Consider the following 72089-nt stretch of genomic DNA (forward strand, 5'->3'; position numbering starts at 1 on the left):
TTTCAATATATCCTTATGCCAGTGGTACAGTATCTACGGCAGTATTCCTAACCATGGGACACTTGAAGATGTGTAGACTTTAATTCCCAGAATTCCCCAGAGAATCTGCTGTCTAGGCAATTCTAGCAGTTGACATCTGCACATGAAAATGGAGAAGGATGTTTGTTTAATCAGAAACCTGATGGAGCAGAATGAGATAATTACTGGCAAAAAGAAAGCAGTGATTAATTAACAGTTCTGTGTTCAGCTATAGGACAGAAAGTGTAAATCCTTTTGGCTGGTATTCTTGGCAAACATGTGAGATCTGCAAACATGTGATATATCAGTGCTCATAGCTTTCTAATCATTCTAAAAATATTCAAACGAGTTGGGGTCAATTTTGTTTGCACTTTAAACTGAATTTTAGAGTTGGAAGATACAAATGGCCATATGGAACTGTTCTTATTTTTCCTATCACTCTAACAGAGAGAGGGAGTAAGTGGCTTTGTAGATTGAACTAGCTCTAGGCTTTTTGTCATGTGAATGAGCCATTTTTTTTTTTTTACTTGTCATCATCTCATCTTTTAGGGACAGCACATGTATTACAAATTTTTTTTAAATTAAACCACAGTGTCCAGGGATTTATATATATGAGTCAACTGAAATCTGGCATCTAAATACATGGTATATAAATAAATAAGCAAGCATGGCATTTGGCTCCCAAATGTGTCTCTTGGCCTCATGTTTGTTAGGCTTATTAGCATCTTTTCTTTCAAATGACAAGTTCAGAATTCACATATGCTTATTCCCCCTTTCTCTCTCCCTCACTGAGCTCATCTCCTAATATATTGCAGATGAATGCATCCCAAGGACTTGGGAACTGTCTGTTGCAAGAAAGCCTCTGATCCAGAAGGACATTTCTTGATGGACTGAAGCTTGATTCTGGAGAGACACCAATGATATTGGACAGATGATGCATTCAGAATATATTTACTTTGTAGGGTCTTTCTTGTCTCAGCTTTGCTTTTCATAATGTGAAGGCCACAAAGATTGAGTTTTTGAGAACTTGTTTTATACCTATCTGTAGCTCACATTTTCTTTTTTTTACACTCAGGCTTTACATGTGATCATAGCTAACTAGAAATATGCAAGCTTGTGAGTCCTCCAGAACTTTTTCTCAGGATTCTCTCCAACATTCTTATTGCTGTCCAAATATGACATGCCAATAGAATAAAGTGTGCCATGTCCTTGGAAAAACAATGCCTGCAACTATACCATGTTGAAGTAGTATGACTGACTTTGAACTGTTCTGGTTCCTAATGGTGGGTGAAAAAAAATCTCTTGATGATTACCTGCAATGAAATCCCTATTATTGTGGAAAATTCTGAACTACCTTATGTCTGTGGTGTTCATTCATTAATGAGAACAAGATGTGGCTGTCACAAATTACTGCCTTGCCACCCAAAGGAGGAGATATGTTGTCTCATTAGATAAGACAATTAGCTTGTCCTGTCTTCCATCACCTCGGGTACCATCAGAGTGGTATGATAGTATGACTATTTTAAAAAATCTGAATAGAGACTCATAACCTGTTGGGTGTAGGGGGGGAAAGGTGCCAGGGTATAAACCAGGGTACCAGGGTATAAACTAGGATACTATGAGTCCTAAAAATAGATCAATATTTTGTGTTATGTTCATCTTCACTGGCACAGTGGTAGTTCTTCATCTTTCCTTTCCTTTGCACAGTGAGAAAAGTTCCTTAAAGGCACAATACAATACACACAAGGCATTCAAAAACATAACACATATTCAAAGTATTCAATCCTTCCCACTGCCTCATTAAGTCACAACTGCCTTGCCAAAAAAAAACCCCACTCCAGTTTCTTCTCCTTCTCCTTTTGGCTCTGTCGTATTCCTTTTGAATTTCTTTGTAGTTGGTGCTGCCAAAATCTTGTCTGCTCTGGTTCTATGTCAGTTAAGTCAGTCATTGTCCATTCCCAGCTGACATGCCACACTGGGCTCTCCTCTTCCTCTCAGTCTTGGTCCTCCCCCAGCAACACATATTGGACAATCCTCACTGATAAAACATCCTAATCTAAATCCAAATCCTTTCCATTATAACCCCAGCCCGCCTGCTTTCCTATGCTTTCTTCCTTTTACTTCTTGTAAGAAGTTCCTCTACCTTTCCCTTAACTTGAATGCTTTGTCTCTTAGCTCCCTTTTTCAGTAATCTATCACTCACACTGTAAAGCTTTGACTTCTTATACTCTTTTTATCTCTTGAAGCTGCCCCTCCTAGGTTAACCACTTTTATTTTATTTTTCTCTCCTTTTTCCATTCATCACTTTCAGACTAATTTTTGTTTTTCTTCTTTCTCCCCCATGTCTTCCCAGATGTCTTGCACCCACAGCTTCATAAAACCGTCTGAAATTCACTTCTTTCAAATTGAGGGGACAAGTTGCTTAAAGGTTTCACATGGTCTGCCAACAGCTCACTTATTTCTTTCCAAAATGTATTTACCTCTAGCTCCTCCTAATTCACTTTAGTACCCAAGGATTTGGTTTCTTCTATTCCTGATTCCTTCCACTTAAAGACCTGTAAGACCACACTTAGCACCCGTTAATTTCTTTGCTTCTCATGGAAAAATCTCCTGCCAATTTACATCACCTCTATATATTTTCAGGTCTTCTGACGTTCTGATGTTTGTAGTTGTTGATTTATATGTTTCCCTGGATCCTATAGAAATGGGTGGTATATAGTGCCGTGTAATAAATAAATCTGTAGACAATGAGGGAAATAGATTTACCTCATTATGCACTTTTATTTTGAAAAATAAGAATCTCAGCCCCTTCATAAATGTGAAAGGCGACTAAGTGAGACTTCAATGCACTATCTCTGACTATGTAGAATTGCACCAACATAAGATTAAAAAAATATGAATATTTAGAGTTCTGGGACAGGTTTAATAATACATGTATCATTGCTGAAATGTAGGAACCCTCAGGATCCTATATCTTATCCCAGCATGGAATCCTTCAGTTGTTTTAAATTTAAAAGAAAGATGTAAATAAACAGATAAATAATGTTGAGGCACTTAAAACACTACTTTAAGAATGACAGTCCACTTGAGGTATGGCAGGAACAAGATAAAAGCTGAGTCAAGATTCAAATCGCAAGTATGAACATCTGCAGTGCTAATTGGAACCCCATGTAAGGGAAGAGATTAACAAACTACTTTAAATCTCTGACTATCCAAATTCTAGCACTGTTATTCCATTCTTCTCCAATTTGACCTCTTGCAAATATTTTGGGTTACAAGCCCCAGAAATTTGGCCATGTTGGGAATTATAGTGGATTTTCCACCATCACTACCACCTAAAAAAAGAGAAGGGTGTGTGTGCAAGAAATAGAAAACTTGTCAGTTTGACATCCTTATTGGCATGTTCCTTGAACAAATTATTAAATAGTATGTTGGTGAACAGTGGGATAGGAATGCAACAATTAGCAAAAACCAGCATGGGTTTGTAACAAACAAGTCATGCCAGAGTAATTTTATTTCATTAAAAAAAATGAATGGATGACTTAATAGATCAAGGAATGCTGTGGAAATGACAAAGAATGTTCATTATATTCTCATTAATAATGCAGATATGGATTAGATGGATTCATAATTAGCTGAAATGACCAGAGCCAGAGAATGCTCATAAATGACTCCATAACAGCACAGTTAGCAGCAGTGAGTAGAGTCCCAAGGACTTTGTCCTAGATTCTGAACTAGTCAACATTTTTATTCATGATCTGGTTACTAGATTTGCAGATGGACAAAATAAGGAGTTCTGGCTAATACTTTAGACAAGAAAGAAAAGGTTAGAACTTTGTTGTGCCTTTTTAATGATGATGGTTTTGATGTTAGGTGTTCATTTCAAATCCTGGGAGATTATGGAACCCCAAAACTTGAAGGACTCTATTCTTGATACTGTGTTGTCTAATATAGCAAGAGGTGGTAGAATAGATGGCTCCTCCTAAAATCCACTCTCATCTCTACAGTTTTAAACATGTTCAACTCCAGATTGTTGCAGCTGCAGCACAAGACCAATTGTTCAACCTCCCATCTATATGCAGACTCAACACCATCTCGAATGAGACCAATGACTGTTGTATCATCTGCAAACTTCAGTACTTTAACAGAGGGATCCTCAGAGATGTAGATGGTATAGAGAGAAAAGAGTAATGGAGAGAATACACAGCCCTTGGGGGTCACGTGTGATAATTGTTTGGGTATTCGATGTGATTTCCCCAAACTTCACCTGTTGCTTTCTATCTGTAAATAAGCTTATAAAGTCCATATATCTACAAGTATGGATAGGCACAACTAGCTGAATCAGCTTAAAGAATTTCTAGAATGATGATATTGAATGCTGAGCTGAAGTCCACAAAAAGGACCCTTGCATAATCCCTGGGAATTCAAGATGTTGCAAAATGTAGTGCAGTGCCATATTAATAGAATCATCTGCCAATCTATTTTCACAGTAGGCAAATTGCAAGGGGTCAAGCTGCAGATCCATGATGGTTTTCAGGTGAGCCAGCACTAACCTTTCAAAGGTTTTCATAACTACAGTTTTCATAACTACAGATGTCAGAGCAACTGATCTGTAGTCATTCCATTCTTCGATGGAGGGTTTCTTGGGCACCAGGATGATGGTAGCATTTGAAGCAGAAAGGGACATAATGATTTATTAAAGATGTGGGTGAAGATATGGGCCAATTGATCAGTATAGACTTTCAAGCAAGAAAAAGTTACTCCATCTGGATCTGGTGCTTTTCCAACCTTTTGTTTATGAAATGGACTTCACACATCTTTTTCTAGGATCACCAACGGTTGGGGAGCTAGAGGGATAAGGCAATAAGCAAGTATACAGGGAGATAGATAGCATGGATGTTGATGCTGGGGATGGAGCCAGCCAGGATAAGTCTGATTTACCCTCCATGTGTTTAGTTAATACAATATAATATTAAGGTTTTTCTGAACATAACAATTTTCATAAGAATCCAGTCCTACATTATGGCCATTAAATAGAATGAGGTGAAGGTTTATGCTAAAAAATTTATTTTGTCAATGGGATGATGTTCTAAGCAAAAACAATGAGTTCTGCTCTTTCCTGCCACTATTTTTGGCTCTTCTACCAGCAAAATGATGTTAGGTGTTCATTTCAAATCCTGGGAGATTATGGAACCCCAAAACTTGAAGGACTCTATTCTTGATACTGTGTAGCTGTGTAGCCGCCTGACTATTCTCTCCACTGTCTTGCTTAAGTGTATCCCTCACATGCAGTGCTCTTGTTCTAGCTCGCAATCTCTCTGCTGTGCCAGCATTGTTGGTCGTGTTAGTTCGATGTCCTTTCCTGGAGTTTTTAAGTCTGCTCTTCCGTGCGTCCAAGACAGTGGGGAGAATAGTTAGGCGGCGACGTCAAATGACTGTGCTCCGCAAGACGAACATTCTAGGTGGGCGGGGCATTCAAACAGATGTCGGTTAGCACAGCAGAAACAAGATTGATGCAGCCAATTGTAGGTGCGCAGGGGATGGACAGACCTATGATATGCTCATTGTCTAAATCTTAAGCTTCCCAAAAACTATAAGGATGAGTGTTCCCAGATTCTGGCTTATACTTTGACAAAATCAGCAGCTGCTAATGAAAGCTTAGTTCTTAATAAAAGTTTTAGTCTCAGAGATCAATGTTTTTAGTAGTTTTTTCTATTATGAATATACCTGGGACTCGCATTTTTAATATATATATATAATTATTTTAAAAATGCAAGTCCCGGGTATATTCATAATAGAAAAAACTACTAAAAACGTTGATCTCCAGGACAACTGAGGCAATTACGGTCAATTAGGATGGACGGCCCTATCACACGGTCAATGGACAAGAAACTGAGTTAGCAAGGTTTATAAGAAAACTCCCCACTCCCCTGACACTCTGATGACGCTGTCAGTGGACCAGCGAAAGCTTAGGTTGTTTTTAGTATTGTAAATAGTTGTTTTTATTGTTTTAGTTTTTTAACAATAAACAGCTGGTTTATATCCTTCCCAGAGTTCAAGGATTTTCTATCATTGTATGTAATACAATCCCTCCCTGACACAGCTGAGGATCGTAAAACAACCAGTGGAGTCAAAAACAGTTTACCTGAGGCGGAACAACTCTGCGCGATAGGAATTAACACAATCAACGGGCCGATGACGCACTCAAGGAGCCGGGCACAGAGGAAGGAGGCTATATGAGCTGCCTTCCCGATCTCCTGCTATTCTAACTCTGATGACACCGGCAGTTTTTGGCCGGACGAAAGCTTAGTGACTCTTTTTAACCACAGACTTGTTTATATTAAACAGGCTGGTTTATTTTATCCTGGTGTTCGTTTTTTCTTTTATTTGTTATTTCTTTTATTTAAATATATATATATTTAAAATTTGGATTGCTAACAAAGAATTAAGGGAGAATGGAATAGCTATTTCGAACTTTTTAGCTCTCATCAGCCAAACATACCCTTCTGAGATTCAAACCTGGGCTGCCTGCATGTTAAGTAGCTGTGTTAACCTCTAGGCCACAGGCTCTTTCTCACTTTGTCAGCTGTGTCAGGGAGGGAAGAGACAGGGGAAGAGAATTACCTTGAGTGCTTTTTGATGCACCCTGTCGACCCAAATATGGGAGAAAGAAATCTTTTGTCTGTATCAGCTCAAACTAGAGCCATCCATAGGCAGCAGTCGCAACTGCGACATCATTAATATATATATATATATATATATATATATATATATATATATATATATATATATACACACTGATGCATACCATGCACTGATCTTTATCCCCTCCTTACCCTCACACAGACACACACCTCTTAATCAGAGCCAAGAATAAGTTTTAAATATGGAAGAAAACAATAGATACAGTAGACATAGTTAATCTTCTGTCAGTTGGTCTGGTCATTAGTGAACTTGTGTATCAACAAATACATTTGGTTGCAAGGTTCTAGTTACTGATGCAGCTCTGTACTACTAAACTATTCAATGGCATCATAGAAAATGGGAGAGATCAACAAATCTGAAGCAAAATAGTAAAAATGTAGACAAAATTACTGTACATGCAAGGAATAACCAAAAGAAGTAATGGAGAAAATTTTATAATTTGGGGAATTTGTAGTTAGTAACCATCTATAGAAATGTTTTTTTTATTAACTGTTTTATTTAACTGGTGTAAGAGAATTTAACTGATTATAATTACCAAGAAAGAAGAAGAAAACCAAAGCTGCCTCTCATCAGACATTGGGACTGCAGACCTAGCCCTACCATGTTCAAAAAGTGTCATGTTACCAGTAGTTTCTCCTATATTGATAATTGACGGTCATTAGAAAAGTGGACATTATAATGTGGAGAAAACCTACATCCATCTCTGTCTAATAAGGGGGTTAATCTCCTTTAAAAAAAGATTCTCTAGCTTATGTTGTAATGTGTATCTAAAGGATTTAATGATGTGTTGAATTTGCAGTTCTATTGCATTATACAGACTTTCTTTCAAAGCTTCCCCCAGACATGCTAGTTTGCTAGTTGAGATTAAAGATCAAAGTGACAGTGGGCTAAACCTCTGCCATATGCAGAATAATTCCTGGATCTTCATAGAAGGAGTTGGAAATCTGCAGGCCAGAAAAATATAAATTACACAGACATTTGCTTAAAGCACAAAGATAAATACAGAATTTCAAGGTGGTCCCTTTTTTGACAGAGTGGACTGTTATATAATCCACTGGTGAACTAAAGTAATCTTTTACATACTTCCAGATGCTCTGGGATGAGAAAAAAGTTTACCAACTTATTAGAAGATGATGTGTATGTATTTAAATCATCCTGCACTTCCTGCCTAAGCAATCTGGCAATAATATTTTGCAAGTATATGGATACTGAAATCATCCAGGGGAGAAAATAAAACAAATGTCAAGGAATGCTACTGGTGATATTGGCTTACCTCTCTGTATTACAGAGAAACAATATTCTCTGACTTTATTTGGAAACAGTGTTGGTTTCATCAGAGATCCTGTCCCATTTCCTAAGGTTCTGATTTATTTCAAATAGTTTTTCTACAGATTTCTCCTGACTATTTTATCAGCAAAAATAGCAATTTCCAAGGTTATATGAGATGCATTGTTTGGGATTGGAGATGAGGGGGTCCTCTGGTGGGTAAAGAAGACTTCAAAGAAGAAAATGGTACAATGAATCCCCAGGAGACAATGTAGTAAACCATGGGTCCGGGTAAGGACAAAGCAGCCTTCTCTCCTGGAAAGAATATTGTACTAGGATAATGTTTGTCTGCCACGGAAAACCCTGGAAACAATCCACGCTAAAGAGGTTATGAGAGGAATGTTGAACTCCTGGGATCTTTTGTATGGACCTTCTTTTTTCCTGAACACTTTCTTTTTCTTGGTGGCCCCAAGAACAACACTCTTCCAGGCTTCCAAAGGAGTTCCATCTCCCTATGCTGCTGGGAAAGGGGAGGCCATATTTAATACAATAGAATTCTACACAATGCAAGAGTCTAATTCCCTTTCATGAACAGAAGGAAAGGTCTGACCCCAGCAACAAGAGGGAACAAAATGATGATGGTCACTATAGCTTCATTGACCAGAGAAGTCCCATAGGTGAATCCATTCTATCAGGAACTGACAAAGACATTCAAGAGATAACAGCTGGGCCTGATGGGAAAGTATTCTAGAAGAGCCTCACAAAACTAAGGACTGATATTCAATCCCATGGCTTGCACTGAAACATAATGAAGTCTGAATCAAGACCAACTTTGATTGGTGTGACAAAATAAGATAAACACTGATGTATTTCACTGATAAACATATATGATCTGTATTGTGTTTTAACATGGCTATTGAACTCTGCCTATAGAACTGAAGCCATTTGGTAGATCTGTGAAAGATATAGTTATTTTCTTTTTAATGCAAAGACTCTGGAGTTTTTATAAAAAGCTTTATATACAAACTATTACTGCCCACTTTTTCATGCCTTATTTTAATGTATATCTATTACTTAACAATTAATTTAATATTGATAAAAAACTAAAACACAGCATAGTGGGAGCTCATGGGAGTGAGGAGACAAACTGAAGCACAAAGGTCCTAATACTGCTGTGTTGCAACACTGCCATTTTCACTACACACCTTCTATTCACTACACATCTTCCCAGAATGCATATGATTGTTTCATTACCCAGTCTATGTAATATAATCAGTAACTAGCATTGATGATGTTACTTAGTTTGGGTAATGAAATGTCTGCAAGAAAACAACCAAGCTTAGAGAGCACCAAGGACCCCTCATTTCAACACGGAGCTACAAATGTTCTCCTTTATTGGTGTGCATATGATCAGAGGAGTTGGAGTGAAACTGTACATCCTGGAAGAGCTACATCATTTTTATTATCCTGCAGAAAGGAAAGGAGAACTAAAGATTGCAAAGTGCACAGAATAATGTATATATAGGCAATAATCTTAGATGATAAACCAGGATTTTAAAGCCATGGCTTATGAGGTTATGCATACTTCAAGAATGAATTGGAAGCAATGCTTCAGACTTTGTGCCAGCACAGCATCTCTCTGCTCTTCAGTAAAGCAGCCCAACATTTTTCATGATCTGGCATAAGCCTGAAAATAAGATATCACTGTTTTAAGAATTAAATTAATCTGAATGACTGAATCTCTTGAAGTACCATTGAATAAGCAAGCAAAGATGCTTCTCGTATAATGCCAGGCTTAGTCAAAAACAATCAAATTGCATTGTAGCTTAGTGTTATATGTGTCATGTGGTCAAGTGAATAGAGAGGCAAATCATATAAAACCTTACCTACTGTATGTGGTGGACATAATGTAATTTAATACACTGATTTCTGTATTCCGAGAACTTAAGAGAAGGTTTTAAATACCGGAAAAACCAAAGAGATCATTGTTGATTTCAGAAAAGGCAGGCACAGCCACACTTCTCTGTGCATAAATGATTCACCTGTGGAGATGGTTACCAGCATCAAATTCCTGGGTGTGCAGCTAATGAGTAGGCTGACTTGATCACTCAACAGTGAGACACCGGTGAAGTGGGCACAGCAGCGCCTGCATTTTCTGTGCCACATGAGAAAAGCACATCTTCCTAGGAGGCTTCGTGGTTAGGCTTCGTCTTGTAGGTCTAAGTCGGTCTCAAAGTAAGGTATGTCGTAATTGGAACACTTGAGAGTTCGAAGGAGGAAGGTAATATATAAGTTCTACCTGTTATAAATTATAAATAAACGATGCATATACATCCCTACACCCAGATATGTATACAACAAGTATCATACAAATCCACACACAGATGTATGTGTTTCACTTTGAGAGCGGGCAACTAAATTTCATTTTTGATGTGTGCCATTGTGCCTACAGTATAAAAATGACAATAAAGGTTATCTTATCTTAACTGTATATCCAATTCTGATACATTCTATATATCCCTGTCTGAAATTCCACTGAACACCAAGATCTGGATAGCTCCTTAATCTGATGAACTTTACATAGTGCTCCATAACCCTGATAGAGGGTAGGAAACCCATAGAAAAAATATTTGGATATATATGTGTGTGGAGAGGGAGGGAGGGAGGGAGGGAGGGAGAGAGAGAGAGAGTCTTAAAGAGGATGAAACTGGTCACATACTGCTTCCTGATAGCTAATATAATGGCTTTGCAGTTGCAAAACAGAGTTCTTATTATTATTAAAGAATTATTATTACAATTATACCACAGCACCGCATAGCACAGTAAAATTAGTCTTCCTTGTGGACTCTAGAAGAGTTACTTCAGGAGCTCAGTCCCCACAACTCCCAGTCTTCCCAATAGCAAAAATTATACTTTTTCCAACTTTATATTTTCCCTTTGGATGGCTTTCATGTTATTTTCATCTCCCGCAATTTCTCTGGTTTCAATTACCTTTGAAATACTGATGCCAATTCAAACATGGCATAATCCTGACTGTTCTTTCAATATAAGTTCTGGCATTTCAGATATAATTTAGGAGATGTACTGCTGGAGTGGGGCTATCTGATCTGGACTGCAAAGATAAGCTCTTGTTAAAATAGTGAGTTAAATTCTAACAATAATCCATACTTAAGAAGTCCCTAAATGAATTTCAAATCATGTCTGCTGAGTTCAGAATCTGACCTCATTTCTTTCTTGCTCAGGTGGAGAATAGTTTTTTAAGCAAACATTTTGCAATAGTGAAGTTCTGTGGAGCTTATGGATACTGTTTTCATACTGGAGGGCACTTTTGCTTTATTGCCCCTCTTGAAATTCCCACCATGTTGTTAAAGAGAAATATTGGCTTGATTTAACAGGAGACCATAAGTGCCCAGTTGCTTGGAGTTTTGATTTCTGCTTCTTTCCTTTTGGGTGGATAATGGGCAAGGAAATGTGTTGATTCCAATGCAGTGAAAATATTATGCCTTCCATAATTTCATCCACTGCTGCATCTCACTACCATGGCCAGGGGCCTTAGATAAAAAGACTGGTTATGTAGATGGCATGATGTGAAGTTTTCAGTATAGCAGGAATTAGTTGCCATATGTTTTACCAGATTGCAAGCAGGACACTGAGTAATGTTTTAGTATGCTCCTATTGACCAGCTGAGCAGAGGAAATTGACCAGCTCATTAGTTTTATGGAGATATCAAGGAAGTAGATTTGTTCTGCAAGTATGTCTACATTGAGATTGATGATGGAGTGAAAGTTGTTGAAGTCATAATGGAATCTGATGAAAGAGTCATTTCCATCGGTCTAGGTGATAAAAATGTCATAATCTGAGAGGCTTTAGAGAGTGAGAATTAAGAAAGTGTTGTTCTGGGTCAACCATGACGATGCTGGCACATTTAGGAGCTGTACATATTATTTCCAAAAAGTGAAATAATGTTGCTTATTATCATCACCACCACATATAATCCCCTCTGCCCCCTGTGATCACAAACTTCCACAAACCTAAGACCACAAACTTAAATTCTTAATTATGAACTATGCTATAAAAATTCAATCTAATAAAAGGCATGCATGATCCATCTGACATATATGATATACCAATGCAAAGCCCAATTATGTTTTGCAGGCAATATAAGGATGAGGTGAAATGTCGTGCAATTAAGTGCCAATAGTTCACATCTTTTAAAACAAACAATAGGCCTGTGTGCTCCACTAATGGTGAGCAGGAATGAACAAAGCATTAACGGGGCACTGAGGGCATAAAATTCTCCAGTCCTATCTGAGTAGAGTGCCAAAGTCACAAATGAGAGCACTGGGAAGAATTGTGTGAGATATGTGATGCTTGTTTTCCATCACATATGTGAGAAAGGACAAGAAGTGGAAGAGATGCATTTACAGTACAGTGAAACCTTACTTTTATGAATTAATTGGAGGGAGTCCATTATTAAAGAATGTTCATTAAATTGTAGAGTACATAATTGCAGCAATTTTATACCATTAGCATGACAGTGTCACTAACATAATTATGCAAAGGTACATTGATGCAAATGACATCTTTTGTGAAAAATTAATGCAAATTACATTTATGTGATGTTACATTACCTGTAGTGACATACATTTCAGCAGGATTCAGTTCTCTGTAGGTGAAGTCCCATTACTGGCTTCTGAGTTGTAAATACCCAAAATCCAGACCAAAACACTTTTTAAATCTCTACCATAATTACTCTTTATTTATAAATATAACCTAGAAAGTGAAGGACATGTGATTCTTGCCACGACTGTTACTAATCACAGCTATCTTACATTTAACAGCAAGTTCTGTTTAGTGACCTTGAAGCAAAGAACTACTAGAGCCAAATACTGGTGCAATTGTAAGAACTAGGATTATAATGGCGAAAATTGCTGCACAAAGTTACCTACATAACCAGATGTCTTGGCCACAGAAAGTGAGTAATGGGATTAATGGATATCATTATGATTTAATAGGTCTCTTGTTATATTCTCTTTTTATCAAGAGATCTACCAAACAAGCCAAAAGATTTAGATTTTCATGATGAATGACTAAAACATATGTTGTGTGTTTGTGTATACATATACACACATTTATTAAAACATATATAATTTCCCAGTGAAGTCAAACAAAACCAGTTTTACTGTTCTTCTTCTTCTTGTGCCATATCCATTATCGGACGTTGGCGATCACGTTGGCGATCCTGTTTTTATCAGCAGCCGCACAAAAAAGTGCTGAGTTTTGTCCAAACCAGTCCCTTAGATTTTGAAGCCATGATGTTCTTCTTCTGCCTGGACCTCGTTTGCCTTCAATCTTTCCCTGGAGGATTAAATGGAGTATGCCGTATTTTTCTGGGTATCGCATCACATATCCGAAATATTCTAATTTTTGTTTTTTAATTGTTTTGATGATTTCTCTTGGCTTTCCCAGGCGGCTTTACTGTAGGCCTGTTAATTTATTTATTGTTATAAGCTATTCCAAGGATCTGTCAATTTTTCAAGCAGTGGGCACACTTGTGTAGTTTTGTACTATGTAGTGTCAAAAATAAAAGCTTTAAAATTTGAATTAACAAATTATCAAAACATTACAGGAATTTTGTATGAAATGTAATTTATTGTCCATTTTTAAAGACTTAAAACTTTTGCAATTTAGCAAATTAAGAAATTTTCTCTTTTTAACTTCCAGGTTAACTAGCATAAAGCACTGAAAAATTAAAGTGCTTAATATTTTGGATCAACGGCATTTAAGCATAAGAAATTGCACAGGCTAAACAATGAACATAACATAATGACTTTTGAAATTTATAATTAAGAGGAACTACTCAAATCTAATCATCATTTCTTAGAACATTATCACTTTTTTAGCAAAATATCTTTATACGAACAGATGTCTGAGAGAGAAATATTGAATAAAAATATTTGTCTCCCATTTCTTCATAAGAGAAGTGTGTGCGTGTTCACACATATCAATTTCCATATCACATTTTTATTTGGTTTTGTTCTTCATTTTCCTTCTACTGTATTTGCTTCGTTAATCTTCAATGTGTTTTTATTTTTGCAAGAATATATCCACATCTCTCAAGAGCTCATTTTCTTCCTTTTTTAATTTTGTTTTCAGTGGTGATCAGGCGTCACCTAGTGGCTATATGAATGCCATAGCATCCAGACACTATATTCTGTCCCCATGTTATTCCCATTTCTATCATCAAAGAAAGTTGATGTGAAAGTAGCTAATTGAAAATGTTATCTCTTTCCAAGCCAGTGTAGTGCTTAGTCAGGTCTGTCTGTCTGTTCGTCTAATTATCTACAGTATCTAACTATCAAATTTATTTGCTGCCCATCTCACGGTTCAGCTCACTGTGAGTGGTTTACATGAAAATAAAACAAATGTTCAATGATTGTAAATGTAAAAATGAATTAAAATTACAAAAATTAAAACAAGCTAAAAAAAAACCAAGGATTTGGAGGGGAGAGGTGGGGTGCTTTCTCTTTTAGTTTACCAACCATCTCCAGTTAGCAGTTTCTCCTTCAGGACCCCATGCCACTTGGCATACTCAGGTTTTAAGTTTTTTCCTGAAGGCTAAAAGAGAGGGGAGATCTTACCTCCCAGGCAAGATGTTCCAAAGAGTTAGAACAGTGACAGAGAAGGCTCTTCTCCTGGACCCCACCAGTCCAAATTCCATGGCTGATAGACTCCAAAGTATGCCATTTAATAAGCAATATGTAGGAAAACCTTATAATATTCACTTTGCTTGTGCTTTAATTCCAGCTCAAGAAACGTTGCTAATATCTGCAGTCTATCTAATAGAGATTCCAGCTAATTAAACAGCCTACTTATCCAATATCTGTGAAATGTCTTTATAGACCATGTGTTTGTGTGTGTGTGTGTATGTTTCTCTGTGTGTGTATGTAATACACAAAATATAAGTCAATCAAGTAGCAGAAGAAAAACAGCAATAACAGTTTTGTGCAGGAATTAATGTTCAGCGTATTTGATGATTAATTATTACTTGTGATGCTGAAGTCAGAGAAGTAAAATTATACCTAATTATATACTGGTTGGATTGACACTTTGGTCTTAGCCTTACGTAATGTAGTCTGGTTTTTGGCTAAGTAGAATCTATGAACCCTGCCACGAATCGTTAAGCAAACTGTCTTAACAAAATCTGTGATTCTAGCAACAAGAAAGATAATTGGTAAAACTTTTAAAATTCATATTCCTAACTGGCCCAGTTCTAAAAGTGTCCCATCACTAATCACAATTAGGTCTATTTTTTATTATTTCTGTTGGAAGAAAATTGTTTACTTTTAACTGCTAGATCAACGATTTTGATATTTTTTCAGGGAATACTGAAATTCACTGAAAGCTACCTACGCTCAAGGAAAACAATAATGGCAGGCAAGTATATCCAATATATAACTTCCTACAACTACCAATCTTTCTATCAGTATTTAACAACTGAGGTATACTGAGCAATGGAGTTTAGTCTCAGTTTTAAAACATGCTCCACTACTTTCCTCAATATTCAAGGATTCAGCAGTACAGGTAATCCTTGGATTACGGTCACTCATTCAGCCATTGTTCAAAGTTACAACAGCACTTGACAACGGGGATTTATGACTGGTCCTTAAAGCTCTGGCCGTTGAAGCACTCCTGCAGTCACAGTTGTGATACAGGTGCTTGGCAACTGGTTTGCAGTTGCACCAATTACAGAATCATCATTTATGGCCTTCCCTGTTGATTTCCCACAAAGAAAGTTAGCACAGAAGCTGACAGGAAAGTTTGTAAATTACTCCTGTAAGTCACTCCCTCTACTTTTTCTACCAAGGAGTCCTTCTATGGAGTATATGATGCCAGGGATCTCATACTCCATAGCACCCTCCTGACTGTCCACACTGCCTAATGCCCACCTGCCTGCAGCACCTCCTATTACCCTGGAATCCCTGCCAGTCTGCCCATGCTTCATGGTGCCTGCCTATGGCGCCCACCAACACCCCCCCCTCTCCATGCTCCATACATCTCCCCACTCCTTTCCTGGGACTCCTAACTCTTCCCAGTTAACAACCTGCATAGCCCTGGGGTTACAATGGCAACTAGAACTGCTGGGATTGCTGTGGCTAAACAATGTGGTTATACAATAGCAAGCTTTACAACTGCCTTGCACAGCCACAGAAATTCCAGTCCCAATTGTTGTTGTAACCTGAGACAACCTTTAGACAAATCAACATAAAACATAAGAGTATTTGAATATTGCTTTTTAGTGATGAATGCAATGGTGGCATGTTTTTTTTTCCTGAAAGTAACTTTTGTTCTGCAGATTGCCAGTGTAAAAGAGCACTGAGCTGTATTAAAAGATGTTGCAAAAACAAACCCCAACTCTTAAGTAAAGGCTGAATTCAAACTCTACCATTTGGGGAAGGTTGGGTCAGAGTTCCAGGAGTTGTGCGATACATATATCCTATGGAAAGTGTAGCTTTTAGATGTTTAGGCTTACTGCAAGCTCAAATATAACCAGCCAAGGAACATGCAAGCCATGTCAATCCTTAGTCCAAGTTAAAATTATAACTCTTTGAAAAACTCATGACCTGGCCAGACTTTCTTGAATTGTTTTGTCTGAAATTTAAATTTGCAAAATGAAATGAACTCTTTATAGGCTTTATTATGTAATCCTACCTACCAATTCTGAGGAGCAACAGTATAAACTGTTTCCTTATATGAGCATTATAATAAAACATAATCCCACAAGTATGTGGGCAGCAATATCGCTTAATATGTTCCAGTTTAGATGTATAACCTCAGCTGCCTTTGAAATATCAGACGCCACACTAGCAACAACAAAATCAACTTTGCCCATGACTTTGACAAATGCACAAAATTGGCAGTTCCTCTTACAGCTCTCACTATCTTCTCTGTGATTGGTTTTAGATGATAATTTCCCTAAATTAATTTAAAAGATGGCTTAACAAAACCTGCAACGCACTTTACCACTCAGTGGTGCCATTTTCATAAAAAGAAATTTGTTACAATATTTTGTTAGGCAAGTCCTTCATTTTTTATCTTACATATTAGTGTAATTTAGAACATTATCTAGAACCATGAAATAAGATTCTGTAACCCAAAGGGAAAGCTTCAACTTTATTCTTCTAAATGGTGCTTTCCTACATTGAACGAAGAAGGGCTTGTAAGGGAAAAAATTTAAAACCCACTTTGTAACACAGCATGTCAGTAGCCACTCATAAGGGAAAAGTAATCAAATAGTTATCCTGGGATGGCAAAAGTTCCTCATTATGTCTTGATCTGACATAGACACTCCTCATTGGCAGAGTACTGTAGGGAAGAAAATTGTTCCAAATAGCCCAATCATCTGTAACTGACTTAGTAGTTAGCAATGAGGAACAAAACCTCAGAGAGGTCACTGAAGCTTCCTGAGTCATAACAGGATGTCTTTTTCCCACTGCTTTATTAAGTCCAAGACATGTGTTTAATTGTCTTTTATGATTATCTTCTTTAGGAGTGAATTCTACTTACATTTATTGTACTTTCATCCTAATCTTAAATTACAGAGATATGTAGCATTGATCTTCAGAGTTAGTTTACACTGCTTGCTAGATTTCAATATTCCACAGGCATCCACATGGAGGGCCAAAAAGTCAAGATGGTGGAAGCTCCCATTTTTTTACATTTATCACACTCACTTTGCTCCACTAAGTTAGACTGTGGAATGTTGTTTAAACAACAACTTGGAGATTCATTTTACTTTTAGAAGGCAGGTGCTTAGTTATGCTTTAGACAGAGAAAACATATACATACATATACATGTGAGTGTTGGTAAGATGACTCCTGAAATATTATTATACATCTTCTTGGATAATAGAGACTTCTAGAGTCAAGCAACTACACACAAGCTCTGTTCAAATGTAATCCTAAAACTCTTCTTTAGCATACTGCATAATTCAAAGCAAAGTTCACACAATTTCTGCTCAGTCCTTGGCACAACTAGTGGTCAAAAACTTCTAGCTATTTTCAGTTTCTATAATCATACTTTAATTTCTTTTGTATTCTAACTTGTGATTGAATTTTTTTCCAGTTTATTAAAATAAGGCAGTTTTGCTCATCAATCAGAAGCTGTCTTCCTTCTGTTAAAATGAAGAGTATGTATCAAAGTTCAAGCCAAACATTAAAGTGTGTTTAGCTTTCTAAAATTTATCACTGTATGCTGAAGATGAAAAGCAAATGATATTAAAACCTTAACCCTAACCCTAACCACACTCGCTCATATTTGGATACAGCCACAATCTTTTAAAATAAAAGCAAGAGAAATACTTACTCTTTCCACCTGCTTCACTGTGGAAATGGCATGGATGTTTGAACAGCCACTCTAAGTTTGAATTGCAATAGTAAATGTTTGAAAAAACTGTATAAACTTTGAATGGATCAAGCATCCAATGCCACATCTTTTTGCTGTGGTTTAAATAAAATAGCCTTGGCATCCTTCAAAGTTACCATAAATGTTAACTTTATGATAAAATTTATAATTCCTCTTTTTTTGACTGTATGAGCAAGAAAACATAATATATTATGTTTGCATTATATTATGCAAGGCATTTATCAGAGTTGCTTCACAGAGCAGAGCATGTTTGTGGAACTACTTCTTCAAAGCAATAAAGCATCTGTGTCTTTTGCTTTAAAAGCTATCCTGTCATCATATACATGTATATCCCCAGACAATTACTGTCACTGAGATATGCAAATGCATACACATGGAGAGAGCAGGGAACAACTTTTGAAGCAGCCAAACAAGTCTTCCGACAGCTCTAATTCTTCAACCACAATCTGTACGGGAGAGAGCTGGTTTGATGTAATGATTATGGCATCAGGCAGCAATTCTTATGACACCAAGCCAATAGGGTGACTTAGAGCCACTCTCTCTCAGGCCTGGGAAGGGGCAATGACAATGCATTTCCCAAAAATTTTACCAAGGAAACTGCAGGGAGTCAACACTAACTTGAAGACACAAGAAAAAAAACACACCACCCTGTACAAGTCTCTTAAGGAAGCATTTGAAGATGAGAATCACAATTCATGTTTATAATCTTAAATACTGGGATGAATAGAAGCTATTTTAGATTATTGAGACTTTTGCTCGCATCACTTTAACCAGGCAATCATTTTAAAGCACTGATCCTCCCTCTAGTGGTTATACTGCTGTCCTTAGATCTTCCAACAAAGCTGGCAATAAAATACCTTCTGGAATTACCACAGAGCTTTTCCTGTAAAAAAACTTAACAGGATGAAAGCTGCTCCACAATCATTACATAATGATTCTCATTATTCTATAATCCCAGTTCAGTCTGTAGAGCAAATGGTATTGTAATATTACAGGTAGTCCTCATTTAGCAACCACAATTGGGATTGACAACTCATTCATTAAGCAAAACAGTTGCTAAATGAACCCGTGACTGTGCTTATGATCTTATTTCAGCTTTCCTTTATGACCTGCAAAGATCATAAATACAAGGATTGGTTGTAAAGGTACTTTTTTATCACAGTTGCAACTGCAAATGATTGCTAAATGAGGCAATTACTAAACAAAGATTACCTATAACACATTACATTTGTTTTTATTCAAGAGACTGATTTTTATGTTAAGTAAGCAGCCCATATGAATGCTTGTTGTTACTTTCAAATAGGCCGTATTAGCTATTGTTGGACTCCCAATAGTTTTATCTGTAACTGGGTTAACATCATTCCAAGCACCTATCAAAAGGGCACAAAACAATTTACTATCTTAAATTTTCTACGATTCTTCATCAGACCAGACAAAGAAAATGGCAAGCAAAACTTAGCCCATGAGCTTTACCCATGAAATGGACAGACAGCCTCAAGATAGAGATTGTAGTCTACCTGCCCCCGTTTTTGAGAGATATTATTGGCACTGGGTTATACCTGGTATTTAATAACAAAAGTGATATCCAATGCCCTTTTTCAAATAGTGAGCACACAATGCCATTTTCATTCTGCTTCCTCTTGGAAATAGATAGTGGATTTTTGTCCTTAGGATCCAACATGGGTATAATTGTTATATAATTTTAATAACAATGTTGTTTTGAATTGAAGCACGAATAGCAATAGTAGCAAGAACTTTTATTAATGCCATTTATTGGTTTGGTTTTTATGAGTATTCATTTTATCGTGTTTACTGTAAATTACCTAGAATCTTATGATCAGGCAGCAGACACATGTTGGTAAATGAAATAAACAAAAAATATACCACTATTATTACTCAAAAATGATAGAATATTTTTACATCAAATACAGCCCCAAAATAAATAGAACTCATTTTTCACTATAAAAAAATTAACTGCATTTTAAATTACCTAAACCACAGGTGTCAAACTCAATTGTGTCACATGATGTATTGTGATGTTTTTTGCCTTCGCGTAGCCAAGGTGAGCATGGCCTGCACATGACCCATCCGGCCCACTGGTAGCCAGTTGAACATCCCTGGACACATATTCATAATTAAAGCACATTGTAATCTCTTTGGTTATGATCCTAAGGATATGAGACAGCAGCAATTCATCTCTAATCATAAAAGTAACTTTATCATAATGACAGCAAATTATCCAGTAAATGTTGGGATAATGCCAATTAATATGAAATCCACTAAATGATACTTAGATCAGTGTCAGCCAAGGCACAGGAACATTTTTAGAAGGGGTGACAAATGCATGGCTGACTGTTACTTTACTTGTGAAGTTTAGAACTGCATTACAGCAAACCAAAATATGAATGAAGAAATACCTGAGAAAGTATCTTCCCTACCCACCCATTCCATCATATCCCACTTCACTATTTAAAGCATCCTGTCTTAGAAACAGTGAGAGACAAATCAAATTTCAAATATTTTATTTATTGTACAAACTATTTACATGAGAGGCTAACATAATCTTGCTGAATCCTACCTGAAACTGGCCACTGGGAACTAGCCCTGACCAAGCTAAAGTAATAGGTCTTGATATTAAAGCATGCAAGATAGTCTTATATGTAGGGTATCCTATGGTATCCAATCCAAGAGACAGAGATCTATAGGAGCCTACACCACAAACTAAATCTCTATCCCTGGAATTATTCCATATTGGGTGAAACAAACAAGGACCAAAGAAACATTAAAACTTATTCAACACTCACATGTGTGTGCATACACACTAGAATTGGTTTACAGCACAGCCTGCATCATAACACACAAAAAGAACTGGAGTATTATGACAGGTTTAGGAAAGAATAAGCAGCAAGGGTTTATGAAAATGCACTGAAATTATAAAGTACTGGGAGAAACGTGACCCCGTTAACTAAGGGAATGCTGAGATGCACAAAGAGTATATTATTAGCTAAGAACAAGGGGCATCTACCACTGTTTTGACTCTGCTTACGTAAAAAGAAAATCCTTGGCTTCTGCAAAGAGGCAAGAAGTGCCAAATACATTTATTAATAGAGTGGTTTCAAACAGAAGGTGTCTGCTGAATATCCAGCCACTCAGTCCTCAGTTTAAAAAAAAACTGAGCTCTAGAGAAGAAAGAAAGGGATTCCTGAGGAAGATGTAGCAGAGCCAGCCTTCAGCCATGCCTGGGAATGCCCTTGGAAGGTCATGGAGCAAAAGAAAACACTGGAACAGCATCAAGAAACACCCCACCCTCTAAACCAGCGGTTCTCAACCTATGGGTCGCGACCCCATTTGGGGTCGATCGACCATTTCACGGGGGTCGCCAAGCAAGGCTGTCCGCCATTTTTTTCCCCTTTTCCGGCGGGTGCCTTACCTCCCTTGAGCTGGGCCAGCTGGTGGTCGACCTGCTCCGTCTCTGCCGCTTGCCAGCTACGCCTCGGCCGGCGCAGGGGGCGGAACCACGCATGCATGGCGCTCCCGGGCAGGGAAAGTCCTTGACTTACGACCGGTTGGGTACTCCTTGACTTACGACCGGTTTAGTCCTCGACTTATGACCGGTTTAGTCCTCGACTTACGACCGGTTGGGGGTCGCGGCATTAAAAAGGTTGAGAACCACTGCTCTAAACCATCACCTGGCTGAGCTGTGCAGCATAGGCTTTGTTTGGTCCCCCGGATGAGCAGTGGGCAATGAATGTTTCAAGGCATTTACAAGCCTTAATTGCACTGTCCAAAGAATTTATTCCTAATACAATCAAGATTGTACCTATTTGATTTAAGCACTTGCTTAAAGGAGAAAAAATGGCTGCCAATGGGAAAAAATACAGTGTTGGTCTCTAAAAATGCCCCCCCCCCCCAAGGAAGGGATCCCTGAATTGTTTCAATACTCAGTATTCCAACAGTTTTGGCAAAATAATGGCTTGAACTTCTTTATAAATGTGGTACACATTCAAACTAAGAAAAAGTTAACAGTATTCAATGAGGCAGATTTGCAAATTGTCTTCTTTCTTATAATTTGCAAATGATTCAAATGATGATGGAGAAGTAAACCACAATATTAAGTAATATCATAAGATATACCCATTCTTCTCCAGAAAATTAGAGCCTCAGTGTGTAGCAGAATGACTTATTTTAGTAGGTAATGACACTATAATCTCTAGTCGTTGATATCTGTCTCCTCTGACCAGAATAAATGCACTTTAGGTGCCAACAAAATACTCGGCTTTATTATCCAATCAGAGTTTGGCTTTGTTGACAAAAATTGGTTAAGTTACCAGCTGGGATCCCTGAATTCCCACTCGTTATTGCCAAGGAAATGGGAGTGCTAAAAGTGTTGCAACTGCAAAATACTCCTCAATAACATAGGACAATTCACACTGCTGTCCCCTTCTAGTTCAAACAGTAGTGCACTGTTTTGCCTTCCAAGCCCATTTCCTCCATGTCAATAATAAACACCTTCAATATCATCTCCTAAAAATATCATGGAATGCTTCTGATGCAGAACACAGGAAAGAAAAATGCTGGAATAACTGCCTTCTTTAACTACTCTCTGCCTGACTCAAGACACAGAAATAACATTTTTGCTACCATTGCCTGAACAGAGGTTGCTAACAAGTGGCTCCCCAGAGTTCCTCAATTCAAACTCTCATGAGCCCTAATTTCCACAATCAATTAGTTGAGCATCCACGGGAGAGATTGCAGCATCTGGAAGGCCACAATATTCTCTACCTTCACTGGCAAAAATCAGTGGAAACCCTTCCATCCTTTTACCAGCTCCTCCTCCACCTACTGGGTGGAGGACCAAAATCACTGTCAAGGATTAGCACTTGTGCTCCAGTAATAGAATTCTTCTTCACCAACCAGAACAACAAGTGACAGCATGCAATGCAAGGTGGCTAAGAAAATTAAAAGCTTTCCTGTAACATCCAAGTAAAAGAGGATTGCTTCCATGAAAACTTAGACCAACGCATGGGAAGGTATGAAGACTTCCTGTAATCTGGGGATTCAGGGCTCCCAAACTCATCTAGTCATCTCCCCAAAGTAACGAGTTATATAACTATCCTAGTCTTCTCCTGTACCAAGCTGCAACACTGGTTTGCATGGTTCCTCCCTTCAGAAATACCAGACACATCATACCCATGAAATACAACTCCGATCTCACTCCATAGGTGAACCCCTATACATGACAGGTACCATGCTGAGAAGACAGTGATCAGCATAAGACTCTGAATTGTTCCAATTCACGTGGTGCCTTTCTCTGTTCTCTACTGCCTTTCAGATGGGCGAGAGAAGGATCTGTGAAGTAAGACTGAGCCTTGCCCTGAAGAATTAAGGAAGGTAGTGGGTTCCTCCAGTAGGTGTCAGAGCATACCAAAGCCCTCACAGCCCTCACTGATGGCCAGCTGCAGCATCTTGTGCATGTCTTCATAAGAATCATAAGTTGGGAGGCACAGCTGGTTAAAACTGAAAGAAAGAATACAGCTTATAGTATAGAATGTGAAACATCAAAACCTATGCTTTCAGTATTTCCTATGCACAAAAATAGATATTTAACTACTCACAGTACAATACACCATTGCAAATCTCTAGAAACAATTAAAAAAAACTTCTGATTATCAGAAAGAAGCTTGCTACAGATAACAAAGAATATCTTAGATAAGATACACACCAGGTATGGGCTGTAGGAAGTGTACTGTGTGTTGGAGCTGCAATAATTTGGAAAGATGGACAAAGTGCAGAAAATCCTCCAGGAGGCAGCTGAGAAGAACCAGTGGTAAATTGCAGCAGTCTAGCCAGCTCCTCTTGTGTAAAACTAGACACTACTGTCCAAAACCAGCGCATCACCTGGAAGGTTCAGGGAAACAAGAAGAATGCCAAATTATTAAGTGAGGACATGGGCATGTTATTAAATTTATAGCAAAATAAGCACCCCAGGTTCCATGGACAGCCAATTCTGAAGAAGATTTAACAAGTGAATTAAGATGTCATACACAGAGAGATACATACAAATAAATTTAAATTACAAAGAAAGTACACATGTTTAAAGAACATTTTTAGGTTTACACATAAAGAAGAAATCTATAGAAAATTCAGCCACACAGCTTATTGTTTAATAATTATGTTTTTAATTATACCTCCCCTCATTTATGAAGTATTTTTCTCTTTTTCATAGAATATCAACATTGCTATTATCATCACTGAGATGGAGGAAGGAATTCATGCTACCTTCTCTCGGAAGTGCCACGAACCACCCACTACCACAGCGTGTGCTTTGAAATCACAGACGTTGATATCCCCTGTGCCGCACATGAGCAACTGGAAGAAAAGTAAACATCATTTTCTAAAAACAAAAAATCACAAAAACCCTTCTGATGTTTTTCTTTCAAACCACACATCATTCGGTGAACTTCAAATGCTCAAAATTAAGACTAGGGATATTTAATAGCAAACTCAGATGTTGAATTGCCTACATAATTATAGTCAAACGACATCAACCAATGAATAACACAGAAGGTCAGCATTTTCACAAGTATCTGTAATTTGCAAAATATTCCTTTACAAAAATATTTTTTTAAAGTATATATAAGGACCAAGCTTAATAATCTCACTTTCTTCCTTACTGTAATATTTTTATGTGAAACTTACGGTGTCCCAAACTGCACTTTTTTCCGCTAAATTTCAACAGCACAAATTTTCAAAGTGTGGGGTGGAGGGCAAATGGCTATAAGCAGGGAAAGATTTTCTACTTGTGAATTAAAGCACAAAGAATGATTCAATTTTCCAGATAGGAAATTACTCAGATGTCACAGAAATATATATAAAACTCTGTACTTTCCAAACCACAGTAGATTTTCTGCCATAAAGCACTAAGCATATGGCAATTTGAATAAATGTTTAAGTTATCTTCAAGGGCAGGGTTTTCAATTTTTTGCAAGTTGTAAAACCTGCACCCTCACCATTAAGCATTAGAAAAAATAATTTAAAAGCCCCTGGCTCCATTTGAGTGAGTTTTATTTTATTTTTTTAAAGCTTGTGGCCTTTCAGGAACCCAGGGTTCTATGGAATATAATTTCAAACATCTGAATGAATTTGCAGTATCAAACAATACTACTAAAAAGCAATACAAGGCAAAAATAATGTTGGTTAAGTCATATATTTTATACAAACAAGACAATCATTTATAAATGGGATTCCAGCACCAACTATTCTACTGTCTCATATTTAACTGAGAATATGCTCCTGTTAATAACAAAGTCCAATTTCTCACCTCAAGTTCATTTTCATCAAAAATAGCCAAGAGGTTTTCAGGAACCAATTCATTGAGACCTAAAAGAGAGTAGCATAGATGAACAACCACAACAACTCGCAAAGGGCATTAAAACCCAGATCAAACTTCCTTTTTTCTTTTCTTTTAAACAAATAGTCACTTTGGAGGAAATAACAAAGAAAAAAAAACAAAGCAAAGCAAAACAAAGCAAAGAACACATTTTGTGCATTACCTTTCAAAAAATGTTCCATTTCTTCTCTAACTTGATTGGCTAATCGATACTGCGCAAGCAGATTCAGGTACAATATTTTATTCTCATTGGTCACTGGCATTTGAGCACCCCCAGTTAACAGTTCAACTATCTGGAAAAAATAAAGAGAGAATGTCTGGTGGGTGAAAACAAATACATCTGTTTCATATGATATCCTTTCCCCACTCTAAATGGGAGACAACTAAATTGTATCTTTTCTTGTTTGTTTGCTTGTTTGTTAAATTTATTTATTGTTGATCTCACCATGGGGCTACTATAGGCCAGCAGTCCCCAACCTTTTGGGTACCAGGGATCAGTTCCATGGAGAGAGGTTTTTCCATGGACCAGAGGGAGTGTGGTTTCGCATGCTGCCTGTATCCCACGGATGGGGCTTCGCTTGTTTGTGCGGCCCGGTTTTTCCGTACGGTACCTGGCTACGCCAGGTACCTGACCCCCAACCCCTGGGGACGAGATCCGTCAAATGTTTTTATTTTTGTCTCTTTACTTTTCTTCACATTTGTTTCACTTCATTACCTTGTCATCTTATTTGTTACTTTTTCTTTCGTTACCATGTCGTTATACTCTTATTTTCTAGTTGTCGAATAGTTGTTGACTAAACTCACCTTCTCAAGCTGTCCAGCTCTGTTGTATTTTTCCTCAGCAAAAACTAACTCCATTTCATTCACATCATTATTCAGAATAAAGCAAACTTTAGATTTATAGAACTCTGGGTCATCTGTCTCAAAATACTGAAAGAAAAACAAAGTGGAAAGAAGGACAAGATAGCAAATAAATTTAAGACACAGTGCAAAATCTTGATCTCTCCTTTATTTTCTAAAAGAAAATCAAAAGATTAAGAGTGGTTTTTACCTTGTAGTGCATTCTTAATCCTATGATCTGAGCCAAGAACGATCTTGTGAATCGAGCTTTCACCAGCTGCTTATAAGCTCCTCCCAGAGATGACTCATAAAGACACTTTCCAACCAAGCGCCCTGCAAATTCATATATCTTCAGTCTTAGATAAGAAGGTCGATTAGGATTGGGGTGTACCTACAAACAAGAAAGCTCACAATCAGAATGACAATCAATAGAGCAGGGATGGACAATTAAGTTTTCCAAAGAGCTACATAAGAATCTAGAAATGTTATACGGGGCTGCCCCCACTGCCCCCAGTCACCGTTGCCAAAGGTCAGACAGGGACAGTTGAAGGGGCAGATGTGGCCTGTGAGCCATAAAATGCCCATGTCCGAACTAGACTTAGAACTTGGAGAAGCATGCAACTGTTTGGTCATAAGCCACTGAACAACAACAAAAAAAAGACAAATACACTATTTCCACTATGATAAATAGAAAGGTACCCACCAGTGCTTGATTATTATCACTGAAGCGAGTAAATAGTTGGTTGGTTGTGTCAAACAAAACTTTACAAATCAGTTCAAACCACTCTCTACGAGGACCTCCCCAATCCAAGGCTGCAAGGAAAAAAAATAGTTATATCTTAGGGGAACCTAGGCATTCAAGAATACAGTGATCAAAGAAAAATATATTTCTAAACATGATGTCTTTTATTACACAGTGCTCAACTGTAATATGACGCTCCAAATTTCTATCACTGTGGGCGTCTACAATTAGTTTTTATTTATTAAGCTTATAACTGTTCTTTTCATTGAAATAAATAACATAGTTATAAATAAAATTTTAAAACCAAATTCATTTCAAAAAGAAACAAATAATACTTGTCAAATTAAAACCTATTTCAGCAACAAGTCAGTTGAGTCACCAAACATGTTTTAGTAATATTTTTTTTTCATGCAGGCAGAAGGGCAATAGAGCTGGTCTAGCCTCCCATGGCACAGAGTTTCCGAGACTGGGAAAGCCAATATGAAATCTTCTCTTGTGTTTCTCAGAGAGTGTGGCATGAAGAGAATAATACTCTATATCCTCCACATTCAATGAATGCAGCAATTGGATTTAAGAAATTGAATGATTGTTTTATTCAGCATCATACTTTGGATTAGCAATTTTTTTTATGTACCCAAATGTTGTCTATGGAAATTCTCAATCAATCAGGTCATGGTTGTCCCAAAGGTGACAACTGAAGAAACTTCTTGGATGGGAAGCAAAATGTTTCCAAGGAACAAACCAAAAAAGTCCAGTTGCCTTTTGGAAAAGCACCTTTGGGATACCCAATATTGTTTTATTTGTAAAATAAGAATTGTTTATATTGGAGAGTACACTCAAAAATGTTCAATAGATATAATGAAATCTATAGATATTTTGGCTTTTGCTCAGTCATTCAGGCCCTAGTCATCTCACGGCTAGATTACTGTAATGTGCTCTACATGGGACTACCCTTGAAGAGCATTTAGAAGCTACAGCTGGTGCAGAATGCAATGGGGTGGGCAGTTCTTGGGGCCCAAAGATTGGCCCACGTAACACCACTGCTCTGCAAGTTGCACTGACTACCAGTCTACTTCTGGGTGCAATCCAAGGTGTTGGATTGCAATCCAAGGTGTTTAAGGCTCTTCATGGCATGGGTCCAGTCTACTTGAGGAACCATCTCATCACACTGGGATTGGCCTGTCCCACCCATGCCAGCAGAGGAGGCAAGCTATGGCCCTGTCGGCCTGATTTTTCTGGCTAGCAGGGTCCAGGAGAAGGGCCTTCTCTGCTATTGCTCCTGCCCTGTAGGACATTTTGCCCACAGTGTGAGGCCGGTTCCAACCCTCCTGACCATTTGTACGAGCCTAAAGAACTGGCTCTGCCAGTTAGATTGGGGCCCCAATGGGGAAGCATCACAATGGAGGTACTTGATCAATTAACAACAGATCCCATCCCCTCCTCCCCACTCTGCCCCTGCCCTCCCCATCTGTAACTGTGGTAAGACGAGCAGCCAATAAATATTAAGTTATTTAAAAATAAATAAATAAAAATAATAATAATAAAATAAATGAATGCATTGCAGGAAGCCAAAACAGACAGACTTTAACTTTGCTTTCTTCAATATCATAACAAATTAACACACCTTCTTCATCCTGAAAAGTCACTTCAAAATTTTTGCTCCAATCAGAAATAGAAAAATTCCGTGTGGCTTTCAGAGACTATGAATAAAATAAAATCAAGACATATCATGAAATCTGATATTTAATCTATAAATATTGTCAATGTATGGATTTTCTCCAAAATTTCTATCTTTTATCTATAGGAGGATTGGATCTACCTGATCTGAAATTGCACTTTGTAGCCTGCTGTGTGGTTTGGTTGAAGGAATGCATGCTGCTGAAAATAACAAAGCTTTTGGAGATAGAAGGGCACATCCTGAGATTTGGGTGTCATGGACAGTTATGGTATGATAATGTCAAAGTTAATGTGGACTTTATGTTAGATGTACCATTTTAAGTATATAGAATAGATACAATCCAGATTGGGTCCGAAAACAACTTTGTGGTTCTCAGCCCAAAATGCATTTTATAGACAAGATATAATAGGCAAGCACAAATGGCTAATTTATTCTGAGATACAGAATTTTATCAAGGGGAATACAAAATAAAATCAAGAGAACAATTGGACGCAGAGGGATATAGTTGCCAATGGGTTTTTTTATTTATAGTTATCAGAAAAATTTAAAGTAGACAACAAAGTTTTGTGATAATGAACAATGTAAGACTGATTTTGAAACAGAATTGTGTATAGAATTTGTGTAAAACAGAAAAAAATAAACTTATAAACTTATAAGTTTTCATGATTAGATAGATTATAGAAAGCAGAGTCATGAACTTTAGAAAGAGGTAAATTTATAATTGAACTTATAACTGTTGTAAATAAAAATGAAATTCACTTCTTTCTGTCTTTTTTCTTTTCTAGTTTTCTTTTACTTTTCTTTCTTTCTTACACTTTTATCTCTTTGATTTCTTTCTTTTTCTTTTTTCTTCCTTACTTTCTATTACTTTATATTAGTTTTTACCTTTAGTTTTAAAACTTTTAAATAATTATATATTTTAAAAAGAATTTGTACCCTAAATAGTAATATATTTTAAATTATATATTGTTGTTATTCCTTCTCTAGAATAAGTATTTTCCAAAACTTCTACATTAGACATACTCACTGAATCCAGAAGATTAGGGCGGCTGACTTTCAAAGAAATTTTGGAATGAGGTTTCTTCATATGCACCTGACGTAATTCCCTCTGGAAGAAGTTCACTTTGTCTTGAAAAGTCTCTGAGCCTCCTAAAACGAAAAGGCCCAGAATCACGTCTGGAACTTTTCAAAGTCCTCATGAACATTTTTAGCGCAAGACAGAGATTTCTCGGCCATAAGAATCTTAAAGTAGCAATTATGCTTTATCTCTGAAATCTATTAACAGATAACCTATGGCAGATCATACATAATTGTATTTAATTATTTGATTTATATAGCTGCCCATCTGAAGTAAATGACTGCAAACACCTCACAACATTAAAACAATTAAACATATACAAATATTAAAATAAAACATAATTGAAACAGTTTATTTTTCAAAAGATTTATTATATAAGAGCAAATCATGACAAAAATAGCCCTAAGCACTATCTTATAGAATAGGGAAATAAAATTTCTATTTATTAACATTTTCTGTCCCATTTTTTCTCTTTCCCCATCTGAATTTTTATGCACACGGACATCCATTCACACACATAAGTTCTGCATATTAGAGCACTGTTTATATTCCCCATTCTGGAACCACGAGATTTTTATAAATGCAGAGAAGAGATAAATAATCTCTCCAAATAAAGAAATATCAGAATGGGATTAGAAAGCTTATATGGTATGCAGAAAGATATATAGTTGGTCTATAATTATACATGTCTTAGTTAAAGCATTCTACTCGTCTTTCACACTGATGAATTAATGTCACGCCAAGTTTCGCCTTACAAAGCAAGATGGGCAGCAAATGAAAGAATGAATGAATGAATGAATGAATGGTACAAAATCTATCAGTGGCACAAATGCTTATGATTCATTACACACCAACCACTATAGCCTTCTGCTCTGACTCCTTTTACCTATATTTTTATGCAGAGAACGTATAAAAGTAGCCGCCAAGATGTTCCTCTCTTTGCAGCTCAACTCCACAGGAGGCTGAATCCCATCATCCACCACCAATGTCAGCAATTTGTGTACAGGATCAGGCCCATGATAAGAAAACTAACACCAAGAAATGGGGGAGGGGGATGGAAGAAGGAACCATCATTCACCAGAAAGCACAGCACATGAAGCAAATGCAGTTAGCAGTGTTTGTGCATATTCCCTTGCCCCACCCCTTGTTCTGGACTGGCTAGCAAAAAAGGTGATTTATAAATTCCACTTCCCACAGAATGAACCTGTTTGCTCAGGGAAGAAAGAGAAAGTTACAAGGAGAATGAAGTTGAATGACAGGGTGCAGGATGTAGTACAAGACAATACCACAGCAAGTTCCCCAGAATAATCTAAAATGCCATCTAAAAATCTCATTTAGGCTTGCAAATGAAATAAACTATTTGAATCCCCTCATGCCACAAACTTTCTCAAAACAAAACATGCCCCACCACCTAGCAAGGTGTTCCACAAACTCACTTTGGTGCCAGGACATACTCGGAAAGTAAAAAGACGCCAAGGAATAATCTTCAAGTAGAATTCCTTCACTGAGAATTGCTTTGAGGCAAAGAAAACAGAAATCGTATTTTCATGAATACATTATTCTGAAAAGATGTCAACAATGAACAAGTCCATTCTTTTTTTTAATGTAAAAAAAGTAATCTAAAATAGGCTTTAGCCACAACTCAGATTTGTAATCTCTATAACTAATATAGAGATGAGCCATGACAACATGAATATTTCTGTCACCTTGTAGAAAAACTCCGTAGCACAATACACCTGTCCTCATAACAACCACACTGAGACAATTCTAGAAGATTACTGCTAATTAGAAACATAACAAACAAACAGTGACAATGAGAATCGTGTAAACGTAGTTATTGTCTGAATGGAAGACTGATAAAGAAGCATTCTTACTTTGGGTGAAACGTAGCAATAAACTTTTTTGGGTTTCTTCATTTTTTCAGGGGTCAGGCTATCAGAAGGAGAGTCTTCATCCTCATCCTCAGTAGCGGTGGAAAGTCGTCGCTGAAAAGAGCCCAAAGGCAGGGGTGGAAGATGCCACTGGGTGTTGGCATAGCTACTAGCGTTATACAGGTAGGCTTCAAAGTAGATACTGACCCCTGAGGTAGAAACATTACGCTCTACGATGTTCTTTTCATCCTCTGCAAGATGGACAGGTGTAAAGTGTAACACAGGCAAAGCTCAGAATGGAAACACAAGTTATGAAGCTGGGTTTTCAAAAAGGTTGAAGATCTAAAATATCATTTTGCAGTGCATATGTTTTATTGTTAATGAATAAGGATATTTCATAGAGAGCCAGTTTAGTCTACAGTAGTGGTTAAGGGATCAGGCTAGAAACCAGGAGACCATGAGTTCTAGTCCTAACTTTGGCACAAAGCCACCTGAGTAACCATGGGCCAATCTTTCTCTTGGAACCATAGGAAGAAAGAAGCAAAGCACTTCTGAAAAATCTTGCAAAAAATGGCACTTTTTTGAGTGGGTTGGTTTTAATGTGGGTTGAGTTATAGGCTGTGCCCACTACTTCTGACTCTTCCAGTCATTTTCTGTTTCAAATCTTGCCACTCCATGACGAAGGGAGGAGGAGTAAACATCCAGGAACAATTAAGGAACATTGCAAATATTTGCAAGCCCAAATATATTACCTTAAATTTCAGATGCATTCAGATGCATGTCTAAACAGTGCTATACTGATATCAATGGAAAATATGTGTACATTTTCAGTATTTTGGAAGATGGATTCAGAGAAGCAGAAGAGGTAAATGAGATGGAAATTCCTCAAACCCACTGCTTTTCTACTATAGATTTTTTTTTATCAGCTATAAACTATAAACTATGTGTTGGAGTGATTCATTATAATTTGCCAAATTTTCTTCAGACTTCATATGCTAAGACTGCATATCAACTATGAATTCCAAAACACTTTACTTATTCAAGGAATGCAGGCAACAAAGTCTATAACGTTTTATTTTAAATATCTTTATCACTAACAATTTCAAAAAACTAGCAAGGAAATAATGACAATGCAATTTTCAGTTTCAGTTGCTTGGAAGGCCTTATTTTTATGACAGGACACAAGATAATCAGAAGCCAAAAGGCAGAATGCAAGGATTAGATTTGAGAAACCCAGGTTTTTAACCACAGTATGAAGTGCACAATGTTGTTTTGAAGATTATATACCAGGCTCTGGAAGAGCTACACAATGTATAAAAAACTATTCACTTACCACTGAGAACAATTATGTCAAACTCTCCATTACTAATAGGCTGGTTTTGGTAAGAGATGCAGGCACGAAAGCAACCCCTACGCAGTAGGGTGAGTCTCAGGAAAACTTGGCAAGTCTGTTGATTGGACATCACAGACTTTTCAAACAAAACATCAGAAGGCTCTTCTTCCTGAGGTCCAAGCTAGACAAAATAAATATGGGTTAGGAGACATTGGTATGCTCTGAAGTTTTATGTGAGAAGACATACAGAGCCCACTTACTTCATGGATCAAGAGGCTGTAATTGTGCTCATCTATCAATGATACTGAGTTGCTAGTAGGGTTATCATATTCATCTCTGGGAACTATTTGCAAAGTGTGTGGCTGCCCACATGTCAGCACCAGAGTGGAGAAATGGCAGGCAATTTTGGTTTTTGAGGGAACTACCATCCCTGAAATAAGAAACACGTTGCACAAATCCCTTATAAAATTACGGTATTTGCAAAGATGTATTGACGTGTAGAAATAGGATTGATACTAAATGAAGCAACCAGTGTTGGCTAACAAACAAAAACAAACATTTCTACACCCCAAAATGAATAGAGTGAAGAAATCACTATTTCTGGGTTATGGTAATAGGCACAGAGTCAACCCAATGTTTCATGGAGTAACACATATGATAGAACTAATTTCACATTTACATAGCTTGAAAACAGATTATTTGAATGTGGCAGAATTTTTCACTTCCTTGGATAAAATTATTCATGGTGATATGCACCATAAATATTTAAGGACAGAATATGTACCAGGAGACCAAATGTGTAAATTATTAATTCCAGACAACTATAGCGAGTACTATGACTCAGGTTATAGTTAAGTTTGGTTCTGAACCTCTTCCCAGTGGATTGTGTTTATTCCATCTTTTTAATTTACAAGGAATCGGATGCAATTAAGCAGATATGTTGACAGGCAAAATATAGTGGTGAAAACCACAACATGAATCTCTGTAGAGTCGTTGGTGCTCCCTGAGCTTGTTTTATTGCAGACATCTCATTACCCAACTAGGTAACATCATCAGTGATGGGAGTGGGGTTTGCTCTCTGTTTATATAGTAATGGCTTGTCCTATCGGTGTTGGTGGTTCCTCGAAAACGATGTTGGTGGTTCTTTGTTAGCTTGGTTGTCTGAATTGGTAATTCCTTGATTGGGATATTGTTTACTGCTTGATTGTTGGTCCAGTTTAATTTTGTTTATTTTTATTTATTTATTACATTTATGTGTGCCCATATCATTCAGAGGCGACACTGGACAGCTTAAAAACATAAAAACTAGTAGACATTAAAATGATAAAACAATAAATAACAAGAAGTAGAGTTAAAAGATGGGAAGGAGAGGAGCACAAAGTACATAGTCTTGGTGTTGATTGCTGGCAAGATGTTTTGTTTATTTGTTTTAACAAAGAAACAAAAATATAAACAGAAAGCAAATCCCATTCTCTTCTATCACTAATGATAACTAGTTGGGTAACAAAATATCTTCAAGAAAGAACCAAGTATGGAGAGCATCAAGGACCCCACAGCTCAATCCTGAGCTACAAATATTCTCTTCTATTGGTAATAGGAATCTCAATGAACACAAGTTAAGAACTCATTTTAGGGTTGTTCTATGAGTATGATGGTAGCAGCAAAGAACTATTGCTCAGTCTTCTAATATAATTAGTTTATTATTTCCCATAGGCGTGGAATATATTCTACATTCGTCAAAGGGAAAATATTAAGAAATCTTGAATTATGTGCATCAGTTGGATTGTCTTGCATAAGGTCATTAATCAGGATAAACATCTTATTATCAAAATAGCATGTTTATCCTGACTAATGACCTCATGCAGGACAAAATGGAGTGCAAAGCTATTAAAAAAAATTTCTAGAAAGTGGATTAGTAAAACAGATAAACAAAATTTGTCATTTTTATGGTTCCACCATACTAAAAAATAGGGTTTTTTCCTAAGTAGGTATTCTATATTTCAGTGTGTCCATTAATTAAATTCTATCATAAATTAATGCTTTAATCCCAAAGCTAGTAAAGATGTAATCTGCTGAGCATCATCCAATATAGCCATGACACTAAATAAGTATGGACGACCAACATTAGGGTATATTATCCCCAACTATTTGTTTTTGCTTTAAGCAAAAACTTACCTGGTTGAAATACTTTGTAGTATGGACTATACGCAACATTCAAGCCTCCAAGTTTTACACTTATCTCATACCGCCCAGCTCTGCGCACAGTGAATGCCACCTTTACCACATTGGAACTGGGTTCTTGAAGCACTTCCTGGGTGACAGGAATATCTATTGCTAACTCCACATGGCAGATGTGAACTCGCAGTCCAACAGGATGATGAGCAGGGAAAGGCTGGCCATTCTTATAAAACAACTGTATGGGAATTAAGAAGCCAAGTGAATAGCAGACTGCAAAGACATTAAGTTCTTACATTAGCCATTAAAAGATGCAGTAAATTAAAATCATCTTGCTGACATTACATGAGTAGTGGTGAAAATCTTTGCCTCAATATACATACACATACATACAGTACAAGATCCAAATTTGAAGTTGCCAATTAAGATAAATTAATAAAGAATAAAGAAAGAAATATTCTTACAAGGGTTTAATAATGTCTACATTCAGCACACACAACTCTGTATCCAAATATGTGGTTAAAGACATTTGCAGCACAGAGAATGTTCAATACATATAATGATATCAAAAAAAAGAGGTGCAGAAGGAAAAGGAGAAAAAAAAATCACCCTTATTAGGAGTTTTTTTTAGTTTTGTTTTGATGTTGTTCAGTTGCTAAGTCATATCTGACTTTTCACAACCATGCCAGGTCTCCCTATCCTTCATTGTCTCCTGGAGTTTGCTCAAATTCATGTTTTTAGCTCTGATTGCCTGGATTTTTTGTTCTGCGCTTTCTCAAATCGTCATTAAAATGAAAAAATCCTCTTACATGCACTCGGAAGGCCATACTACGTCCCACCTCACAGGGATCCTTCCAATCCCAGAAGACTTTACAAGAGCGGGGGTCCAAGTAATTGCCTCGCACATAGTCATAAATGGTACGTTCTCCTCGGCGTTCCCGGTCCTCATGCTGGAGGAAGCTGACTACACGTGCGGCAAGCTCAAAGAGGAACTTAATGGTGAAAAAGAAAGCTACCACAGATACCACTGTGATCCCACCTGCCAAACAGAAAATAGATAGTAATTATAGGATCCAACAAAACTCTTAAAATCCATCACCATGGCTATTTCGTATTACAAGTAATCCTCAATTTACAACACTTCATTTAGTGACTGTTCGAAGTTACAACAGCACTGAAAAAAATGACTGATGACCATTTTTCATACTTAAGATGGTTGCACCATACCCATGCTCAAATTATAAAAATTCAGTCACTTGGCAAGTGACCCATATTTATGACGGTTGCAGTGTCCCTGGGTTATATGTTCACTTTTTGTGGCCCTCTGACAAGCAAAGACAATGGGGAAGCAGTATTACAACCATGCTACTAACTTAACTGCAGTGATTCACTTAACAACTTTGGCAAGAAAGGTTGTAAAATGGGGCAAAATTCACTTAACAGTGTCGCTAAGCAACAAAAATTTTGCGCTCAATTGCGGTATTATAGTAACTTTGGATGAGAATTTACAATATTTAACCTTGAAGTAAACATTTTATAGGGAATCGTTTCAATTAACAGGACTAAAATAAAAATCAAGCCTTCTAAGATATTAAAGTTCCAGATTATCCATTTTTTATTCTATTATTAGATTTTTATTACATCTTTATTTAATTATGTATAAAGAAGATAACTCAAATGGTAAACATATATAATACTCCTGCCTCCTGTTTTACCCACCACAAGCAGCTGGCTTTCATGCCTATGGCAGGCCTAGCATTCCCAATGAGACCTTAACCACTACACCAAACTGGCTCAAGAAATAGAATTGAATAGGCTCAATAGTGTTAGCAAAACAGATACCGTTCACAAAACTACAAGTAGTTCTTGACCTATTGCCACAATTAGCAACATGGAATTTTGGTCATTAAGTAAGTCTTCAAGTGACCAATTTAACAATCATTTTTTACTGCAATTGTTAGGTGAATTATGTGGCCATTAAGGGAATCATGCAGTCATTAAGCAAATCCAACTTCCCCAATTGACTTTGCTTGTTAGAAGCCAGTTGAGAAGTTCACAACTTCTTATGATCATCGTCACAACAATCATTTGACTACAAACTGGAAATACTGTAAACATGAGCCAATTATCAAGCACCCAAATTGCGATCACGTGACCATGGGGGGGTTGTGCAATGGTCATGACTTAGAGGATGGGTCGTAAGTCACTTTTTCCAAGGCTGATATAACTTTAAACAGTCATTTAAAAAATGGCCATAAATTGAGGGCTACTTGTAAGTTAAAAGAATGAAATCTTGAAGGCTCATTTTAGATTCTATGAATAGATTGTCTTCCCTTACCAATAATGTAAAACATTAGGTCCTTTCAATGAGACACACAGCCGAGGATTACAGCTGCATCTAGAAAGAAAAAAACAGATCTAAGTCAAAGCAAAAAATCTAGGTGTATTTACAAAATGTTTAGTCTCCCAAAAACACAATAAGCATTCTTTGATTCTTTAACTTGCATTTAAAAAGAAAAAGAAACATGGTGAGATCAGCTGTAGTTTTTGGAAATACAAGGTTAATAGTTTTAAGGGTTAAAAAACTGACTACCAGCAATAATCCCCGAGAACTCTTTTAGTTAATTATTTATTGTTTTTATATACTACACTTTTCCAAGAAATGGCATCCATGATCCTCCTGTCCTAGAATATTAATATTTAACATGCTGAAATGTCTGCCAGGTAGCTGAAGATTGTCAACAAATCTGATTTAAGAAAGAAGGGAACCCCACAATATACATATGTAGAAGAGACCTCTTCCCTTAATAGATTAAGAAAGGCACCAAACTAAGATTTTAATTCTTATGAAGGTCATTATGGGGAAGGCAATATTTTAGACATCCAAGTTCTGGATATTCGGTAGAATACAAAATGTTTCACAAGCAACATCTTGATGGTTAAAATGTAAAACATAGACTAGCAGAATACTGTAGATTTCAGCACCCAAAAATGCTGAATGAAAATGCTTTCATCTTCCTTCTCATATAAAGGAAGGCTCTGGTATTTATTTATTTGTTTGTTTGTTTGTTTATAAACCATGTACCCCATCCTCACCCAGAGAATATTTAAATCTTCAAGATACTAAAGCAAAGCATAGATGCCAGCAAATCCCATGGCAATAGGAATCTAACTACTTGCTATCAAGAGAACAGGGTTCAGATGTGTAAATTCAGGGGACAGTGAGACTTGCCAATACATTTTATAAGCACAATATCTTACAATAATGCCACCTAGTAACAGTAACACCTTCTGTTATGTTGGAAATCTGTACTGGACCTATTCCTATTCTCTTTACCAAGACTTACTTCACAGACTGCACAAGCATGTTCCACATCCCTCCAGCTAATTGAAAGAATTACCTTTATTCAAACTCCCATGTCCAGAAAGTCAAAGTGGGAGTGCACATTCCTCTGCACCTTTATTCAGGATAGACACCAGGCAGTATCCATAGGATCCTGGAAATTACAATAGGAGCTCAGAGCCAGGGAATCAAAAGTAGCAATGAAGTGAATCATCTCAAGAAGTGGCACTCTGCATTATCAGACCATGAAGCTCTCAGATCATTTTCCTGAAATGAAAACAAGGAGTTGCAATCATTATGTATATTACATATGATTTTTTAAAAACTATAGAAGAAATTGGATTTAAAAAAACGGTCATTCTTTGATTCTTAAACTGAGAGAGCCAAAGACAGAGCATAATATCAATGAGAAAAAAGGCATTATGATCATACAGAAGGAGTATAAAATAAAGCAGATTCTCCCTTGACTCTTATTTATAAGTAATTAATAATAAATTTATAAATAATAAATAAATTAGCCTCACAGTATTTTGGGTGGGGCAACTAAAAAAGTTAAAAAGTCCAACAAAAGGGCTACAGCAAACCACTTCAGACCTATTACCAAGAAACCTACAAGTGAATCAAGCTTCACCTGAAGGAGGCATGCTGACAGATGTATCTGAACTGAACAGGGAGAGAAAGGCAGTTGTGTTATGCACACTCCATGCAAATAAAATGAATGGTATGGTTCTTCTCCAAGCCATCAGCAAAGGACTCATCACTTTACTAACAATTTAGCATATAAAATAATGCAAGGCAGAAGAAACCTATGGTTCCTTCTAAACAGCATTCAGAATACAGGTAATCCTTGACTAATGACCGAGTTCAAAATGATCATAAGTTGTGATGGTTGTAAGGCAGGTCACCCACATGATCGTACCCAATTTTACAACCTTTTTGGTGGCAGTCATTAAGCAAACAAGAGTCACCTTGAGGCAAGATGGGTGACAATCAAATCAAATCAATCAATCAATCAATCAAACAAACAATAACACTACAATCATAAAGGGAATGCCATAGCAAACAAATCCATTTTTCACTGTGAGGCAGTTTTTGTTGGAAATTGGAAGTAACCACTGGTTTCCTGCAAAAACATTGTAAATTGCAGTCACATGACCACTGGTTATTGCAAATGGCCATAAAGTTGCCAAGCCCCCAAAATGTGGTCACATATGGGGTAGGGTGGGGTATCTGGATATCAGAACTTTGAATCTGGGTCATAAATCCCTTTTTATGGTCCATTATAACTTTGACTGGTTGCCTAGGAACTGATCATGAGTTGAGGACTAGCTGAAATCAACTGTCTTCAATATGCTTCAAAAATTCCTTTTCCAAACCTAGTGAAATAATTTTTGGTGATTCTAGTTTATATATATATTTCAATTAGTAATCGAATATTATCTAATCCTTGTCGTTTTCTATAATACTTTGGACTTTTACGTAAGAGTCATATGCTAAAGTTTGCACAATAAGCAAAATTTTCCAAAAGTGGAATTTATTTTTTTAAAGTGTTCTAATCCTCCAAACAATATATGTTCAATACCACTAAATAGGATAAGCATAAGGTCAGGAGGTTTGTCCTGTTCTCAAAGATTTCACAGTATTATTATATATATAATAATATATATAATCTTTAGAAGAGCTCTTTGATTTAAAAATGTTAATTTCTGTGCTCTTTCTCAATTTAATACAGTTAGAAAAATACTGATTTGTCAAAACAGAGTTATTACCGTACATATTTTTCCCTAAGCATTCTCAATATAAAAATGATACTTAGTTCTTGCTGTTTCAATAGAAAGGCCAATAATTTATCTAGTTAAAGAAGAAAAAGAAACAAAGTCCAGAGATTAGATTCCGATATCTCTCCAAGAAAGAACGATCAAATATAGGCAAGTTATTCCAGTTTGCCTGGAAGTTTTTTATGTCTGTACACACAATCAAGGAAGCTAATAAAATGCTTGAGTCATTAGAAACAGAATACATTAAAGAATAATTCAGGATGGGCAGAAGATCAAAAATTAGATGATTGCAACTGTTATTTCATAAGTTTAATTGACAACTGACAATATGGATCCAATCATAATATAAACAAACTGAACACTCCATTCAATAGAGAGAGAAAAATATTTACTATATGTAGGAAAAAACTTGATGCATTGATATTCATAATACAACAGATAAGAATCTACAGGCTTTAGATACTCAAACTAAATTGGAATCAGCACTGTGATGCAAAAGCTTAAACAACAGTTCTGGACTGCATCAACGAAAACACAATGTTCACAAAAGATAATAATTAAATTGCAAGAAACAAAATAGAATGTTATCAAGAGACCAAAGGTCAGGCCTGTCATGCCATGCTTCAATTTCCTGCTACCTCAGTCATAAACATTCCTATTTCTTTCTCTTTGAAAGTTATCAGAAACTAATAAAAAGATTTATTTTTACATGAATCATTCTGAGATGACATTGCCCAGATCAACGAATTGCCCAAATTCATTTCAAATCTGACAAACCAAAATGTAAGTTTGATTCACATAGCACAGAATTCACAGAAAGAGATTATTTAGGCCATCAAATCTAATACCTTGGTCAGTGCAGGAATCCAAAATGAAATATCGACAATAGATGGTTTCTCAGCCTTCTTTTAAACATAACCAATGAAGGGGAAGCAGGTTAATTTTCTGAGTAATAGTTTCCACTGTGAAACTGCTTTTACTGTTAGGAAGTTTGTTCCAACTTTCAATTAGAATTTTTCTTGTTAAAAAGTATATTTTGGGTCATACACTCTGGAATGACAGCAAATAGATCCTTTAAAGGTTACAATAATTGGAAGCTTCTATTGATATAATATTTACAATCAAATTCTACAAATGAAAAGTGTGAAATAATTCAGATGTTTTCTTCTACACACCCACTTTCTAGCTGACAACACAATACTCTTTTCAATATTAAGAGTTTTTCACGATTTTTGATAAACCTCTCAGTGAATATTTATTTTACATTACCACCTGCTTATTAGTAGCAAGCAGTCTGACTCAAGGCAAAGTTTCTTTACCATGCAGAGAATGCTGAAATCACAAGCATACTCCGATATATGCTATTCCACCATACTTCACCAGATATGCTGGGAAACCATTCCCAGTTGCATCTTTCTATTGAGTTTGTACAGTGATTATAACATTGATGCAGATTCCCTGTTAAAAATATTTCTGAACAGAAAATGCAGGTTGCAAGCAGTCTGTAAATAAAGTGAGATTATGTCACAATAATGCAAGTGGTTCTGAACACCAAAATAGAAAAATACTATTAGATACATAAAGTACTTAAAATACAAAATTAAACATTTGTTCATATACTAACCAAGCCCCTTGTGGTATAGGCAATTAATAGTTTTTAAATGAACAATTGGATAAACATAGAGTTCTGGTGAATTTTCAAAATAGGTCCAAAACTATCTGCTGCAAATATCACTTCACCTGCCATACTACTTATAAAATATGAAATACTAGGAATGTTTTCATTAATCAGTATTTATCACAATAATTTTACTTCAGCCTATGTTTTAGACCCACCTTAGTAATTTACCATTTTTTTAAAAAAAGTGGGGTAGTTTTTAAATGGATAAAAAATGTAACCCTACTTAAAATCAATTATTTATTTAAAACCAATTATTATTTAGTACAAGTAACCAAGTGGATTATTTAGTACAAGTAACCAAATATTGCAAGAGTAACTTTACAAGAACAAATTATTATATGTATCTAAAAATTACTACTTTATGAAATAATATCTGACAAGGACCAAGCTGATACCTATATTATACAATAATATAATAAATGAAAGTAAATTATAAGAAATCAATTGGAAATGATCCAATAGACTATCTAACTTCCTGCAATTTGTATGCTAATTTCCCCTGAATTTCACAAAAACAAGACCAATGTAGGACAAATTCTATATGGCAAGTCATAATATATTTCATACAATGAAATATCACCTTCATAAACATCCAATAGTAAATTAGCTTGTTGACATTCCATATAATACTTTGAAGAGGGAGAAACCCTGTAACAGAACTTTTAGTACAGTTTTTTTCCACTCACATACTAAGAAGTAAAACCGTTTTCATTACTAGCCTGACATGCAGAGCAATTTTGACACTATCCAAATTAGAATTGCACACCGCTTTCCAGAACAATGAAAAATATCTCACTGCATAAAGCTTGCAGACCACAAGACAGAACTAATTATAACAGCAGTACACAATGAAACAGTATTAAAAACTAAAGCAACACCTAACAAGGCTATTTGCAAAACACAAAACATAATTTTCCAAATCAAATAATGAAAAATATTAACTGGCTTTTCGGGACAAATTAAAAAAAAAAATGGAAAGTGATGGGAGGATTGTAAACCAAGGGGAAATTATGAACTGATAAATTTAAGGACACCTCTGCTTTCCAGTTCCTCCTTTCCTAACACACGAGCGGGAGAGGATATTCATAATTATAAAACACTGTAGCAACACACCGCTTTTCCCTCTTCTCCCGGACGGAGGGAGGGAAAAGTACACTCGTGCGAGGGGAAGAAAAGAAAGCGAGAGAACCAAATACCCCAGAGTCAAATTTCCTTCTTCTTCCCGGCTGGTTAGAGAGAGAGTTTGGAAACAAACGAGCCAACTGGGAGGATTCCCATCTGAGATCCCTGCAGCCTCTTTTAACTCTGCGTGCGGTCGGTCCTACCACCTGTTGCTTCCAGCAATCCTATTGCCTGCACTAACGAAAGCAAAAAGCCAGAGGCTGCCCGTTTCTTCCAGAAGGGCAGGATTTTCTTAACGGACCGCCCTCTTCCTGCTCCAGCTACTTCCCTCTTCCTCCCGTCCCCGTACCAGGTCCTCCTGTCTCTCGCTTTCCCCTGAAGGGACTCGGCGCCTCAGAAGAGCAGACGAAGCGGAACAGGGTGGAAGCCGAGGTAAAAAAATGCAAACAGTCGGTCTCGATTCTGACGCTCCCTTAGCAAAACGGAACCAGGCTGCTCTAGCCTCTATTTGACGGCAATGACCGGAAGTGATGCATTAAAAGCGGGACACATGTGCCGCGCGGCGGAAGTAGCGGTAGAAAAGTTTAGTGGTGTTGCCCACAGCGGCTGCATCGTGGGAACTGGGAGATGGTGAGTACCGATCTTGGATTTTAGAGCTATAACAGGCAGAGCTGTAGTCTTAATGGGTGGCTGGACATATGCGTGATCTTTAGGTAGTGCCTCCTTTGGAAAAGGTACACCAGAGCAGTTCTCTTAATTTCTTTGATTAGATTCCTACAGCTCGCTATTACATTATGTGGCTTGGTGTGAACTCAGCTCCCCATCTCAGTATTATATTTTAGGGAGACTCATTAGCGCTGAGAAGGAAGGTGAATAAAAGAAATAAATTGGTGTATATAAAGAAAATGGGTTTCGTAAAATTATCATGAGCAACGTTCACCAACGCCGATCTCACCAGCCATAGTGGAGAGTACAAGAAAGTTGCACTCTGGGTCATTGTAATCAGTTAGTTTCCAAAGCATGAAGATAAAGGTGGGATATAGTGGGCACATCGTGCCAAGATTGATTGATATAATGTCTTTACTGTTAATAGAGAGTAGTATGGGTACAACTAAGAATGGTAACCTAGTCTTCACTTTTTATCATACTTAAAATAATCATGCAAAAGCTTCAGTTGACCAAAACCATGATGAGTGGCAGAGATCAATATTTATTGGCCGTTCTGATAACAAACATGGAAAATTATAGTTCGTAATGAAATACCAATTTATGGAAAAGTGCACAAATTAATGAATGGAAGGAAGAAAATAGATTTAACATTTAGAATATAGAATAGAAATAGAAATAAGAAGAATAGAAGAGAGTAGAGTAGAATAGAATTCTTTATTGGCCAAGTGTGGTTGGTCACAGAAGGAATTCGTCTCCGGTGTATAAGCTCTCATAAAAGTAATACTGATAATCATGATCATATACAACAAAATACATTCATCATAAATCATGAAATACAGCACATCATCATAAATCATAAGATGCAACACTTAGTGATAGTCATAGAGTACTAGCTAAGCAAACAACATAAATCATACAAGCAGCAAAGTTATAGTCATAAGAAGATAAGGATAGGTAATAGGAAACATGAGGCGTACCATAGTAATACAGCTTTACTAAGTATTTTGACAGTGTTGTAGGAATTAGTTGTTAAACAGTGATGGCATGGGAGGGGGGGAAATTGTCCTTATGTCTAGTTGTTCTGGTGTGCAGTGCCCTGGCCTATAGCATCATTTTGAGGGAAGAAATTGAAACAGTTTATGTCCAGGACTTGAGGGGTCTACAGATATTTTTACAGCGCTCTTTCTGGCTCGTGCAGTATACAGGTCCTCATTGGAAGGCAGGCTGGTAGCAGTTGTTTTTTCTGCAGTTCTAACTATCCGTTGAAGTCTGTGTCTGTCTTGTTTGCTTGCAGTTCTAAACCAGACAGTTATAGAGGTGCAGATGACATAATAATTCCTTTGTAGAACTGTATCAGCAGCTCCTTGGGCAATCTGAGCTTTCTGAGTTGGTGCAGGAAAAACATTCTTTGTTGTGCTTTTTTGATGACATTTTTGATGTTAGCTGTCCATTTTAAGTCTTGAAATATTATAGAACCTAGAAATGTGAAGGTCTCTACTGTTGATACTGTGTTGTATAGTATTGTAAGAGGTGATATTACAGGAGGGTTTCTCCTAAAATCTATCATTTCTACAGTTTTGCATGTGTTCAGTTCAAGATTGTTCTGGCCACACCACAAGGCTAGTTGCTCAACCTCCCATCTGTATGCAGATTTGTCGTTGTATGATCTGCAAACTTCAGTACTTTAACAGAGGGATATTTTGAAAGGCAGTCATTGGTATATAGAGAGAACATTTATCTTACTTAGCAACAGAGATTTTGGGCTCAATTGTAGTCATAAGTCAAGGATTCATATTGTATTTGAAATTTTTTACCTTTTTTACATGTCCACAAAAATAAAATGTTCTTTCATGTTCACAATTTAAGCATACATTTAAAATCCATTTATACATTTTAGACAATTTCTCTTGTGTCATATGCCATTGATGATAATTTTACAAAAATTCTGTTTAAGATCATAACAGAATGTAAATTTCAACTCTTTTAACTACATAATTTCTCACTTATTCCTCTGTATATTATAATTAAAATTCTTAGCCTACTTTATCATAAGCTTGATTTATTCCTCCCATTTCAAAATTCAACAAAAGTTTATAGTTTAGCAATTACATGTTCATCATCTGTACACAATTGTACTTCAAATTTGTGTTATGTTGCTCTATACCAGGGGTAGGCAACCGTGGCTCTTTTATGACTCGTGGACTTCAACTCCCACAATTCCTGAGCCAGCATGGCTCAGCTTGGAAACTTCTCCCTTCCCCTCAGCATGGCTGGCTCAGGAATTCTGGGAGTTGAAGTCCACGAGTCATAAAAGAGCCAAGGTTGCCTACCCCTGCTCTATACCATAAGTGTTTTTATTCATTTTGAATATTTCTGATAACTGTAAATAAGAAAAACATTGACAACTATGACCATTCCCCTTGATAAAATTCTAGTATCTCACAATAACATTTATCTTTGCCTATTATTTCTTGCCTTAAATGCTTCTTATGCTAAGAGGAATAAAAGTATTTTCAGGCATAGCTTAGGTTTCTCAATATGACACAGCTAATAAAATGATTCTTAAAATGCACATTCATTTCAGCTTTATCACCAAAAGTATCCATGCCATCCAAACCTCAGGTTGTGGTCTTCTAACTCTAAAAATCTCTTGTTTCTCAACTATACCCATTCTTTTATCCAAACCAAACCACAAATACAATTTCAATCTTCCTCTTTCCTTTGCATCTTGTAACACTTTATATTTAACTCTTGGCTTTTCCCCTTGCCATACAGATATATCTTTCCGCCATTGTTTGAATTGCACATCAGTTGTCAAAACAAGTACTGTTTGAAACAAAATACATTCTAGCAAGCATTCATTTTTATCACAGAAATTCTGCCTAAAAATGACAGTTTTAATTTCTCCCATCTTATTATGTCCTTAATTTCCATGTCTTAAAATAAAATAAAATTATTTTGAAATAAGATAAATCATATTTGTCATAATAGCAGTCATTTGTACTTTGTCAATCTTAAAACCATTTAGAATACTATTTCAAAAGAATTCATTTATTATGGAATGAGAATCCACATTTAATCTTCTTGATTAAAAGCTTGATTTTTGGAATCAACTGAGAAATTAAGCTTTGTATTGTAACAGTAGTGAAGGCTATTCATCATTTCTTCACAATATTAATTTATCATTAACTTTTCCTTTCTAGGGGAAACAGAAGAAAGCAAGGAAATATGCTACCATGAAACGCATGATCAGCCTTCGTGATCAGCGCATGTGAGTTTTTTGTTATCACTTAATGGTAACAATTGTTGAAACATTTAATACAAAATACTCAAAGTTTTATACTAATTATATGTATGATTCTATTTCTTCCCAAATTTTGCCTCTGAGTAATTCAGTTAATTTTTAAAAATAGTATGTATTTATAAATCTTTTGATATTTTAGTAAAGAGAAAGACAGAGCAAAACCTAAAGAAAAGAAGAAAGAAGATCTTAGTGCAATCAAGGAGACAGAAGTGTGAGTACCAAATGATTCCTACCTTTATTGACTGATCAAAGAAGTTTTATGAGATATATTAAGATCTAAGTTCAAACAATTTTCTGTGCAATTTTGGCAGTAATACAGTATTTCAAACTCATTAGTATATTTTAAAGCAGGGATCCCCAACCCCTGGTCCATGGAGCGGCAGCAGTCCGCGTCATGCCAGCAACTGGGCCGAGCAAACAAGGAAAGCTCCATCCGCAGAATGCAGGCAGCATGCAAAACCACGCCCCTCCGGTCCACAGAAAAAACTCTCTCCATGGAATCGGTCCCTGTTGCCCAAAAAGTTGGGGACCACTATTTTAAAGAATTCATGATACACTGCTTAGATCTAGCACAACATTCTTTCACATAAAGGACTACGCTGCAAGATTAATTAGTCTAATTCCCATTCCAATGCACGAACCATTCATACAACTCTCTAGAGATCATAGATCAATGTATGTAATAGTTTAGTTCATACAATGAATTGGGGTACCCTGTAGCTAAGAACTATATTATAATTTAGTCATAGTTAAGAACTAAATGAGACCCAGTTCGGTGTAATGATTAATGCAGCAAGCTAGAATCTGGAAGACCAAGAGTTTTAATCTCACCTCAGGCAGCTGAGTGACCTTGGGCCAGTCATTTTCTCTCAGCCCTAGGAAGGAAGCAAGGGCAAACTTCTAAAAAACGTCCCAAGAAAATTGCAGGGATATGTCCAGATAGTCTCTGAGAATTTGACAGAAATGAATGAAAAAGAAAAGAAACCACCACCAATGAAATACGCTGTCCAAAGCAAACAGTGCAGTGTATCAAGCCTTGCAAAGTATTAGAAATTGCAAATAGATACTGTTAAGTAAAAGTGCTTAAAAATAGATAGGTTGGGATGGTTTGAGCAGCCATCCATATTGTGCATTGTAAGAAAAAAAAAATTCTTTCATCATTCTTTCAAGTGAGAACTAAATGGTGAGCTAGATGACTCTGAAGGAGCTGGGATGGCATTGCAGCAGAGATTGGCCAGACAGCAAATTCTGGTCAGAAAAGTCCCTCTAAACAAGGAGAGACCATGAGATTAGGAGACAGTTGCTTCTTGTGAGGAGACCACAGAAATTGTGGCTTTTGTGATTGACTTATGAGTCAAGTGGCTGGGAGTCATGGATTTCATATAATTACAATCTGGGCTGTGATGAACATAAAGGTTGCAAAAGCCTTATCTTTTTTAATCACTATAGGTAGTCATAGACTTATGACTACAATTGGGACCGGAATTTCTGTCGCCAATTGATGTGGTTGTTAGGCGAAACATCATGTGACCACAGGGCTTAGTGAATGAAATGACACGTTCCAAGGTGTATTCTTATGCACTTAGGAAGAAAACTAGAGACCACATTCTGTAGCATTTTAATACTACATTGAAGTCTGATATTGTACAGTAATTGTGCTTAAAAAAACATCCAGTTAGAATACTGCAAGGATAGATAATGTGAATATGCAAAAAAACCATTTGATCAATATTACTCTTTAGTTGTTTTATATGAAAAAGTAATAAAATCAGTGTTTCTCTTTTTCAGCCCCAAATATCCTTCATGCTTATTCTTCCAATATAACACACAACTAGGACCTCCGTATTATATCTTAGTGGATACCAATTTTATTAATTTTTCCATTAAAGCCAAATTGGATCTAGTACAATCAATGATGGATTGCCTCTATGCCAAATGTAAGTATCCAGATCTATATCATTTGTTAAGATTTACATTGATTTTTACTAGTTGTTTTATATTTATATTAATATTTGCAAATATTTCCATGTTTCCTAAAATAATTAGACTTGAGTATTATAAAATATCCTGATTTTTTTTAAAAAGAAAAAAGAAAGGGCAGTCAACTAGCAAGATGTTATAACTAAAATAATTAGTTATTTTTAATTGGTAAACGGAACTGGTAAATAACTGGTAAACAGAACTGTTTTGTTATTCATTCAATCCTGATTCTTCATGACAACATGGATATTATTTTCCCAGGACTGTACAGCAGAGGTCCCCAATCTTTTGGGCACCAGGGACCGGTTCCATGGAGAGAGGTTTTTTCACAGATTGGAGGGTGTGTGTTTTTGTGTGCTGCCTGCATCCCGCAGATGGGGCTTTGTTTGTGCGGACCAGTTGCTGGCATGCTGCGGCCCAGTACTGGTCCACGGACCGGGGGTTGGGGACCTCTGCTGTACAGTGTGTGTGTAATTGCTTCTTTCAATTCTTGTAAGCTCAAGCTTCTGTCATCACTGATTCTATCAAGCCACCTTATATTTTCTACCCTTTTGCCAGTTACCTTTGATTTCTTCAAGTGCAGGAACTTCTTTGGTCCCTCTTGCTCTTGAATTATTTACTCCAAATATTTAAATTTTAGATTATTTATTGGTGTTATCAGTGAACAGACTGGTTTTAGATTATATGTTTAATATTCATCTTGTAGTGCATATTCTCAATAATTTTCTTCATTTAGCATTTCTGATTGCAGCTTTCATAATCATATACCGCAACTGGGAAAACTGTTATCAAATATTATTTTGTCTATATCTCTCATAGCAGCAGTTGTTTTATTTAATGGCTGCATCTCTGGAATGTTTGGCGCCTAGGGAGATAAAATTCTGTTCTATTTCTTCAATTCTTAATGTTTATCTACTTGCAGTGGGTTGGCATGATCTCTTGACATATTTTTTTTAATAATAAGCAAACCAATTTCTTACGTTCATATTCAGCAAGAGATTCCTTAAGAGATCCTTGTTTCCAGTCATTAGCATATCTGAGACTGTTCTATTTGCCCAGAAATGTTTATTTGTGTTTTCTATATTAAATCACATATACATTTTACAAGATTTTTGTAATCATAATAGGGAGCTCCAACATAAGAAATGTCTATTAGAAATTTTGAGTTTTCAAATAAAATTTAAGACGTCTGGACTTTTCTAGCATTAAGAATGACTATTTTAAAAGTTTCAAAAGTTAAATATACAGAAAGTGGTTGTAAGGCTTTTTTATGCCCTTTTGTCTCTAGACTGTACTATTTGAATGTTTATATATCATTTAAGTATCAGTTTTTCCTATCTAATTATACTGAATTGTATAATTGTGTACAATAGAAGATAGTATCATCAAATTAACAATTCAAGCACTACTAACAGTTACTAATAAAATTAATAAAAAGTTTTCATTTTTAATCTAATTCTATAATAGTTATAAATCCCTCATTTATCTATGTATTTTTTCTTTATTGCTGTTTTTTATGTTTAGGTCTGTGTATATATCTTTTCTCTTTTCCTTTTCATTAAAATGCTTACTGAAAGTATTATAAAAACAATAAACTATACATAGGAGTTTAACTGCATCACATGTAAAATTTTGTTTCAGTGCTAGATAGTTATAACATGTACATTTCTGCAGGCATTCCTTGTATCACAGATTGTGTCATGGCTGAAATTGAGAAACTGGGACAGAAGTATCGTGTAGCTTTAAGGTAATAGTGTAATAATTTGGCTCTGTTCTTTGTTATAATTTATCTAAAGTAAAAATATGAAGAATAAAGATTCATAATTTGTTTAGAATATAAATCCTATACTCCATTATGTTTTAATATTTTTTCCATCACTTTCTTTTTCCATGGGTTCCAACATCAGAAAGTTCTTAAAGAGAATAAGCCAAGTCAGTAGATCTTTCTAAATTCCTGTAGTAAAGAGGCTCAATTCTGCTTTCACCTACATTTGAAATATTCATGCCTTTGGAAAAAGTTCTCCCAATTTTTTCTGGTGCAAAGAGAAACAGGAGAGCATTCAAAATATACAGAATAACCGAGTTGGAAGGAACCTTGGAGGTCATCTAGTCCAACCCCCTGCTCAGGCAGGAAACCCTATACCATTTCGGACAAATGGTTGTCCAATCTTTTCTTAAAAGCCTCCAGTGTTGGAGCATTCACCGCTTCTGGAGGCAGGTTGTTCCACTGGTTAATTGTTCTAACTGTCAGGAAGTTTCTCCTTAGTTCTAGGTTGCTTCTCTCCTTGATCAGTTTCCATCCGTTGCTTCTTGTCCTGCCTTCAGGTGCCTTGGAGAATAGCTTGACTCCCTCTTTTTTGTGGCAGCCCCTGAGATATTGGAACACTGCTGTCATGTCACCCCTAGTCTTTCTCTTCATTAAACTAGACATACCCAATTCCAGCAACCGTTCCTTATATGTTTTAGCCTCCAGTCCCCTAATCATCTTTGTTGCTCTTTTCTGCACTCTTTCTAGAGTCTCAACATCTTTTTTACATCGTGGTGACCAAAACTGGATGTCGTATTCCAAGTATATACCAAGGCATTGTAAAGTGGTATTAACGCTTCACATGATTTTGATTCTATCCCTCTGTTAATGCAGCCTAACACTGCATTGGCTTTTTTGGCAGCTGTAGCACACTGCTGGCTCATATTTAAGTGATTGTCCACTAGGACTCCAAGAACAGTTACTACTATTGAGCTAGGTACCATGTATACTATACCTGTGCATTTGGTTTTTCTTGCCTAAATATAGAACCTTACTTTTTTCACCATTGATTTTCATTTTGTTAGATAGTGCCCAATGTTCAAGTCTGTCAAGATCCTTCTGTATCTTAAACCTATCTTCTGGAATGTTGGCTATTCCTGCCAGCTTGGTGCCATCTGCAAATTTGATGAGTTCCCCGTCTTTATATTGGAAGAAAATACGACTGTGCCTTTCTTGAAAATAAATGGCAGAGAGGTGTTGTGCTTATATGAATTCTAAAGCACTTTTTCCTAATTATTTTCAAAGCATGCACTCTCTTCATAGAAAGGTATCTTGAATGTCTCCTGAGAAAACGGGCAGCAATAAGTTTCCATCTTCAAATTATATAATACTAAACCAGAAATTGGCATTTTCCCCCTTAATTATTTCCTTAAGTCTTCCAGGACCCCAGGAGATATGGCAAAAAGTTGGAAGCCTTTTTCTTAGTTTGGCACTATTGGGTTACAGAAAATAAATGAATTAAGCTCTTGTATACCTTGTTCATGAACCTCAGGATTTATCAGAAGAAAAAAATCAAAAAAATCAAATTATATTCCTCAGAATTCCTAGCAACAAAGAGCCCATTTAATTAAAGACAAAAATGTTATTTTTTAAAAAAGTTTGTTTTTCATAAAAACTATTCTATTTTTTTCTGTTATAACTCTACAGAATAGCAAAAGATCCACGATTTGAGCGCTTGCCTTGCACTCACAAAGGAACCTATGCAGATGACTGCTTGGTACAGAGGGTCACCCAGGTATTTCCTGTTCTAAGAACTTCTCTTGCTATTCTGTTGACAGAAGAGCTCTTTAATTTGTTTTCATTACAGTCTTTTTCTTTGCCATCAGATATATTTTGCAGACCTAAGAGGTAAAAGGTCTTTTGCATTTTCATTGTTATAGGGATATAGGAATATAGAGCTGTTAAGGGAAATATCACAACTTGAGAGACAGGAAATGACAAGAGAAATGGAGGAGAAAAGAACTGGAAGTTGTTTAAGGAATATAAATGGGCGGAATCCCCCCCCCCCAAAAAAAATACCCTTCCCAAATTGTTTTCCTCATGCCAAGCAGTTTTCACAAAAATAGAAAGAAAATTCCTGGGCAATCTAATTGCCCTGGCTTGCAAAGCAACTTGGCAAAGAAAGAAAGCGAGAGTCAGATTTTAAAAACAGAAATCTTGACCTTCTAGAGGGGCATTATATGTTTAAATACTTTTTTGAATAAGACGAAAAGAAGGCAAGACTTTTAGATATAATTAGACTTTTACAATGAAACATATGATTTAGAATTAAGATAGCATTTTTTTCTTTTTTTTGATATGGGAAATATGAAGCTAGGAGGAGGATTGATTTGAATAAAACTTTCAGCTATATAAATGTAATTAATATTGAGGAAATTATAATTGATAAAGATATTTCAAATACTGATGGGAAAGCAAACTTTAACAAGAGTATGAAAAACAGTATATTAATGAATTGACATTATTGACTTATGAATTGATATTATTGTTATTTGTATATTAGTAAAATATGATGAAGATGCTTATATCTAACTATGTATACGTTAAAAGTACCAAAAATTGTAATGGTGTAATGAAGGGAAAATGGAAAAAAATATGAAGAAAAAAGGAGGATCAGGGAAAAAGTACTGGATTGTGTAATATTGAACAGATTTATATTGAAAAAATTAATGTTAAATATTTGAACTCAGACAACATGTTGTTTACTAAGCACTAAAGACTGTAATTTTTAAAAAATTAATAAAACTTTTATTAAAAAAATAATTTGTTTTCATTACAGTGTACCCAAGAGAAGTTAATATTCAATTGGGTATTGACTTTAGTTAATATTTCACATATCAGAGAAGGCCATGTGACATACAAATAGCTTAAATAATTCATCGTAGCTCTTGAAGTTTGCTTAAAAAATGAAAATTACTTAATTTGGTGTTCTTTTAACCAGATTGTCTCTTTCTCCTATAGCACAAATGTTACATAGTGGCTACTGTAGACAGAGACCTGAAGAGAAGAATACGAAAGATCCCAGGAGTCCCAATAATGTATATATCTAATCACAGGTATGTCAGAAAGCATTATCTAACCAAATAAAATGTAGTTTATGATGTTGCTTTATAATAATCTGAACTTTCAAGAGCATGTGTATATTTATGTAACACACACACACACACAAAGACATTTGTAGACAGTGAATCAATGTAAAGCAAATTGCAAACTCAAAGGTATGGTTATGCGCAGGATTACTTGTGTACATGAACTTTATGGTTCAACTGCATACATAGCCCCTTATGTCAGAAACATTCTGCTTAGATGACATAAAACTAGAAGTTAAATAGTAATCAAAGTCACAATATAATTACATTTGTACATTAACTTAGAAAACTATGAAACTAGCCCATATACACACACACATACTGATCAATTTCATTTCACGCCCTTATTTTATATTTCTATATTACTAATTTAAATATATGTTCATATATTTATTAAATTTGTGTGCTGCCTGATTCACAGTAACTCAGGATATCTGATGGCATGGAATAAGCAATAGTATATAATACTCTTTTATAATTTGTAATTTTTCCTGCAAATTTAGTAATATGTTGCTTCTTCCACTTGCTTAGCCTGAATGTGCAGTACCTTGAACTGCTGTTCTTAATTGTATAATGATAATAAGTGCTTCTAAGATTCTAAATTTGTACTGGCTTAGTACATCAAAGAAAATATAGTGGACTTCATAATTTTTCCATTTTTCTCTTTAATTTTAGGTATAACATTGAGCGGATGCCTGATGATTATGGAGCTCCTCGATTTTAAATATGATAGAAAAAGTGCTGTGTTGAATTCCAGAACACTGAGCCAGTTATAATGTACTTCCAATCTGGGTTTATTTCTTATGGTGCTTGGAATTTGAACTAATTCATTAGACAAGTCTCTTCCAGATAAAATGGACATTCTATTCCATATTCTGGGATCTAGAATAAACATTACTTGTAAATAAGCTTCTGAGAATTTCTTCTTTACTATTAAGAAATTTTCTCATGATACAGCCATTTTACAAATGTTTAATATTCACATATGAACTGTGAAGTGAGTGTTTCAACAGGATTGATGCAAAAAATGAGACACTTGCTTAAAATTATCAAAACACTCAATATTTTGAAATTTGTACAAAGAAACCTCTATTCCATACATATATGATTATTTAATATAAGTGGAAAATTAGAAACGTTGATCCTGGCATTAATTCTAACTGACATGAAGAAGCCAATTTAATATGTATGTAAATAAAAATTTTCAAACCTAAGATGATTGTGTTCAACACAGGAAGTTTCTAAACAAAAAAGCTTTTAAAAGTGACACTTTGAAATATTATAGAAATATAAAATAATTACTAGGGCATTTATCCTATAACAAAGTATTTATATTTTAGAAAATCTTAAATGATAGTATAAAATTGTACAGATAATTAATGGAGCCACTTTTTTTCATTCATAATACTAAATACCAGGATAATTCAGTAAAACTGAACGGTTTAGATTTCGTTTAAGAATATGTTCCTGTGATGAAAATAGAAGACAAAAGGGGGGGGGGGATAAATGGAATTAAATTGTAGTTGCTAAAGAAAGCAGTTTTGTTACAAGATCAGGCCTGCATGCAAAAGCAATGAAAGAATTTTTTTCTCTGAAAACCATCTTCAGCATTTCAAAACTATGGATTAAAGATGACTTCTCAACATCATATTCTTTTTTCACATTACAAGGTATCTATAATTATTTTTTCCTTCCTCAGCTCTCTTAGCAAGAGATGGAACATTACATGATGGAAGCTAAAAATTAAAGATAGCTGCCAGAAAACTGTCTCCAAACTAAATTAATGGTCTTAAATGATGTCATCAATCTATTGAATTTTGAGCTATGCGAGATTCCAGAAGATTTCCCAGGATTTCTGCTTAATAATTATGTAGGTGATCTGCAGTGTCTTCCAGCAACCACCTATGTTTTGAGATACTGTACAATTGGAGGAAAAAGTCGCAAAATACCAAAATAGTTTTTGATAAGTTACTGAAAATTTCTGCCTCAGCATGAAATAAACAGCCAGGTAGTAGTAAACCTGATTTAAATTGGGAGAAAAGAGACGACAATATTTTCCAATCTGGTGACCTCCACTCCATATCAAACTCAAGATTATGCCAAGAAATTGGGTTTAATTGTCCTGCTCAAGTGGAAAGCATCTTTGCCTGTAAATTTAGCAGCAAGCAAAGAACAATTTAGGATCTTTGTTAAATAAGCATGTACTGCATCCAGTATCGGTTTATATGGTAAGAACCATAACCAAGAAATGCTAGAATATTCACTGAGGGATTAGGCTACTATTTCGCAACTAGAGAACAAGAGGCCGGACTACGTGCACCCTTAATCCAAGCAGGCTCTTACATTCTTTATTTTAGTCAGCATTTTACAGAACAAGTTTTCAACATGCTTATAACCTCGTTGGGGAAATTTAAAGGCATGCCTCAGACCTGAAAAAAAGTTCATATGAAGCGTTTATTATTTGAGCGAAATTAAGTTACTCGGTCTCTTTTGATACAGAATCCCGCCTCAATGCATTTGGCCGGAAATCAATCACAAGCACCAATGCCTTAACTCTCACCATTCCCTTAGCTGAGTGCTGAGCCGGAAACACTCTTGCTTAAAGGAAGTCACATCTCTATGACTCGAGGGCGTTAGGCATTTTGGTACGCAGGCGCAGAGGAGCGCGCACCCTCCGTCGCTATTGAGGCCTGCGATTTTTCCCAGCGGACGCCCTCGGAGACCCGTTTCTCGGCTCAATGTTCCCGACGTGGGGTCTGTATGGGGCAACCCCAGGGCCCTATCCTCCGCCCCCTACAATGCTGTTGCCGCCGCCACCTTTACCGGGCGTAATGCCTACCGCCATGCCGCCGCCTCAGGTCCCGGTAGTCCCGCCGCCTGTTTTAGGTAGTTACGCGACCAGTTCGGCGAATGCTGCCGCGACCGGCACCGGGGGATTTCTGAGTCTACGGGAACAGCACCTGGTCCAGCTGCAGCAGCTCCAGCAAATGCACCAGAAGCAGTTGCAATCGGTGTTGTTAAGTGGGGGGCCTCCACCCGGCGCGCCTCCCCCGAATATGCCACCGCCTCTGCCCAGTTCCTCTCTCGCCAGTATTTCCTGGCAGCCGCCGGTGCCCGTCGGACCGCCGCCCGCGCGCAGCTATCAGAAACAATTCAAACACCGCGATCCCCTTCCTCCGCCTTTGCCTCGGGAATCCCCGTTCCGAAATCCCCCGATGCCGCCGCTTTCGTCTACGGATGCGGTTGCCGAGTCATCGCAGCCCCGCAATGAGTGGGAGCCCCTGGTTCCTTCGGCCAGTCCTCGCATGGATATGGACATGGATCTGTCTTCACCACCACAATCACCTTCCCAGTCTTTCGTGCCCCAGTTAGAAGCTGACCCCTATGTACCCCCGCCTCAGCCTCTGCCAGCACAGAGTCAGATCCCACCGCCACAGCCTTACCAGTCCCATTTGCCCTTGTCTCAGGCAGTTCCCAAGGCATTTTCAGACCCATCCTCAGCTGTTTCTCAGTCTTACCCGACCCAGTCCCAATCTTATCAACCCAACTCCCAGTCATCCTCCCAGCTGGGCCAGCCCATTGCAACATCAGCCCCCCAGCCTGAATCCCACTTCACTTCATCCCAGATTACTCAGACCACTTCTGAACCACCAGAATTAAGACTGAGCAGTGGCCCAGAGAAAGAGTGTGAGCAACAGCAAAGCAGCTCACGTGCAGATCTGTCCACAATGACCCCCCAGGTAAGGATGAAGTAACAATTGCAATTTGTCTCTGGACTACAAAAGCTTTTTTTTATATTCAATTAAGTGTTCTAACTATGAAATGTGTATATATAGTAGTAGGACAAAATGTTAGTGACTTTTATTATAAATGGGAAGAAGGTATTAAATGCTTAAATGATACTCCATAAACTTTCATATGCTATTTGTGGAGTCCTTGGTGCATCCTACCTTGCTTGTTTTACTTGCAAACATTTAATTATCCATATAGATAAAATCAGGGCTTTAGGGGCACTAATTATTATAGTGCTGTGATGTCACTGATCATGCCCTACACAATCAGGGCACAGATAAAACATCTGCAAGTAACAACCAAACTCGGAAACCACCAAGAACTCAACACTGAGGTACATATATTCTCTTCTTTGGGATATACTATTTGCTCAGTGGTTACTGAGACCTTTTCAATAGCATGGCCTCAATTTTGGAATAACCTATAATAATGATAGCTGACATAATCTGTGCTATCTTTGGAGAGGGGAGGGTTGTTGCACAATGAATACCTCAGACTTTATTTTTATCCTGCCTATTATTTTTGTAAATAATTCAAGGCAGCAAGCATACCTAATACTCCTTCTTCCTCCCATTCCCCCCCCCCCCCGCAACAACTCTGTGAAGTGGGTTAGGCTGAGAGAGTATCTGGCCCAATGTTGCCCCGCGGCTTTTATGCCTAACACAGAATTAGAACCAGTGAAGGAGAATATTTGTAGCTCAGAGTTGAAATGAATGGTCCTTAGTGCTCTCTGAGTTCGCTTGTTTTCTTGCAGATGTTTCATTATCCTAATTAGGTAACATCAGTGCTAGTGATGATGTTACCTAGTTAGGTTAATGAAAATCTGTAAGAAAACAAGCTCAAAGAGCAGAATTAGAACTCACAATCTTCCGGTTTCAAGCCTGATGGCTTAACTACTAGCCCAAACTTATTTTTTATTTAAAAAAAGTGTGGCATGCTATGTGCTGAATGCTATTTTGATAAATAAAATATCCATAATATTTTTTTAAAGCAACACTATACAAATAATTACAAAATAGTAAATTAAAGAATTCAGGGCATGAAGAAAAGGAAATACAGTTTAACATAGTTTATACAAATAAGATTCAATACATCTCTATTCTATACTTGCAAACCATCCTATCTTCTAATATGTTCATGAACTGCTTCATACTTTGCCTTTTCATTTTTAAACATCTGACTTCTGAGGGTTCATCAATTCCCTCCAAGCACAAGTTCCAGGACTTTCTTGATCACTCTTCCTTTATATATTTATTTTGCAATTTTCTCCTCTTTCATTCTCTCGCTTTCATCCAAAATGTTTCAATGTATTTCTTTTGTACTTGCCACTCTGATATTCAATCCATGTTTTATTGAACACTCATTAATTCTTGACCCTATTTTTTCTTTGTTTAGTACACATACCTCTTAAGTAGCTATTTGGCTGCAGTCAACTTACATTGATGTTTCTTCACATATATCCAATTCTTGCTTCTATGTCACAAAGTGGCAGAACCATACAACTGTACATAGCTATTTAGCTTTGTTTGACAAACGTTTATCCTCCACAACAGATTATTTACTTTTCATTTCCTTTACACCATTTCCATGTCTCAAATGCCTCCCTCCATTTTCAACATTGAGTAAGCATTCTACCAAAGTATATAATTTACTCCATTTTCTATGTCACACACAATTGCCTTGGTCTTTAATACATTACTTTGCAGCTCTGTTTTATTTGTATATCATCTAGTCCAGGGGTAGGCAACCTTGGCTCTTTTATGACTCGTGGACTTCAACTCCCAGAATTCCTGAGCCAGCACAGCTGGTTCAGGAATTCTGGAAATGGAAGTCCACGAGTCATAAAAGAGCCAAGTTTGCCTACTCCTGATCTAGTCTAACATATATTGAAAGGTACTTGGGTTCTCCTAGCAAAATAACATCATCTGTAAACAGAAATACTGTCTCTACATTAGGTTGCAAATGTTTCGTCTCCATGGGGGGGGGGGACATCTTCAGTGCGGTTTGAATTGTGTTTGGTTTGTTTGGGATGTTGCCTTCAGTTGAAGTAGCTCTCTCGCTCTCAGTGGTTGGTAGGCGGGGTCAGTGTCAATGTGTCTGTTCACTGATTGGTTGCTGGAGAACCAAGCCTCGAGGAAATTCTCTTTCTCTCCTTAACTTTGCTTGGGTTATAATTGTGGTCCCGGTTAGATCGAACTTGTGTCCTTCTGAGTCCTCGTGGACGGACATGAGGGACAATGGGTCGTGTCTTTTGATAGCCAGGGAGTGCTCGTGCAGTCTGGTTGATAGCTTTTTGAAGATATCCCCCCTTTTTTTTGAAGATGTCCCCCCAAACGGAAACAAAACGTTTGCAACCTAATTACCAAGCCCGGAGATCAATCCAACAGCTATTAATATTCAAAACACACCTCAAATATAATATGTGTGTGTATATGTTTGTATGTATGTAAGCTTCTTTCAACATGTAAAAAACAAAAAAAAGTGAAGGAAACGATTGGTCCATTAGTGGGGGAAAGTGGTAAGAAGGTGACTAGCAATAGGGAGAAAGCAGAACTATTTAACTCATTTTTTGCATCTGTCTTTATACAAAGGGAAAAAACAGACCAACCTATCAAAAATAGTGCCATAAAAAACAGTATAGAAACACAAGTTAAGATAGGCAAGAAAATGATCAGTGAGCACCTGTCCAGCCTAGATGAGTTCAAATCACCAGGACCAGATGGATTACACCCCAAGGTTCTCAAGGAACTGGCAAATGTGATCTCAGAACCACTGAACTATATTTTTCAAAGATCTTGGAGCACTGGGGAACTACCAGAGGACTTGAAAAGAGCTGATGTAGTTCCCATCTTCAAAAAAGGGGAAAAAAATGGATCCAGGAAATTACAGACCTATCAGCCTGACCTCAATACCTGGGAGATTCTGGAAAAGATAATCAAACAACGAATCAGCGAACACCTAGAGGCAAACAAAGTCATTACTAAAAGCCAACATGGGTTTGTCAAAAACAGATCATGCCAGACAAACCTTATTACATTCTTTGACCAAGTGACAAAATTAGTGGATCAGAGGAATGCTGTGGATATAATTTACTTGGACTTCAGTAAGGCATTTGATAAAGTAGATCACAACCTACTACTCGATAAGATAGAAAAATGTGGGTTAGACAGCATCACCACCAGATGGATTCGTAGCTGGCTCACCGGCCGTACTCAGCATGTGGTCCTCAATGGAACTGCATATACATGGAGGAAAGTGTGTAGTGGGGTGCCCCAGGACTCTGTTCTAGGCCCAGTGCTCTTCAACATCTTCATCAATGATTTGGACGAGGGGATAGATGGGGAACTCATCAAATTTGCGGATGACACCAAGCTGGCAGGAATAACCAACACTCCAGAAGACACGCTTAAGATACAGGAGGACCTGGACAGACTTGAACACTGGGCGCTATCTAACAAAATGAAATTCAATGGTAAAAAAAGTAAGGTTCTACATTTAGGCAAGAAAAACCAAATGTGCAGGTATAGTATAGGGGGTACCTTGCTCAATAGTAGTAACTGTGAGAGGGATCTTGGAGTCCTAGTGGACAATCACTTAAATATGAGCCAGCAGTGTGCTGCAGCTGCCAAAAAAGCCAACACAGTGCTGGGCTGCATTAACAGAGGGATAGAATCAAGATCACATGAAGTATTAATACCACTTTACAATGCCTTGGTAAGGCCACACTTGGAATACTGCATCCAGTTTTGGTCACCACGGTGTAAAAAAGATGCTGAGACTCTAGAAAGAGTACAGAGAAGAGCAACAAAGATGATTAGGGGACTGGAGGCTAAAGGAACGGTTGCTGGAATTGGGTATGTCTAGTTTAACGAAGAGAAGGACGAGGGGGGACATGATAGCAGTGTTCCAATATCTCAGGGGCTGCCACGAAGAGGGAGTCAAGCTATTCTCCAAGGCACCTGAAGGCAGGATGAGAAGCAACGGATGGAAACTGATCAAGGAGAGAAGCAACTTGGAACTGAGGAGAAACTTCCTGACCATTAGAACAAATAACCAATGGAACAACCTGCCTCCAGAAGCGGTGAATGCTCCAACACTGGAAGTTTTTAAGAAGAGACTGGACAGCCATTTGTCTGAAATGGTGTAGGGTTCTGCCTGAGCAGGGGGTTGGACTCGATGACCTCCAAAGTCCCTTCCAACTTTATTATTATTATTATTATCTAACTAAGGTGTTTGGTGGGATTTTGGCTGGGTTTATAGAATTTAGCCTTGAAAGCTATTACTATAATCAGTTATTTTGTATTAGAAATCAATTCACTCTAAAGGAGGGGTCTCCAACTCCCAGGCTGTAACTGTGTACCAGGCTGCGGCCCATTCTGAACCGGACCACACAAGAGGCAGGCAAGCGTGTGCATGCATGCACAGCTTCTCTTGCATGAGTGGTGGACAAGCATCTGTGCCCGCATTCACGCGGAACCATCCCCCCCCCACTGATGCCACCGATGCCAGTCCACAAAGCCAGAAAGGTTGAGGGCCGCTGCTCTAAAGAGTCTCATACACATTCGGTATACAGGGACTCTTCAACAAGTATTGAGGAATTAGCTTACTAATTTTATTTTCTTCATTATTTCTTGATAAATTCTAATTAATACATTATTGAAAGTCACCTTGTAACTATCTTGAAAGAGAACAGTAGAATGAAAAATTATTTTTATACTAGCTAAGCGTTATTCAGTTATAGTTGCTAGTAATTATTTACATGCTTATGCCTGGAATTAATATAGATTCATGAATTAATCGTTTATTCTTGAATTAATCCTGTTACAGTCAGATTTCGAGCCAGGGTACAGTTCCCAAATAGCATTGATCGCACTTGTGGATGACTTCTGGTGAGACTGTGATAGGAATAGTATATCCATCCTAGTGTTGTTTGATTTCTCAGTCACCATCAGTGCCATCAATCATATTAACCTTCTGGGCTAGCTGAAAGGATTGGGAGTGAGAAGCACTATTATTCAGTGGTACTTCTTCATCCACGACCAGTTCCATTTGTTATTGGTAGCAGGGAGCCTCTCCTTCCCTACTATTATAAAACCATTTAATTAGGTCATTGATCAGTGAGCTAGGTGAAATATCAATATGATGATGATACTCGGCTGTACAATACTGCCCCAGGCCATTCAAGTGATCCCATCAAGGGGTTTTCTATATGTGGAAGTACCAGCTTTGGCTCAACCCTGATAAAAATGGGAGGCTGTGGGTTTTAGGGTCCCCTGTGTCTAGTGGTTTGCCATCTTTAACTCTGGCTGGGATGACACTCCTGACCATTGGCTCAATCTTGATGAGAGGTAGCATTTGTAGCCAGGAGGGCCTTTGTACAAATACACCAGTTTGCACTTTACTAGTTTAGGAGGCCTTGCTCACACTCACTCATGCACTCATGCATTAGTCATCTCCCAATTAAGCTATTGCAATGCAGTCCCTATAAGTCTGTCTTGAAAAATATGTGCCCATGTAACATCGTTGCTGTGTACGCTTTGGGTCCAATGCAAGGTATCGGTATCACTTTTAAAGTCCTACATGACATGGGACCAGGTTACTTGTGGGATTGCCTATCCCGAATAGCTTTTACCCCTCTATTATCTCTGACAGAATAGGCAGACTTTGGATCCCCTCAGTGAAACAATTATCACTTGGTGGAGCCTCAGAACTGTACATTTTATATTATGGTATTTGTCTTGTGGAACAGCTCCTCTCAGAAATACAGGTAACTCCAAATCTGTTGCCTTTTAGGAAACCAGTGAAGATCTGGCTTTCCCAGTGAAAATCAGACACTGGGGCCAGAATGTTAATGGACCTGGCATGAGGGTTTGATGGATAAATGTTGAGTTTTATTTGGGCTCATTGTTTGTTATTTGGGCTCATTGTTTGTTATTTTAAATGCTTTTTTATTTTAGTGTACTGTGTTTTACTCAGTGCCTAAAATTCCTTCTAATAGAAGGACATCCCTACAAATTTGTTTATAAATAAATAAATACATTGAAATAAGCTATTACTTTTATTTATACTGTAAAAATTGTGAAGTAGGCAACTAAGAGATTTTTCAGAGACTGATTCTTAGTAGTCATTCTAAGTCATTCAGCTGCTTTATGAAAGCAAAGCCATTCTCTTAATAGCTGAGGAAATTGTATACATGTATGTTTATTTAAATGTTTATTTAAATTTGTATACCGCCCTATCTCCCTTACGGGACTCAGGGCGGTGAACAGGAGATAATAAAAATCACAATAAATATCTATTCTAAAATCAGATTAAATAAATAAAGGCCTGCTCTAAAATACCCCATATAAAAACCTATACTAAAACCTAATTAAGACTACGCCAGGCCGGCCGCACGAAATAGATGGGTTTTCAGGGCTCGGCGAAAAAGGCACAGGTCCGCAGTTCTACGTAGGTCGGGGGTAGGTCATTCCAGAGGGCAGGAGCTGCCACAGAGAAGGCTGGGGGTCGCCAGCCAGCATTGACTGGCCGACGGCACCCTAAGGAGGCCCTCTCTGTGGGAGCGGACTGGTCGAAGGGAGGTATTTGGTAGGAGGCGGTCTTGCAAATACCTAGGTCCATTGCCATGGAGCCCTTTAAAGGTTGTTACTAACACCTTGAAGCGCACCCGGAAGGCCACAGGCAGCCAGTGCAGCTCACGCAGGAGAGGTGTTACATGGGAGTATCTAGAGGCCCCCAAAATCCCCCGCACGGCCGCATTCTGAACTAGCTGGAGCCTCCAGGTGCACCTCAAGGGGAGCCCCATGTAGAGAGCGTTGCAATAGTCCAGGCAGGAAACAACGAGGGCTTGAGTGACCGTGCGTAGAGCGTCACGATCCAGAAAGGGGCGCAACTGGCGAGCCTGATGAAAAGCCCCCCTGGCCACAGCTGTCATATGATCGTCTAAAGACAGCCGAGTGTCCAGGAGGATGCCCAAGTTGCGGGCCCTCTCCGCGGGGGCTAATGAGTCACCCCCGATAGCCAGGGATGGAGCCAACTGGCTATGTCGTGACGCCGGAAACCACAGCCACGCGGTCTTGGATGGGTTGAGTCGAAGCCTGTTCCTCCCCATCCAGACTCGCACGGCCTCCAGGCACCGGGACATTACTTCCGCGGCATCGTTGGGGTGGTTCGGGGTGGAGATGTACAGCTGGGTGTCATCTGCGTACTGATAAAACTCCACCCCGAAACCACGGATGATCTCACCCAGTGGCTTCATATAAATGTTGAACAGGAGAGGCGAGAGGACCGGCCCCTGTGGTACCCCACAAGTGAGGCACCTCGAGGTCGACCTCTGCCCCCCTGCCAACACAAATTGCGACCAGTCCGAGAGGTAGGAGGAGAACCACCGTAAAACGGTGCCCCCAACCCCCCTAACCGGTGCAACAAGATACCATGGTCGATGGTATCAAAAGCCGCTGAGACGTCGAGCAGGACCAGGATAGAGGAACAGCCTCTATCCCGAGCCCTCCAGAGATCATCAACCAACGCGACCAATGCCGTTTCCGTGCTGTGCCCAGGCCGGAAGCCGGACTGGCGCGAGTCTAGATAGACAGTTTCTTCCAGGTGCTGAGGGAGCTGTCGTGCCACCACACTCTCAACAACCTTCGCAAGAAAGCGAAGGTTGGNTATCCCGAGCCCTCCAGAGATCATCAACCAACGCGACCAATGCCGTTTCCGTGCTGTGCCCAGGCCGGAAGCCGGACTGGCGCGAGTCTAGATAGACAGTTTCTTCCAGGTGCTGAGGGAGCTGTCGTGCCACCACACTCTCAACAACCTTCGCAAGAAAGCGAAGGTTGGAGACAGGACGGTAGTTGGCCAAAACAGCTGGGTCCAGGGAGGGCTTCTTGAGGAGGGGCCTCACCACTGCCTCTTTCAAGGTGGCCGGCAAGAACCCCTCACTCAAAGAAGCGCTGACGATTCCCTGGAGCCAGCCTCCTGTAACCTCCCGGGAGGCCAGTACCAGCCAGGAGGGACATGGGTCCAATAAACGTGGTGGTGTTCAGCCGTCCCAGTATCCTGTCCAGGTCCTCGGGAGTCACAGGATCAAACTCTTCCCAAAAAGTGGACTCAAGACCTGCCTCCGTTGGCCCGTCTGAACTAGTCCAATCGGAGGCTAACCCGGCCCGGATCTGATCGATTTTGTCATACAGGTAGCACCCAAATTCCTCCACCTGACCCTGCAGAGGGGCGTCCCGGACCCTCTGATGAAGGAGGGAGCGGGACACCCTAAACAGGGCGGCAGATCGGTTACCTGCAGACGCGATAAGAGCGGACAAAAAGTTTTGTTTCGCCACTCTTATCGCCACTAGGTAAGTCCTTAAATGGGACTTTACCAGTGTCCGGTCAGATTTGGAGCGGGTGGTCCTCCAATTACCCTCTAGGCATCTCTTCCGACGCTTCATCACCCTCAGCTCCTCGGAGAACCAAGGAGCCAAGGTAGTCCGGCATCGGGTGAGAGGCCGCAAAGGCACGACCCGGTCCAGGGCCCCCGCGGCCGTACCATTCCAGGCAGACACCAGGTCCTCAGTCGAGCCATGGGTCAAGGTCTCGGGTATTGGCCCAAGCTCCGTCTGGAACCTCTCGGGGTCCATCAGGCGCCTGGGGCGGAACCATTTTGTCACTTCCAGTTCCGCCTCCCCGCGGTGGGGCATAGCAGTTGGAAAGGCCAGCCGAAGGAGAGAGTGATCTAACCATGACACGGGTTCAACGACTATTTCCCCTAAACCACGATTACTCAACCACTGGCCGGAGGCAAAAACTAAGTCCAGTGTGTGTCCTCCGATGTGGGTAGGAACATCAACTAATTGGGTCAGGTCCATGGCCGTCATGGAGGCCATGAACTTCCGAGCCACCTCAGATGCTTCACCTACCGACGGCAGATTGAAATCCCCCATGACTAACAGTCTCACTTAATGTAGTACTCACTTAATGACCGTAATTGGAACCAGAATTTCTGTCACTGTGAAATCTTTGTTAAGGAAAACAGCATGTGTCCATGCTGCTTAGCCATGCCTTGCGCAAACTCCCCAATAATTTATAGGGATGAACTTGGGAGACAAGGAGAAGACGCCCTAGTTTCTTGGGCTTTAAGAAGGAATGAGGTAGGGAAAGAAATGTACTTTCAGACTTGCAAGATTTTATTAATATAATACAGGCAATCCTTGCATACCTATCATTCGTTCAGGTGACCGTTTAAAGTTACAATAGTGCTGAAAAAGAATCTGATGGGCAGCCAAGGCCTCGGTTAAACGTGAATTTATTCTCTATTTTACAATAGATACTGTAGCTTTCTTCAGATTCTAGGATATTTTGTTTCTCTATGAAAATACTATACTTCTCCTACTTATTGTAGGAACAACAGCAATATTGGTATCAACAGCATTTACTTACTCTTCAGCAAAGGGCAAAAGCACATGCATTGGGACAGCAACAGTCACCTGTTGTTAATGATGCCCCTGAACAGAGAAAAGAAGAAAGAGAAATACCTATTTCTAGTGGCCTTTCTGAACCCAGTTTGAAGTATGAACCCATGTTACCACATCCAAATGATGGAGAGCCTCCTGGGTCATCTGTTGAACATAAGGTATGCTATTCAAAGAAGTGTCACTATATATACTGTTCATTGATAAAGATTTCTCTCTTTTTTATTTCAGATATTTAAATGTATTTGTTATTAATGGAAACGGTTAGTAAATCTTGGGGGTCAAAAGGTACAGCAGGAGTAGGCAACTGACAGTGCCAGTCTTCTCCTTTGGGCTTCCTTGAACCTGCCCTGAGATTTATGGTAACATTTTTCACAATTTTGAGACATTGAACAGAAAACTACAATCTGAGTCCTATAATAGTCTCAACAGAGTTTAAAAATAATATTAAGTCTGCAAAACTCCCCCTCCCAAATCAAGAGAAAGGCCTATCTTTGCATCGTTCCCCATCATTTCTGTTCTCACCATGATACGTTACATATTATTGGAAATGACCTAGGTTAAGCAACAACGAAATGATACATTTGTGGATGACACCTAGAGTGTAACTAACATTAGTCTTTCTTCGATTTTTAAAATCTTTTTAATCCTGGTGTTTCCTTTTATTTAGAATTCTAATCACTGATTGAAATAAATTATGACTGATTCCTTCTACTCTAGCTAAACATCAAACCTCCAGAAGATCCTGAAGAAAGCTTGAGATTACAGCAGCTACAGGCAGCAGCAACACAATGGCAGCAGCATCCACAGCAAAGAGTGGGTTTCCAGTATCAAAGAATAATGCAAAAGCATTCACAGTTGCAACAAATTTTACAACGCTATCAACAGATTATACAGCAGCCATCACATTTATCAGTAAGTTATTTAAAACAATATCATTTTACTTCCGACTGAGTAAAATAGTTGTTGGCTTTTGTTTTTGTCCCTTTGAGTTAGTGTTGACTCCTGGCAACTGCCTGAAAAGTACCTAGCAGTTTTCTTGACAACATTTCAGAGGTGCCACTGCCTGCTTTCTAAGGCTGAAAGAGAATGACTGGCCCAACGCCACCCATCTGGCTTTGTGCCTAAGGCAGTACTCACAGTCTCATGGTTTCTAGTCTGATGCCTTAATCACTATACCAAACTGGTTCTTGAGTGAAATTGTTATTATATTTTAATTATGAAATACAGAATAATAGTTATTTACTTATTCTTCATAGTTTTTTTTCCTGTGTCTAAGTAGACACAATTTGTCACCCCTCGGGTGTCTTGGATCTCGGTTCACATAATCCCACACCAATAGGGTTATGTCAGGCTGAAATGGATGGGAGTTGAATTTTGGTACTTTTTATGTTAGAGAATGCTGACAACATTTTTGCCTAACAGTGAAATGTTACGTTCTTGTTCTTATTCTAGAAACTATACATCAATCTTAGAAGTAGCACTACTGATACTAATACCACTCACTTCCTAAGAAAAAGTAAATTAAAAACACTTTTACTAGAAAATAGTAATAAATTGTTGATTAAACTAATTAATGAAATTGTATGAAATTTTATTTAAGTTTAAAATGATATGCTGATACATTACAATAACTGTGAGTACAGATCCTGGAGTTTAAAAAAAAAAATCCAAACACACAGTATCTTCATTATTGCTTTCTTTTCCTGACAGACAGCAACAGTAGAGGTGCAGCTACAGCATTATGAGACTCAGAATAAGCAATTCCAGCCACTTTACAAAGAGTGGGAACGTGAATTTCAGCAGTGGCAGGACCAACTTCAGACCTATCCTCACAAAGACCAGCTTCACGAGTGTGAGAAACAGTGGAAAATGTGGCAGGGACAAATGAAAGCCACTTACACTCACCTTCAGGAGAAGGTGAAGTCTTTTCAAAACCTGAATACTCCGTGTCCCGGGAATACGCTTCCATTTTCTCCGTACTCTCAAACAGTGCAAAGTAGCCTGCCTGTTTTACCTGCAGCTACACTTCCTCCATCAACTGCTGGGTTTTCTGCTGGCCCAGGGCCATCTGAGACGACTGTTTCAAAAGAATCTGGACCTAAGAGCACCCAAACCCCAGAAACAAGACCAACTCTGTTTCCCACTTCTAATTCTTTTTCTTTTAAAGTTAGTGAATCGCTTTCCAGTTCTCAGGTGACAGAAGGGATCAGGCCAGCCCTTCTTCCTACTCCTTCACCTGGTTCTTTCACGTCCAAAACAGATGATTCTTCTACCACTTCCCAGAGCATGGAGACAACAAGGCCAACTTTGTTTCCTACTGCTACCTCTTTTACATTTAAAGTTACAGAGTCAGTTCCCTCTTCTCAAAATACAGAAACCGCTAGACCAGCTCTTCTTCCTACCCCTACTACTACTACATTTACATACAAAGCAACTGAATCTCCTGCTACTTCCCAGACCATGGAGGCAACAACCAGACCAGCTTTGCTTCCTACCCCTACCCATGCTTCCTTTCCTTTTAAAAATAGTGATTCATCGGTCATCCCGCAGGCAACTGAAACAGCTAGGCCAGCTTTGCTTCCCACTCCTACTTCCGCATCTGCTTTTTCATTTAAGGTTAATGATTCAAATGCAGCTACCCAAGTCACTGAAACCACCAGACCAGCCCTTCTTCCTACCCCTTCCTCTGCTTCTTTTTCTTGCATTGATACATCAGCCTCTTTGCCTTATCATTCAAACGTGACAGCATCTGCTAGCTCTTCAGACCAAGGTGATTCTTATGCTCCTCTGGCCAAACAGGCAGCAGCATTTGGGTCAGCCTCATCTGACCATGCTTCTGTAAAAGTGAAATCAGATTCTACAGTAGCTTCCTCATCTGTGTCCACCACTACTGTCACTACCACCACTGCTTATCAGAACAGATCCTTGAAGCCAGCTGGGTTTTCTGATTCCCCCAGGGCACTGTACTATGAAGGTCCCAGGGGCCCAAGGTAGGTATTCTTTTTGTTTTATTTTCACTTGGAAAATCCTATATTATATACATTTAGAGATGTGATATGTTTATAGAGATAAGAATATGCTTGTCTGATAATCAGATTGGCAGATCTGATTATATTAACTATTGTATATCCCCCAAGTCACTTCCCATGAGATGGGCTGCTATATACCGTAATTTAATAAATAAATAGTTATTGGCATATTCCCACATTGCCAAACTGTGCTTTAGTTACACCTTAGACATTCCTAAATAATTTAGGAAACTATTCTTCCTTCTGATAATAAAGGATGCTTCTTGAAACAGGGCTCTGAGGTCAGGAGTACGCTTTAAAAGTTGTCTGTCAACAACTTAGCAGCCAAAATGGTTTCATAAACAATCCAAAAGAAAGAATCCCAAATAATACGGAAGAAAAGCAGAAATTATACAGCCAAATAGCTCATATTTACACTTAGGGAAGACCCCAGGGTATTCCGATATTCCTCAACTTACAACCTCAATTTCTGTTGCTAAGTGAGATATTAGTTAAGTGAGTTTTGTCCCATTTTATGACCTTTTTGCCACAGTTGTTAAGTGAATCACTGCAGTTGTTAATAACATGTTTGTTAAGTGAATCTGGCTTCCCCTTTGACTTTGCTTGTCTGAAGGTCACAAAAAGTGATCATAGATATGACCATGGGAATGCAGCAACAGTTGTAAATGTGAAAAATGGTCATAACTCATTTTTTTCAATGACATAACTTTGAACAGTCACTAAACAAACTGTTGTAAATCGAGAACTACCTGTATAGAAGGAAGAGTACATAAATTCACAATGGTAACTGTAGAATTGAAGCTGATGTATTATATCAGATGCTCCAAAGTGTCTCGCAGCTGGAGTATTGGCAAACCAAATATAAAGCCTACCTCAGAAACAACTCCAGCAATATTTGTTATAAATTCACTCTTATGTAAATTAGGGCCAGAATCATTTGATAATCAGAAGTACTCTGTAGTCATTTCAAGTACTCTCTTGTTTCATTACAGTAAAGAGATTTGTACAAGTTTTGTTTGTATTTAAATTTGATGCCTTTAAGTATTTTGCCATTTTATCTGACTTGAAGCTGAATTTTGCACTGAAAGAAGGAATACAGAATAAATAATGCATAAAATAATATTTTTACAAATGTTTATTCAAATACCAAATCCCTGAAGTGATCATTCCATTCATGTGCCACAAATTATATCTTTAATATATTTTTATCTCCATTGTCAAGTGCAGTGTAGTGTATTGTAAATCGTGTACTACATAGATAAGATGTATAATATACTACTAGATTAACATTATGACAAGGATGAAAAATGTTTGGTGAAAAATCAATTTGGAATTCCCAATGAAAAATATTTAAAAAAATTTATCTGGAAACATAAGAAAATATGCCTATTTCCTAGTATAATACGTTAGTGCTCAAGTTGACATAGAGACACATGTTAATATAAAATGCTGGCCCAGAACAAAAAACCCTTTTCAATTAGAAAAACATATCAGACTATGGGCCTG

The 72089-nt window shown here is 37.7% G+C and overlaps 3 protein-coding genes across 4 annotated transcripts in view; 2 read left to right on the forward strand and 1 right to left on the reverse strand.

The window, feature by feature from the left end:
• Nucleotides 1-23800: 23800 nt before the first annotated feature.
• Nucleotides 23801-37909, reverse strand: AREL1 (apoptosis resistant E3 ubiquitin protein ligase 1). Its single transcript, XM_015822210.1, has 18 exons — nt 37861-37909; nt 36332-36561; nt 35523-35760; nt 33608-33777; nt 33348-33528; nt 32018-32265; nt 31580-31657; nt 31030-31171; nt 30093-30214; nt 29012-29087; nt 27349-27458; nt 26857-27036; nt 26610-26735; nt 25969-26098; nt 25737-25795; nt 24695-24784; nt 24138-24313; nt 23801-23932 (listed from the first exon to the last, which is right to left on the reverse strand). The coding sequence occupies exons 1-18, from the start codon at nt 37874-37876 to the stop codon at nt 23830-23832; spliced, it is 2475 nt and encodes an 824-aa protein (XP_015677696.1). The 5' UTR covers nt 37877-37909; the 3' UTR covers nt 23801-23829.
• Nucleotides 37910-43788: 5879 nt separating this feature from the next.
• On the forward strand, nt 43789-55203 carry FCF1 (FCF1 rRNA-processing protein). 2 transcript variants are annotated; one of them, XM_015822212.1, is made up of 8 exons: nt 43789-43878; nt 47319-47386; nt 47559-47630; nt 49208-49356; nt 51074-51146; nt 52854-52941; nt 54168-54262; nt 54971-55203. In XM_015822212.1, the coding sequence occupies exons 2-8, from the start codon at nt 47352-47354 to the stop codon at nt 55017-55019; spliced, it is 561 nt and encodes a 186-aa protein (XP_015677698.1). In that variant the 5' UTR covers nt 43789-43878; nt 47319-47351; the 3' UTR covers nt 55020-55203. The 2 variants fall into 2 exon arrangements, with proteins under 2 accessions (XP_015677698.1, XP_015677697.1); XM_015822211.1 differs by lacking the exon at nt 43789-43878 and adding an exon at nt 43913-44076.
• Nucleotides 55204-57526: 2323 nt separating this feature from the next.
• YLPM1 (YLP motif containing 1) overlaps nt 57527-72089 on the forward strand; it is a 65104-nt gene continuing 50541 nt past the window's right edge. Inside the window, exons 1-4 of the mRNA XM_015822213.2 lie at nt 57527-58035; nt 67482-67712; nt 68272-68466; nt 69265-70544. Of these exons, the coding sequence (XP_015677699.2) occupies nt 57601-58035; nt 67482-67712; nt 68272-68466; nt 69265-70544 (2141 nt within the window). The 5' untranslated portion in view covers nt 57527-57600. The remainder of the gene's footprint in view (nt 58036-67481; nt 67713-68271; nt 68467-69264; nt 70545-72089) is intronic.

Source organism: Protobothrops mucrosquamatus, unplaced genomic scaffold (assembly GCF_001527695.2).
Source record: "Protobothrops mucrosquamatus isolate PMUCROS unplaced genomic scaffold, P.Mucros_1.0 scaffold1498, whole genome shotgun sequence".
NCBI lineage: Eukaryota > Metazoa > Chordata > Lepidosauria > Squamata > Viperidae > Protobothrops > Protobothrops mucrosquamatus.

Bases quoted from the DNA above. Each gene is read 5' to 3' on its own strand.
- AREL1 (XM_015822210.1), bottom strand. The intron at 26,099-26,609 runs GTGAGTTTAGTC...TATTTTTTCCAG, and splicing joins GAGCTGGACAGCTTGAGAAG to ATAGTTGAACTGTTAACTGG. The intron at 24,785-25,736 runs GTGAGAAATTGG...CTTTTCTTCCAG, and splicing joins TTGATGAAAATGAACTTGAG to TTGCTCATGTGCGGCACAGG.
- FCF1 (XM_015822211.1), top strand. The intron at 47,631-49,207 runs GTGAGTACCAAA...TCTCTTTTTCAG, and splicing joins GCAATCAAGGAGACAGAAGT to CCCCAAATATCCTTCATGCT. The intron at 52,942-54,167 runs GTATTTCCTGTT...TTTCTCCTATAG, and splicing joins TGGTACAGAGGGTCACCCAG to CACAAATGTTACATAGTGGC.